Genomic DNA, 70,233 nt, shown 5'->3' on the forward strand with positions numbered 1-70,233 from the left:
TTAAAAAAAAAAAAAAAACCCAAACCACTTCCCCTCTACAGGACACCTGATAAAGAAAGGTCTTTGAAATTCTCAGACCACATTTCCTTGATCAGTTTTAAGAAAGTGAAACGACTAACCAAAGCCCACCCCTCCCTAGCTGTGTGATAATGAGAAAGTCACTCAATAATTTTGTATTTTGGCTTCTCATCTGTATAATGGCATTCAAGGGCCTACTTCGTATGAGGATTAGTGTAATAATATCTACAAAATGCTTAAAACAGTGCAGAGCATATGACTAATAAATGTAAGGGTTGTTGGTCTCTAAATCGCATTCCCCTCTGATGCATTTTTTTTCTTTTTCTAATTTTCTAGAAATTTCTAAAACCTAGATAATTTCTAAAAATTATCATCTTGTTTGGTAAGGTAAATATTGAAAACATACGATGTAAATAAAGATTTCTTAAATACATAAAAATGTGCAAGTTGGTTTTATAGTCTGTGCTTAAACAGTCCTGCTCAGGACAGGAAGATCCAACGGAACTATTGCTCTGAAATCACTAAGGATGTCAGAAGTCTGCCACACTGGGTGTAGAAACCCCATAACGTGGGATGTGCCAACTCACCCCTTCCCCCGACCTCCCCCACCTCCGCTCCCCAGAAGAGCTTCCTCCACTAAACCCCGGAGCTGGAGGGGCCCCAGGCCATCTCATCAGAGAGACCCTGCCTGCCAGCTTCCCACAGACCTGAAGAAATAAACTCTGGGCTCCAAAACAGAAAAGAAAAACCCTTGCAAGACTGAAGTTTAATATTTTATTAACTGTAACACGTCAAGTTTGATAATGTTGAATTTAACTCCCGATTTAACGCAATGATTGCCAAGAAATCAGAATCGTTAATCAAATGTTTAAAAATAATTCAAAAAGCAAATCATGGGGCTCCTTTCCCTAACCAGCAGCATGACATGCAGCGGGGAGCACAGGTGTATTCTCGTGTTTACGGACTATGGGGTGGGGCGGGCAGAGGCCGGAGCACCCGGGGCTTGGAAGCCTAAAATCTGCCCGCGTGGAAGTTTCCGGAGGCTCTCAGAAGAGCTCAAGCTTCTTCCTGCCCCTATCAGAGCCAGCGGTGACCGCCAGCAACTTCATCGTAAAAGCTGCCCGGGCTCACGGTTAAAATACGGTGCAGCTGGAGAGAGATGCGTCGCCTCCGCGGGAATGCCGGAGTTCATGTTTTTTGTGCGCAGCTGAATTACTTGGAAACCATTTTGGTGCGGGCGGGGGGCTTGGAAGTCTGAATTTGTGATTCAGTAGGTCTGGCGAGGAGCCCGGGAATCCGCATGTGAAGATCCAGGCCATCCAGGGGCCACACTTTGGAAACAGCTACTTTTAGTGCAGGGGGTTTTCAGAAGAAGCCAAGGAAAGGTGGGGGGAAGGGGGCGTTGCTGGCTGAATAATCCGTGTGCGCAAAATGAAGGGTAATTGCCAGTTTGGAGACAGCTGTGCTTCAGGTCACGGCTTCCCAGTGGATGACATCTTTGAAAGGTGCAGGTGCAGCACCGAGGCTCAGAGAACGGGGCATGGATTTCTCGTTCTCGAACACGCTCAGGTGTTGCCAGTGTTGACCACTTGTAGAGGCAAAACGCCCACCTTCTCCATTCCTGAAGGAGCATTTCCTTTGAGCAGAAGCTACCTGTTTCGAGCTCCCAGCATTGCAGAGCCCGGAAGCGCACGAAGAAGAGGACAAGAGTCGGATGGCGTCATGTTCACCGACGGGGCAGCCGCGTGGTGAAAGGAGTCTCACCCGCTCGCGGCCGCCCTGCAGACCGCCGACCAGAACGCCGCGATCTCCGGGTTCGAACCCCTGCCCCTCCCGAATCGCCTCCAGTAAGCACACCGTGTCGCCTTGGCTGTGGCACTGCTGCGCGGTTTGCTCGGAGGGCGTTCCTAGTCTCTCCGGGCGGGGACAGGGATCTTTGCCGCGTGTTGGGAGGAACATGGCGCGGGAATCATGAGCACAGACTGCGGGATCCTGCGGATCCAATCCCATATACTGGTTTGACCGAGGCAAATGCCTTCCCTTCTCTGAGTCTCCTCCTACATGCTGGGGATGGGGGACGAGGGATAGATTCGGCTCCTTAAATCAGCGCTGGTTCCTGAAGGGCAACTACCTGGAAGTTCATTGCTGTGAAGCTAGCTGGGGAGCCGGTCTCGCTCCATTTGCTGGTGTTCTGCCAGGCTCAAGCCGGCCTCGTGGAATGCTCCCTCACACGGGGGCGGGAGTGGGGACCCCGGACCCTGACTTCCTGGAGCCTGGGCTGCTGGGGTGTGGTCTGCAGGGCTGAGCTCAGCAAAGCTCCCTGAGAAGGAAACGGTACTGACGGAAAGACGGACGTTCCAGGATTCCCAAAAACAATCTTCATGTGTGGTTATCAGAAAAAATGTCACTCCATGTCCCAGTGGAGGGAAGCAGGGATACAAATTAACCCCAGATGTGTATTTGCTGGGGAATGAATCGTATGACACGAGAGGGTGGGTCGCAGGTTTTCCTTCTGGATTATTTGCTCCACAGGTGAGGATTAAGATTTATAGCTAGTCCCTGAGTGTGCGCGGGCAGCTCACAGGCTGGAAAGCTAGCTCAGAGCCCTGGGGACTTCGTGGTTTCAGGGGACAGTGCATGCTCATACAGAAACTGGAAAGTTGACTTTTGATTTTTATTTGCCAAATGTGTATGTGAGAAGGCTTTGCCACTTTCTCCGAAGTCCGGAACCTTTGTGACAGCCTCTCCCCCACACCGTGTGATCTCGGGGCTGTCAAGGGGGAACTTCCCCGTCAGGCCACCTGGGCAGGAAGGCACAGCAGGGGCCCCATGGCCAGCACTGTTTCCGAGCAGACCGTGGGCCCCGTCCTTCCCAATCTAGCCTAGAAGGGCAGCAAGCTCTTCATGCGCTTCCTAGTAAAAACTCCGGCTGTGGTCTGCAGACAGTCAAATCCGGCATCCCCCGCGCACTGGTGGAGTTCTGCCGCGGCAGTATGTGGTCCGTTCCTTCGTTCTGGAAAGCTGCCGCGCAGCCAGGGAGTCATGTCGTCAGGGCTGGCCCAGGCTCTCCCCACGAGGCCGCGGGGCCAGGGGAAGGGGCACCCATGGCTCTTTCAGGCAGAGTTGGGGACCCTCACTCTACCCAGGGGCAGCTGTTGGACCTAGCACAATGGGGGCCTCAACAACTCAGCTGTATGGGGCGATAATCGGAGCACCTGTGCCCCAGGGTGACACGAGAATATACAGAGGGTCCCAGGCACGTCCCAGGTATCTGGCAAATGATAGCTCTGATGACCTCTATGCACGACCAGCATCTTAGTAACAAGTTCCTTCTTTCCAAGAAAATTCTCTCTCTTTTTTTTAACCTTTCTAAACTTTGGCAAAGCAAAAAATTGTCCATCTCCATAGAAACCCGTGGAAGCACGGGGGACATTCACTGCAATGTGTGCGAGCCCCAGGGCAGAGCCCCTCACTTCTCCGTCTCAGCCTTGGGACTGACCACATTCATGTCCACATTCTACTCCAAGGGGAGAGAAATTGGTTTTAAAAAACAACAACAACAACAAAAAAAAACTGAACCCAAAACAAAAACCAAGCCCTGTGTGAAAGCTTGAGGACAAGAGACTTGAACAAGTCTTGGGCGGGGCTGGACCCAAAGCCGGAGAGGAGCAGGTTCAGGTCTTGGTGCACGTGCTCCCTCCAAGGGGGGCGCTCGGCAGCTGAGCGGAGCTGGTGGTGTGTGGTGGGAAGGACACGTGTCCCGTGTCCCTCCCACCTCTCCCTGATGTTTTCATACTCGGCTTTAGCCTGGGGTCCCGGTGTTGGATCTCAGATGGCCGGGACATTCATTATGTCAGGCACCTGGCGTGCGTCCCCAGCAACAGGCTCACCAAAAAGAGGACATTGATTTCCTTTTTTTCCTTTCTTTTCTCGGACACCCTGCGGTCTGGCTGGGGAAAGATAAAATTACCAGTCCCTCTCAATATTTAATCTTTTTAAATCATAGATGATTATCCCAAAGCCTTTTCCGTTGAGAAGTAGAAACAAGATTTTCAGTGTGGAGAAGGTCTTGTGGAGACTGGAAACATCTGGCCAGAACGATGTCTGAAGGCGGAGCCCTGCCTCCTGAAGGCGCAGCCTCCTGCTGCATCTCCGTGTAGCCTCACCCTCTCCTGTGTCAGGTGATCCCCCACTTAGGGTCCTTGAAGGATCACCTCAAGGACCAGGCTCCCCCCTAGCACAGCAGGCTGGCCAGGTGCTGGCCGGCTTCCACTTGATTTGTTCTCCGCTTCTTCCCTCCCCCCAGGAAATCTCAGCTTTTCACACGGACCACATAGCAGGCTGCGTTCTATGCAGTCAAGAGGCAGCAGAGGTGTTTGGGCGTCAGAAGGTGGGGGATGGGGGCTCCCTCTTCCTCCGCTTCTCTGAGGAGAACACTCAGTGCGACCAGATGGGTTTTCTCTTCTGGATGAAGGCCTTGATTCCCTCCTGCCCATCCTTCAGGGCCACGTTGTCCACCATGGTCTGGGAGGTGAGGTGGTAGGCTGTTCCAAGGTCCTGGGGCAGCTGCCTATAGAAGGTGGCCTTGCCCAGAGACACCACAGGACGGCTCAAGGAGGCAATCTTCTTTGCGATTCTCATGGTCTCTTCCTCCAGCTGCTCTTCTGGAACGACTTTGCTGAGCAGCCCGTGGAGCAAGGCCTCCTGAGCAGAAATGGGCTCCCCGGTGAAAAGCATTTCTAAGGCCACCTGAGGGAGGAAACGTGTGTTACTAAGGCATGCTCCCTGAGACCTCCAGCCAGCCAAGTGCCTCCCTCTCCCTTCCACTCTGCCTACTTCCCTACCACCTCCGCCCAGTTATCTGCTTCCTCAAATAACATGCCATCCATCAGGCCCGACGTCTACAACACCCAGCTCCTTCCAGGGACAGGGTTGGATCTTTCCAAGAGCAAGGAGAAGGCAAGTGCCCAGGGAAAGGCCCAACTCTCTGCCTTCCCTGGGTCCTTCACCAGAGCTGATCTCCGAGCACCCCCCAAAGCCAGGGGCTCCCCTCTGTCTCTTGCAAGGGCCAGGTACAGGACATCTGATGGGAGGGAACCAAAACTGAAGCCCCAGGCCTGCCCCAGACTGACAGAGTGGCCACTTTCCAGAAGGAGGAACATGCTCAGAGATGCCTCCACCACAGTCTGATTGAAAGAGCAGCCCCCCGGAGAAGGAGGGGTTGAAAGGAAATGCCTTCCAGGGACCGACTCAGGATCCCAGCATGATGTAACTTCCATGAGAGGCCACCTCCCTCTGACCACCCCTCTCCCTCCACACTTTCCAGGCCTGCAGAACGAGGGTGGAGGCTCCCTACTCTTCGTGGTTTGTCCCAGAGCCTACCGCGTACTGCACCTCAGTTCTCTCATTCCACAAGGCCTGGCCTCTTGAGATTCAAATTCATGATTCCCGCCGCACACAGAGACACAGAGCATGGGTGGGTGGGGGGGGGGGGCAAGGAGGTGCCGTTCTACTCCCCCCACCCCCTGCAGCCCCGCTGTTCCTTGAGCGCCCTGGACATGCTGTCACCTTGGGGTGCTTGTACTTGGTGTCCCCTCAGCCTGCGATGCTCCGTCCCCAGGTGTCCTTGTCCCCGTCAGGTCTCAGCTCCTGCGTCCTCTTGTCCACACAGTCCTCCCGGACCAGGCTAGTCAACCTGGAGGCCACACCCAGCACTCTCCCCCTTCCCGGCTGTCTTCATCCTTCGCGCTTCCACACTGCGTGCTGGACACGTTGATCTTGTGTATTGTGATCGCCTTCGCTGGCACGTGAACGCCACCAGATCACGGACTTTATTCAGAACTGTTGCGTTGAGTTCTGTGTTCAGTTCTTGCACACAGTAGGCGGCTTACTAAGTATTGAAGCGTGGTGGGAGGGGTGGATGGGTGAAAGCAGGTGGTACGGCAGAGGGGGAGGCTTCCATTCTTCGCAGGCTTGGTCAGAGCGGTGCCTCAGCTCCCACCTGGCTCGTCTGCTTGGGCCGCCTGGTCTTGTGACCTGGCTGCCATGGTGTGTGCGGAAGTGTTCCAGTGACCAGCCCAGCTGGGGTCCCCGCCGAGAGGCTACCCAGCGGCTGGACATGGGGGTCCACAAGCACTCAGACGATGCTCACCCCCATCTTCAGTTCCCCCAGCTGAGGCCACACACACTGCAGAGCCAAGAAGCTTCCTCGGGGACCCCCGCCCGGATTGCAGATTCACGATCTCAACAATCTGCTGTTGCTTTGAGCCACTGAGTTACAGGTGGTTTCCTCTGCAGTAGTGTGTAATGGGACTAGACTGAGATACAAACTTGGGGTCAGAAGGCTGGGCTCGAGGACTCCTGCCATCGTGGGGACAGATGGGAAACACACTGGACTGGCGGTTGGAGCACGCGATGCTGGGCCCTGGCTTCCCCTCTGTAAGGTTAGGCAGTGGACTAAATCCCAGCATGTCCAGTTTGGGGCAGTGTGATGACGGCATGTGGGAGGCAGCGGGTATGCAATGCCTGTGGGTCAGTCTATGCCTGTGGATCACACCAGAGACTGTGCATTAGTTGACCAGGAATAGTATCATCACGCCAAAGCCTCTTGGAAGCCCCTTGTTGAACATGGGGCTAAAAGCCAGGTCCTGCTGAGGAAGGGCTGCAAAGACCCCGCAGAAGACGCCCAGTGAGTCACACGAAGGGGCCAGGACAGTGTCTCCTCTGTTACTGCCTGACAAGCACGTGTCAGGGGGGACCCTGGTCAGAAGCCAGGGGAAAGCAGGGTCACTGCACCTTCCAGCCTTTCTTCTCCTCTGTTCATGCAGGCAGCTCTCCAGAAATTCATGGGCCACAGAGCAGACAGTGGCCAGCCCCAAACACAACACTAAAAATCATATCTGGCGAGGACAAGTCATCAGACCCTTTACAATCCTCAATCCCTTTACAAGTCCCTTTACAGCAATGGGCAAGACCTCAAATAGCCTTCCAAGAGTAGTTATGAGGGGGTGCCTGGGGGGCGTGGTCGGTTGTGTCCAGCTCCTGGTTTCAGCTCAGGTCATGACTGAGTGGCTGAGATCGAGCTCTGTGCCGGGCTCCATGCTGGGCAGGGAGCCTGCTTGGGATTCTCTCCCTTTCTTTCTCTCTCTCTCTGCCCCTCTCCTCACTCTCTCTTTCACAAATAAACATCTTAAAACAAGTAGCTGTGAATGCTAGGAGAGTTTTAAGGAGGAAATCGTTACAATCAAAGCATCAGTGTTCCTTTGGCGGGCTCAGCAGACAGGCATTCATCCATCCTGGGCCGTCCCTACTTGCTGGCCGGGCTCATCATCTGTCCGTGAGATGGCCCCTCATCAATGCCTTCCTCCAACGGATGCTTTCATTAGCGTCGCTCTCTTCCTGGGCATCCTTAGCTCTGTTCTCCTTCCCCTGCTCCATGACCCACGAACCGAGCTCCTGTCTGGCTCAGATTCTGCCACTGCCCAGGGTCCAAGAGATCAAGAAGTTTTCAGAGTGAGTCCTTTGGAGTCCAAGCTTCTGCAGGCCTGGACACAGGCCAGGGTGTGGGCAGGGGCCTTGTCCCATCTGTGGAGTGTGGCTCCTCCAAAGACCCCTGGGCACGTTGCTTCTCATCCCCTTTCCCCAGCTGGCATGCATGCGTACAAATGACTCTCTGAGATGCGGCAAAGAACAGCTAACAAAGGACCACAGGGCTCACAGTCACATGGAGTGTGACAGAAATGCAAGGGAAAACGGTCTGTCCCAGCAACACGTGAACCGGGGGAAAGAACTATGATGGTTCCACTTGCTCGCAGGACCTAGCACAAGTCTGCGTTTGAGGCTGGGGGCTGGGGGTCAGGTTCCGTGAGCAGAACTCCAAGCAGAGCCAACCTTCTCTTGGGCATCTGTTCACCCCACAAAGACTTACAGAGGAGAGCTCCAAGAATCCGGGGCAGTGCTATGCACTGAACTGCGTCTCCCCAAAATGCACATGTGCAAGTCCTGAGCCCCAGTGCACTGTATTTGGAGCTGGGGCCTTTGGGGTAGTAATTAAGGTTAACTGAGGTCATTGGGTAGGGCCCTGATTCCATAGGATTGGGGACCTTAGGAGCAGAGTTAGGGATCTCTGTGTCTGTGTCTTTTTCGTATCACCATAGGAGGACATAGTAGGAAGGCGGCTAGCTCCAAGCCAGGAAGAGAGCTCGTACCAGGTTTCACATCTGCCTGCACGTCGAGCTGCGACGCCCAGCCTCTGGAACTCTGAGAGAGCAAATTTCTGTTGTTTCAGCCGCGCAGTCCCTGGCACGTACTATAGCAGCCCAAGGTGACTAATACACACACGGGAAGACTGTGTGGTTTTTTTGTTTGTTTGTTTTTTAAGATTTTATTTATCCACCTGACAGAGATCACAAGTAGACAGAGAGGGAGGCAGAGAGAGAGGGAAGCAGGCTCCCCGCTGAGCAGAGAGCCCGATGTGGGACCCGATCCCAGGACCCTGAGATCATGACCTGAGTCGAAGGCAGCAGCTTAACCCACTGAGCCACCTAGGTGCCCAAGACTGTGTGTTTTTGTAAGGTCTTAATTCTGAAGCAACGCCAAAAACACATTAAAAAAAAAAAGGCATCCAAGTTCCTGAACTGAATGAGTCCGGGAGAATGTGGAGTCCTCACCCCGGAGAGGAGTGAATAGGGCACCCCTGTCTGTCAGGCCCAGGCAGCTCTGCCCATAGGAGAACACATGATCTCTTAAATTGCCTTCTAGATAAACGATTCCTAATGTTACTTCAGGGTCTCTAATATCCACAAAAAGGAAGTGACCTTGAGCTATAGCATGAGGGGTCGTCATCGGACAGAAGATATTTTCCCTTTCAGTCAATTAGTCAGCCAAGCGGAGAAGGCCAGAGACAGACAGATGGTCAGAACACAAGAGACCATCAGAGATCAGTCCACTCTCTGAAGGGTCCCCACCAAGTTCTGGGCCTTGTGCTCGGCACACTCAGAAGTAAATGGCGCCGACACACCACTCCGGCCTCTCCTACTACCTGCTGTCCAGTGGGCATGAGAACTGCTACATTCAGAAATCACCTCACGTGGAAATATTGTCAAAGACACAGGACGTTCATCTTTCTGGAATGCTCTAAGGGCAGCCTTGCCTGCAGGTAGGTGAAGGGACCACAACATCTGGACGGGTCCCCTCCACTCCTGGATCCATCCTCACTTTTGGGTGCAAACTTCCTTTATTATTGCTTACACAGACTCACTTACAGTTAAGAAAAAAAAAACCAAATTGTTAAATGGTAGTGAGTTCACTTATGTCCCCATCCTCTCTCCCATTGATGGAGAGTGACAGACTGTCCCACGAAGAGGGGTCACGAGGAGGGGCTGGTGCTCCAAGTCTCGCTGTGCTTTGGAGCCTAATCTGGGTGGCCTGGGTGTGGTCCTGGGGCTTGAAGTGGGGCACATGGGCTCTGCTGCTCAATCCCTCCTCACACCCAGGCAGCACCATAGACATGTCCCCTCCCAGGAGGCATCCCGGCAAAGCCAGTTTTCAAAAGCAAGTCAAGAGAACATATGAAGAACCAGGATGATGGAGAGGTGGCTGGCTGAGCGGCTTCCTTCTAGCGAACGACGGATGCGTCTGACTAGATGGGAACGGGGAGGAAAGGGCCCCCATGGCTCTTCCTGAGGGAGGCATCGCTGGCCCAGGGCAGCCCGGAGACAGGTGTGCTGGCATCCACCTGGACCAGGCGGGGGGCACGCTCTCCTGGGTACTTCCGTTCCTTTCATTCCTGGAGACCAGGGAGGTCTTAAAGGGATTCACGCTACCCTTGAAGGACGTCTTGATGGGAGGAAGGTCAGCACCCCGCCTGGTTCATCCCCTTGTTTGGGCCTTGGTTTCCTCATCTGCTTCCTGGGCTCCTACTGATTTACAGAGATTTTACCCAGGCGGGTTGGATAACAAGAGTTGTATTCTCTAAAAGAAAGCCTGTTTACTCTCTAGCTAATCAGCAGCATCTTTGCTTATGACTGACACTTCTATGTAGTGTCCTCCAGAACTCCAAATGAGAAAGAAAGTACCTTCTCTCATCCTTTTCCTTCATCAATTCAAGCTGCCTTTTGTGACGGCACTTCTTGGGTCCCCGTAACAAGCTGGGGGTTTCATACTTCCTCTTCCTGAGGCACTTGCATTTAAAACAACAGCACCTGAGGCCAAGGCAAACCCCAGAAGCAGCAAGATTTGGGTCTGGAGTTGGTCCCCCAAGTTCCAATCCCAGATGGGCCACTTCCTAACCACAAAATCTTAAGCATGCAACTTAAGCCCTCTGAGTCTGTTTCCTCATCTGAAGGTGGGAATGAGCCTTCCGTCCTCCCGCAGGATTGTGAAGATGAGAGACAGTAAGTGTGAAGCTAACGCTATCCTGCTGGGCACTCAGTCGGCACCTAATAAATGCACTAATGACATTAACACACCTATTCCAACTATACGTTTGTATGACTCTGATTGGCTATTAGGTATCACAGCCCTGAAAGGGGGTGATTCTTTAAAGCAGAGGGGTCTTGGGGGCCCCCTGAGTCACACCTATGGTAAGAACTGGCTGGTGATGCAGTAAGGGCTCAGGAAGGAAGGAAGCCAACGGAGAGTCACAAGGCGGGCTTGGTTGCTGGGAGATATTAGGTAAGGCCCTGAATTGCCCCTCAAACCCTTTTGTAAATCAGGGGTTGAAGTACATGGTCTCAAAGGTGTGGAGACCAATGTCCATGTAATTCTCTGTTCAAGTACAGATTCTGATGTCAGTCGCGGGGGGGGGGGGGAGGGTGGCTGGGACCCTGCATTTCTCAGGCTCTCTAGTGGTCTCCAAACCAGGCTGAGTAGCAAGACTTTAACACTCTTTCCAGCTTGGAAGTTCTACTCTGTTCTTTTTTTTTTTTTTTTAAGATTTTCTTTATTTGACAGAAATCACAAGTAGACAGAGAGGCAGGCAAGAGAGAGGGAGAAGCAGGCTCCCTGCTGAGCAGAGAGCCCAATGCGGGGCTCAATCCCAGGACCCTGAGATCATGACCTGAGTGGAAGGCAGAGGCTTAACCCCGAGCCCCCAGGCGCCCAGTTCTACTCTGTTCTAATGAGACTTTGAGGAAATCTGAGTCCACAGATACCCAAAGTTACCTCAGGCAACTAGGTGGAAGCCAGCGTTCCCACCACAGAGAAGTGATGGGCTGGGAGAGCGGGGTTCGGATTTTCCCATGCTCTCCCAGGACACCAGCTGCTGAGGGCCCGCTCTGGCTGGGGAGGAGAGCAGCTGCACCAGGCAGTGTTTAGAAGGTGCAATGAAGATGCATTATTTAACTCATACCAGAGGAGAGAAATGCTTTACAAATGTGAAAAATTATTCATGCCCGGGCTCAGTCTGGCTTGAACACAAGGACTGCACTCCATGGCTTCTGCTCCAGGCTGAGAAACCACCGCCCTCCATCTCCAGCACAGCTGAGCCGTTTCCCATGGTGACCAGCAGAGGGCACTGGTGACCCACACCCATGGCTCTTCCTGGGGCGGAAAGGGTAGAGCTCCGAAGGCAGGCAAGTTTGCAAAAGCACTTGCTTGTTTCCCTGTGGCTATGCGCAGAGTAAACGTGTGCCCCCAACCCACCCAAGCCCACGGGCCTGTGTATGGATGCGTTCATAGGGGTGCAATCAAGCAATGACCACAGGGAGGGGTGTTTCTGGTTAGGTTTAGATTTTTATGAATTCTTACTTGCCTCCTCCAGGGGGCAGCACAGGTGAGACCTGAAGATCCAGCAACCTGGCGAAGGCCCTAGGTTCTGACAGACTTCTTTCCACTGAGTTCCCTTTATCAGTATTGTGATTTCAGATCATGAGTGTTGACCCCAACTGTATCCCCTTCACGCCTCTGTGGAGTAATGAACCCAACAGGCAAAGACATCTACAGACAGCTCTGAACCACTTTCAGACTGCTAACTGGGAAGAAACCTGGGGGTCGGATCACAAGGAGCACAGATCAAGGAGCTGAGTGGGGACGATACTGGAGACTCTGCCCTCATCATCTCAGCAGGCCTGGCCCTTGCCAAAACTACCCGGGGGAAGTCGGAGCTGCTTTCGTTCTTGCCCTGTCCTGCCCCTTCATCTGTCACACCGGGGTGGTTATGCAGGGTGGTTCTGAGCACCGGGCTTCCTGGAAACTTAAGGCCTGTGTGTGTCACATGTGGGTTTTTTTTCTCTTCTCAAAAACTAGTTTAAAATTTGATAAATGTGATAACAATGTTTACGTCTCTAGGACTCCATTGTAAGCCTCGATGGGAAAAGTTTCTTTGTGTTAAGAAAGAATGGATTCTTATCCTAACGGCGGGGCTGATACAGAGGTTTGAGTGCCTCACTGTGGACTCTTCCAGAACATCGGGTGTTAAGGAAGATGAAAACACCAGGGCACCTGGGTGGCTCAGTGGGTTAAAGCCTCTGCCTTCGGCTCAGGTCATGATCCCAGAGTCCTGGGATCAAGCCCCACATCAGGCTCTCTGCTCAGCAGGGAGCCTGCTTCCTCCTCTCTCTCTGCCTGCCTCTCTGCCTAGTTGTGATTTCTCTCTGTCAAATAAAATATTTTTTTTAAAAAAAGGAAGACGAACACCTACTGATGGGATAACCAGTCCACCTGCTGATGACGTGACAGGCCTCGTGACTTGGCTTGCACAATTGTACGGCAGTTTGTCAACGAGCGCCGACAATCTACTTGAGATGCACTTCGATTTCATGTACTTGGCACAGAGGAGACACTTAAGAAGTATTCGCTGAATTACCGTACATGCATTTAAAGTGAACTTGTCTCCTGACAGGACGAAACCCGCTTAGTCTGCAAACGTTTTGGCAGCTGTTACGTCTGACAGCTCACCTTTGCCCACTTCCAGCCGCTGTTCCTGAGGGTGCGTGCTCGCACACTCTGCCTTCAGACCTTTCTCACAAATACACGGTTCTGTAAAACTAATGAGGCACCGTAAAGGAAAGGAACGCATCCCTAAGCTTCTTGTTCCTGCCGCTTGATTTCCCTGGGGTCTCATCTCTTTTGTGCCTCAGGCATATGGAAAACTGCTAATTTTTGTAGTTGACGTTAAAATGGATAATATATTCTAGAAAGCAGTTTGGGTTCCCTACGTTCTGCAACTTCGCCAACCTCTCCCTTTCTGGAAACACATTTCTAGTTGAGAATGAGGATGTATTTTTTTCTAGAATGGGGAAACCTCTGGTTTACACTTAAGAGCTCCTTAGTAAATCTTATTTTATGATGTGATAGGAAGAACGAGTTTTATGAAGAACATGGGCTTCACCGTGGTGAGCAATGACCAACCTCCTCATGTTATGTGGCTCCTTCCAGGGCAGATCCAATACACCAAGCACAGGCTCGTCTTGCTCCTCAAACGTAACCATTGTGAACCTGACACACTCAGGGAATCAGCTCTTTTCAGTCCTTTCTGGAACAAGACATCGCTGGCAAACAATAAGCCAGGGACACTAGCATCCTAGCCTCCTGATATTGACCTAGGACCCCCCAGGCGGTCCAACAAAACTGAGTTTCAATGGCAGGGCCAGTAAAAGGACAAGAATGTATGCAAACAAACAAAACAAAGCAGGAACATAACCAGTCGTCCTGAGGGGCCCTCGAGAGTGACACACGGTGAGAAGCTCAGAGGAACAGGTGCCGGCCATCCCCGCCCCCACACATGGCTTCAGAAGGGACACTGCTGCGCAGCCCGCCAACCAGCGAGTTCTGGAACGGACCACCCTGCGCCCTGGGGGATCACATGGGGAGGACCCACAGGGCATTCAGTTACCTTCTTAGGCACCGCTCTCCCCAGGGCCACCCCAGGGGTGGAGCAGAAGAGCCCGATGTTCACCCCGGGGGTGGCGAAAGAGGACTTGTCACTCGCCACGGCAATGTCACAGCTGGCAACGAGCTGGCAGCCGGCCGCGGTGGCCAAACCGTTCACCATGGCAATGACGGGGACCGGGAGCTTCTGGATCAGCAGCATGACCTGAAAGGGCAAACACACGACTTCGTTTCCGGCCGAAAGCAAAATGCAACACGCACGCGGACGATTTTCTGTGACTTCACCCTTTCCAGAGCATGTCCCCTATGCATTCGATCAGAGTCTCGGGGGAAAAGGGTGAAAGGAAGCCTGAAGAGAACTAACTTGGCACCAAATACCAACTGTTTGGTATTCCTGAGACCCAGGGGCGGGGGAGACAGTAGGTAACAACCAGGGCCGGAAAGCTCAGCAGGGAAGGAACTCGCTCAGGCGGGGAGTTTTTTTTTTTTTTTTTTTAAAGAAACACAGGGAGAGGGAACACAAGCAGGGGGAGTGGGAGAGAGAGAAGCAGGTTCCCCGCTGAGCAGGGAGCCCGATACAGGGCTTGATCCCAGGACCCTGGGATTGTGACCTGAGCTGAAGGCAGATGCCTAACCACCTGAGCCACCGAGGCGCCCCCAGGCGGGGAGATTTGAACCTACGTCTGGCTGATGGCACAGCCCTGATCCTTCTTCACCTGGCAGGACCCTCTGTGAGGTCACCGTCCCCTCTGACCACGTCCCCAGCAGCCCCCCATGAAGCACAGAGCTGATTCTGATCTCTGGGGAACCGTGCCTGCATGGAGCGTGCCCACTGCAAGTCTGAAACTGGTATTTGCTACTTCCTTGAAAAATGAAACTGGAAAAGGAACTGGAAGGCAAAATACTTCTCAAATTACTGCCCTGAATATTCTCTCAATTCTATTATAATGGTGGGGAGGCACCCTGTCATGATCAAAATAAACAAAATTGCCTAAACAGGGCCCCTGGCACAGAGAGGAACCAAAACCCGGCTCGTGCGACCCCTCCCACCCCCTCCATAAATTTCTGGAACTTATTTTTGCAGCTCACCAAATACCTTGGTTGATTTCTCCACTTTTTTTAATGCCACACAAAACAGATTGTGTCGCTATGGTAACTTGGACGTATACACAGTTGCACTTTGAACCCTGGCAGGGAAGGAGGGCAAGTGGGAAGGAGCTACTACATCTGGGTTCGTTTCCTAGGGCGGCCAGTCTGAAAAAATGACTTTCCTTGATTTGAAGGTTTTGCCCAAGGAACTCAGGCTTCTGTATTCACAAACGTGTTCTATTCGTCAGCTTTACTACAAGATCATATATTTAGGGATATGACATCATGTTCTATAATCGTGGTTTGGCCTTTTTTAGGGGGTCACCTTGTGAGAATCAGATAAATGCTATTGACTCTGCTCAGAAGAATGCACGTGTGCACATCCATACCGCAAACGGCTCACGGATGAAGGGGCTCTGAGAACTCTAGGCGAGGACGAGGGTGGTCAGTGACTGAGCTCACTCTCAGAGAACTGCATCAGCAGGGGAAGAACTCTTACTCAAGACCTTGCAGCGTCTTACAGCAAAGAAAGGTTCTTTTTGGCTCTGAGTGTCGTCTGTCGCCTAATGAGCTGGTTACTTATGAAAGTCACTTGGCCGTGATTGGCGCTGAACAGTCTGTGTCTCCCGTGTGCCAGCTACGAAGCACTAAGATTCTATACCACCTGGTGGGAAAATACTGAGATAGATCCCAACAATATTAAAAATATTTACACTTTTCATCTAGGGAACATTTCTTTTTTTTTTTTAAGATTTTATTTGTTTATCTGACAGAGAGAGGTCACAAGTAGGCAGAGAGACAGGCAGAGAGAGGGGAAAGCAGGCTCCCTGCTGAGCAGAGAGCCCGATGTGGGGCTCGATCCCAGGACCCTGAGATCATGACCTGAGCTGAAGGCAGAGGCTTAACCCACTGAGCCACCCAGGTTCTCATCTAGGGAACATTTCTAAGGAATAATCCTAAAATAGGGTAAAAAGGCATCTAGGCAGAGATGTTAAAAAATTACTTTATAAAAAAATTATTTTATAGTGGTGATAAACTAATAAGTAGCGAATATATAAAAATAAATAAGGGGCACCTGGGTGGCTCAGTCAGTTAAGTGTCTGCCTTCAGCTCAGGTCATGACCCCAGGGTCCTGAGATGGAGCCCCACACCAGGCTACCTGCTCGGGGGGAGCCAGCTTCTCCCTCTTCCCCTTGCTTGTGCTCTCTTTCTCTCACGGTGTCTCTCTCTCTCCCTCTCAAATAAATAAATTTTTAAAAAATAAATAAATAATAAGAAAGTGACCGTGTAAACTTATTGTCCACTTAATGGAACGCTGTGTTCTCATTACGAGATTTTCCACCGGACATAGCACCATGATCTGACCTTGCATAGAGGGCTATAGCCAGGGGTCTGATGCCCAGTCTGCCACTTATCCACTGGCTATCCCTCAGTCTTCACATCTGGGTATAATAATGCGCACAAGAATAGTACCAATCTTCTAGAACATGAGAATTCTATATACGTCTAACGTATTCAAAACATTACGTGGCACATGGTTAAGCATTCCGTGCTATAATCACATTATACAGTTATACAGTATAATTGCCCTTATGTATGATTATTCAGACAAATAGGTTCATGTGGGGAAAGTTTTGAAAGAAATCTAAATATTAGCATCCTCTCTGGGTGGTATGATCACGGTCTAGTATCAGCAGTTTGTTTTCTTCTATTTTTCTGGATTTTCAAAATTGTCCATGTATATTATTTGTATAATTAAAACATTTTAAGTAACTTTTTTTAAGAAGGCTCCATGCCCAACATGGGGCTTGAACCCATGACCCTGAGATCAAGAGTCACATGCTCTACTGACTGAGCCAGCCAGGTACCCCCAAAATGTCTTTTATTTCTTAAATTTTTCTATTTTTTCAAGATTTTTATTTATTTGAGAGTGTGCACGCACACATGTGCACACACATGGGGGTGATGGGGGAGAGGGAGAGAGAGATTCTCCAGCAGACTCCCTGCTGAGCGAGGAGCCCTACATGGGCTTGATCCCTCAACCCTGAGATCACAACCGCAGCAGAAATCAAGAGTCAGACCCCTAACTGACTGAGCCACCCACATGCCCCCCAAAACATACTTTAATAAAGTTCGCAATACAGGAAAGACAAAGCAAGCTAGATAACAAATCAGCTGAGGCAGCCAATCCCTTGGTAGTCAAGAAATGATTATCCCTCCTAGTTTACCTTCCTGAACTAAGTATTTTCCCTGGGTTCTTTGCCTTCTCCAAATGCGACATCAGTGTAACTACAGCTTAGCCTCACTCAGTAGTGTGACTGCGGGCTCTGGAAGCAGCCCTGTCCCATTGCCATTTCAGCGGTGAGGCCGAGGAGAAAGAGAAGACTCTCTTCCTGGACTAAGGTTTCCACCTCAGACTTCAACAGGACAAAAGAAGAGACACACAGGGTGGGTCTCCAGGGAAGTGTGTCGGGTCAGCTCCACAAAGGGTTACTTTTGCTCTCCCATAGCCATGATTTTTTCTCCTCCTCCATTTACCCTATTCCTGGTTTGTAAATAATTAACAATTAGGTGGCACTTGGCATCTGCACGGAATCTGCTACAGTTTAGATCCTGAGCCAAGTCAGGAATCTCCGTCTTCCTCTCTAAACCCGCATTTTCTCGTGCGTGAACAGAACAGTGAAATCTCTAGCTCATTCTGTCCCAATCTGTCCATTGATCACATTTGGAAACTGAAATCTTCCAAGTTCATGGTGCTCCCGTTTGTCCAGGACATTGTGATTTTCTTAGAAGTATTCAAGAAATCAAGAATTCAAGAAATTCTTAGAAGAATTCAAGAAATCCGCTCCAATCTCCGTGCCAGAACAAGGTCCTGTTTATGCACTGTCTTTTTCAGTGAGCCCGAGGCATCCAGGGGTTGCCAGCGTCCATGAAATCTGGCTTTTCTCCTCTGAAGCAGCCTTGGGCTCCCCTGTGGCCCCCTGGATCTCAGTTCGTGAAGGCACCACGGCAGAGTGATAAAAGCAGGCCCTTGAGGGAGGAGGGAAGGCTCTAGTGGTTCTCTTTGATGCTTTTCTGTTTTAGCCAAACACACTGGATATTGTAGAGAAATCACTTCTAAAGCGCCGTGCCTTGCCAAACACCAGAGCAGAACATTACATAAACATTACTGATGTGGAACAAAACACGGAAGCCTTAGCTCCGGGTTGCTTCTGCATCTCCGTGAAGCCTCAAGTCAACTGCTTTCCTGGCTTGTCGACATGAGAAAACTCTTAATGGGCTCTCCATCTGGCGTTCTGGAAGGGCAAGGGAAACAAATGGTGGTCGAGAAGGCATCTCAGTCACCTTCCTGCCAGACTCCCTGGTGCGCACCTCTGTCTTGTCCATAGAGAAGGTATCATGAAATACTTGTTAAATCGTTAACGACCAAATACGTGAGCAAGTCCATGAATGAATGAAAAATTCGGTGAAGTAATCTTAGGGTCAGGTTATGAAACTGCTTTCGGTCTTTTTTTTTTTTTAAGATTGGTTTATTTAAGAGAGTTTGTAAAGATTTATTTATTTATTTGTAAAATAAACAGAGCATGGTGGGGGGGGCAGAGGGCAAGGGAGAGAGGATCTCAAGCAGCCTCCATGCTCATCGTGGAGCCCGACATGGGGCTCGAGCTCACAACCTGATACGACCTGAGCCGAAACCAAGAGTCGGTTGCTTAATGGATAGCGGCACCTAGGCACCCTGATGCTGTGTTCTGTCTTGCTTCTCACCTACATTTCCAGTTTCAGTTTGGCAGGAGGTTTGTTTTTCCTTCTTTTTCCCTCAGTGCCTGGCAAGTACTGCGCATACAGTAGTGCTCAATAACGATTATGAAACAAGCGAAGCATGACCTGAAGTTGTACGCTGTATTCAGTTTCTCATTATCCAGAGGTGGACTCAGTATGTTTCTAATCATCACAAGCCTTTGGTTCCTCTTCCTCCTCTCTGCTGGCAGTTTCTCTCCTTCGTATGGTTCAAGACACAGACGGTGAGAAGTAAACATGAAGAGGTTAATTTTCCACTTGGAGGCGGTGATTACAAAGGTTGAGCGGAAGCAGGGTTTGAAAATAATCTTTAAAATCATTATGGTTAGTCCAATCACAAATATTCTCTCTCTGCCATTAACAGAGTTGTTTTGGTTTAAAATTTTTTTTTAAAGATTTTATTTATTTATTTGACAGAGAGAGATCACAAGTAGGCAGAGAGGCAGGCAGAGAGAGTGAGAGGGAAGCAGGCTCCCTGCTGAGCAGAGAGCCCGATGCGGGACTCGATCCCAGGACCCTGGGATCATGACCTGAGCCGAAGGCAGCGGCTTAAACCACTGAGCCACCCAGGCGCCCCGGTTTAAAATTTTTTAAAAAATTACACTGATCTTAGGCCCTTTCCCTGCACAGATGTTCACACCCATCTCTGCCTCTGACTTGAGACACATCTACCAAGACACACCCCCACGATCCCGGACGCGGCCACTGTCAGCACCAGCCTGTATCGACCTTTCTCTGGCAGGTAACAAGATCACTTGCAAACCGTGCCCACTTCTTAAAAGTCGAAACCAAATCGTGGCCTGGTTGAAGGATGCGCCAACGACCAGTCTGCAGGGACTAGGTCTCAGAGATAAAGTCTCATGTGTCCATTGGAAGCCCAATTCAATATTCCACATGGCTCTCATTTTTGGGCTGTGATGTCGCCCCTTAGCCTGGCTTACCTCAGAACAGGTCTGAAACACTTCGGCGTGATAATCTGGGCTTCGCTCATCCGTCAGTTCCTTTAAATCATGCCCAGAAGAAAACACGGGCCCCTCAGCTGCACGTTTCCAGTAGAGAAAAGAAAAAGAGAAGTAAGCAGCCAGAGCTTGAACGTTCCCTTACTTACCTCCCGGGTAACGAAACAGCAATCACGCTGATGCCGTGGACACTTAGAGTTGATGGCTCATAAGTTTTGGTAAGAATAATTCCATTTTGCTTGCAAAGCGACAGCCAGGGTTTTGTGGTGACAAAGTAAGGTGAGGCATGGGTTCTCGAAGGTCTGTGGTGGAACCAGCGAAAACATGTCGTGCCAACAAGGAGAAGGCTCAGTAACCGTGGTGAATGTACTCCTTCCAGAATTATCCCTCCGGTTTCACACTTCTGTGTCTGGAATTGGCCCAGCCTGACTGTATAGACTCATTTGGGCCCATCAAATCCACCCCGCCTCCCGCAGTGTCCCTGTCCTGCGGTCCACAGATCGCGGCCACCCACACAGGCTGGGATCAGGAAGGTGGGAGTGTGAAGACAGACCCTTTATTTTTTTTTTTTAAACTGTTTTTTTTTTTTAAAGATTTTATTTATTTATTTGACAGACAGAGATCACAAGCAGGCAGGGAGGCAGGCAGAGAGAGAAGGAAGCAGGCTCCCCACGGAGCAGAGAGCCCGATGCGGGGCTCGATCCCAGGACCCTGGGATCATGACCTGAGCCAAAGGCAGAGGCTTTAACCCACTGAGCCACCCAGGCGCCCCGTCAGCCCCTTTATTTTTACAAGGGATTGGGCGATGTGGTTTTACTGATACTGTTGCCATTAACAACAATGAGGAAATGGACACCCCCCATCAGCTGGTAGCACCTTCTCCTACTTCCCTTTGGCTGCGGCTGCTGGGACAGACGATGTTACTCCCTGCACGCCCGTGAGAAAATTGCGTGGCTCTGAGTTAGTGGCCCTTACTGCACCCGGCTTACACCCCCATGGATCCTGGACAATATTTGCTCTATTTCTTTTCCCCTCGCCATATAAAAAGTTGAAAATCTGGGGGTGCCCTGGTGGCTCAGTTGGTTAAGCGTCTGACTCTTGATTTCAGCTCGGGTCATGATCTCAAGGTCATGAGATGGAGTCCTGTGTCAGGCTCTGGGATGAGCGTGAAGTCTGCTTGAGATTCTCTTTCTCTGCCCCTCCCCCTTGCTTGTGTGGGAACATGCTCTATCTCATAAATAAATACATAAATAAAATTTAAAAGATTTTTTTAAAAGATGAAAATTTATATTCAACCACAGAGAAGAAAGTAACATTCTAAGTATCTGCCTCCAGAAACACCGATTTTTTAACTTAAAAAAAAAAAAATGGTGCATCATAGGGCAGCATCTGTTTTCTGTGGTTGCTTTACAAAGCTGGCACACTGTTATTTGTGCCGCTGTCATCATGGCCGGACGATCTGGTAAAAGTTCTTACTGGAAAAAGAGCAAGGAAAGAAATGAACAAAATAGATCATGCTTCCTGGGACCCTTGAAGAAGATCACAGATCTCAGTTGAATGGAAGACAAACCAATCCATTTCCCAGCAGCCTGTCCTGGCCAGCTAGGTCGTCTGCCAAAAGCTTTCGTGATTAAACCCATCTGACCGGATCCATGAAGACATCAGTTCTCGGATTCTGATGGGAAGACCAGCACAGCCAGGGGTGGCAATGTTTCCTACCTGACACGTCCGACAAAATGAAAAGAGACATATTCTCACCGCACAGTAATCTTCCCTATAATTTCCACCGTTAATTACACAGGAGTTTTTTTCATAATGTTCTTGTAAAGGAGCTTCAGAAACAATTCTCCCACCAGGGGAAGGAATGCCTCAGTTGACCAAAGCATTTTGAGAAGCTGCTTCTGGGTCATTACAGAACACTGAGGCGGGATATCCGATCAGTACCTGAAATGATGATGACTCTTAGGTCTTTGCTCTCGGCTTCGTGAAGAAGGTCCCTCTGCAGAGATTTCAGCATGGCTAATGACAGCGCGTTCCTCTTCTTCGGATCACTCAAGACAATGTTCCTGGGAAGAACGTTTTATAATCACTGTATAATTGTAAGTACACGTGTCAAAACAAGTGAGGACCCCGATTCCTTTCTTACCCCAGTGGCTTTTCTTAAAACACCAGGAAAGGGAACCCTTGATGCTTAGAGGCTACTGAGAGGGTCTGCCAACTATCAAGAGAGATGGCTAAGGCAAAACAAGGAGACTACGCGAAATATGGGCTGGGCCTCCCACCCCCTTTCCCTGGATTTCTCTTTTTCTCCAGGTTTGCTGTCAGAAACATGACGGCCTCCTCCCCCCAAAGGGTAGGTTACGGCAGTTCCAGAAACCACCACCAATCCTTCCGAGAGGCTGTGAGGCTTGTGAGACCAGAGCGGGAGCCCGAGGAAGCTGCCACGTGTGGCTACCTTCCACTTCTCTCTCTCTGCTGTTCTTCAAGAGAGTAAGGTCAGGGAAGGAGCCGAGAATGGAAACACACCCCCAGATCTCTTCCCGTGCACCCCATCGAGGGGGCAGTGTGGTTATAGCAGCCAATGCGCTTCAATGACCACATCTTTCCATGTTTTTAGAGCGGCATCCTGCAATTCTGCAGAATAATTTGCGCTGAGAACAGGAGATGTGTGGAGAGCAGGACAGGAGCAGACAGCAAGGGGGCTCTTTCAGGACATGTCATCCGACTAGGAGCTGGCATGCCAAGGTCTCGCTATATTGTTGTCGGGCTGCCTGTACACAGGAATGTCTTCTTTGTGCGATTACATGGAATGGGAGGGGAACCAGACCCTAGGCTATTGTTCTGTACGTTGTATCTGTTTCCCCTCTGTCCCCACGTCCATGTTTCCTGCCGTTCTCACTCTTTCTCTGGATCTGATACTCCTGCTATGTGTCAGCCTGGATCCTCCTAAACTCGCCCTCTGGGCCACCGGCTTCTGGAAAACCACTCCAATGAGTGACTTTCTTCCAGCGCTATACGAATACCCGTTTTCTTCGGGACACTGTTCTGGCTTTGCTGCCATCTTCAAATGGCTGTGATAGTCACATTTCCTCCTGGGTGCTGAGAATGACTAGCAGCTGGTAGGCAGATATGCAATGAAACCCGCATTCTGGGGGGTCGTAAAAGAAGGGTCCACGAGCCTTCCAGTAAGATAATGAGTGTGCTTTCTGTAGCAAATCTCAGAGCTGCCATCCCGTCAGTGACATATGCTTAAATTCAATTCTAAGGCCTCGGGCAAAATCGTGCAGAAAGATGCCAGCGCCCAGATCCCTTTGCTGCACGGCAGTGTCTGGTCATATGTGGCCCATTAATCCCATGGCTTGCGCATTGCACACCCTGTCAGAGTGCTCTGAATTGCTGAGTTCACTTCTCGACCCAGACCAGCGAGGCTTCTGTTCCTGCCACTCCGCTCAATCTGTCCTCACCCAGAATCTCCTCATTGTTAGAAAAAGTCCAGTGGCCATTTGGATCACGCTCTCCTGTCTCCTGTCTTTTGGTGCTTTTCTAGCCTGTCCTCCTCTCCTTCTTCAGGGCGCTCCTTGCCTTCTGCTCACCCCGACGTGATTCTCAGAGCTCCCTCTGCCGCTTTTTGTTCCATGCTCTTCCGAGGCAACCTGACCATGGACTTGGCTTCGCGTGGTACCGCTATGCTGATGACTCCCAACCTTTGCCCTCACCCAAACCTCTGTCCTGAGCTCCAGATCTACTCTACAAGTTCATTCCCATGTCTCCTGGACTATCCTGGGGCATCGTCCCCCAACTCCCTTCATCTCAATGCTACCACTCAGTTGCTCAAGCCAGAAACTGAAAGCCTTCTTAGACTGCTATTTCTTCCCTCTTGAACTGGCCGTCAAAGCTGACCGATAATACCTGCTGAGAATCTTAGCAGTCTGAATTCTCCCAGTGACTATCTTGGGTCGAAACACGTGACACCTTGCACCTACAGCTTCACCAGCACCACCACCGGAAGAGGGAATCACTAAGAGGGAGGTCACTGCCAGAGCACGTGACGAGAAGTGTAGTATTTCTGTTTGCAGGGCAAGAGATGGGCCCTGGGGAGGCCCCGATGAGCTCTCTGGAGCCCATCACATCATTGTAAACCCCCAGAAAGTTCATGAGGCGAGGCACCTGTCTGTTCACACAGACACTTGACAGATACCTGCTGAGCGAATTCATGACCCCAAACAGCATTTTGATTTTTCACAGCCAATTTCACTAACTCCTGGAAATTTTCATCTCACCTAGGTAGGTTTGTTTGTTTGCCACCTCTTTTAAACCTCAGTGGCGAGGACACTGAGCGAGACAGCAGAGTGGAAACAACTTCGGAGGCAGACGGACCTTTTCCTGCCTCCTGGCTTTCTTTCCTCCCAGCTGTGTGGCCTTGAGCCAGTGGCCACCTCTCTGAACTTGTTTCCTCACTGTAGGATGGGGACAATGTAACCTACCTCATAGGCTTCTAGAGGGATTAGGGGTAGCAACTGTACCGTGCCTAGCACGGTACCCCAATTCCTGGCTGCTTTTCACTCCAAGACTATCACTGCTGAGAGGAACAGCTCTGAAAAGGGATGCTTGAGGTGTGACTGAGTTATTCAAGCTCGCCAGCTTCATGCCTAACTTACCACTGCTTCTGTGGTGTGTTTGGAGGTTCCTACTTACTGATTCCGAGCATTTATGTCAGATTGAGTCTTCCCATCGTCTCCCTTTCTGATTTAGCTCCGGAGAACTCACCTAGACCTTCAGTCCACTGGCTCCGTGGGTCAGATGTCAGGGTTCTGAACCAGATTTGCAGAAGCAGGGGCACCCTTGACAATGAGCAAGGAGCCCCGCCCGGGCCCTGCACTTCTGAGTACCTTGCGCTGCGTACCCCCACTCCAGCTGTGCCCTGCCAGGTGAGCCAGGAGTCCACCTGAATAGAATGATATGCCCACCTGGAAGTCACCACCCCCTTCCAGACCCTGCTGTGGTTACCTGAGACTCTGGAATTCTCGGGCTTTGAGAGGGGCATCGTTAAGCCCCTGGGGTGGCCACGAGGAATTATTTCTAGGAGGGGAGAGGAGAGAGAGAGAATGTGGGCACACTGGATGGGGTGTCTGCAGACTGTGTGCCAAGCTCCTGGCAGAGCACAGGAAGGAGGGGTGGAGAATGAGAGGGGGTGAACATAGGATGGGACGAAAACGTTGCAGAGCAGCAAGCAGCTGGCTTGCCACTGCTTTGGGGGAACTCCTAGGAGCCTCAGGATTATAAATTCGAGCATGGTCTTCCAGGTCTATGAAGACACACTTCTCAGGGTAAGAGAAGAAAACATATTTAGCTGTTAGTTTGATTTGTGACTTTCAAATACTTAGCACGCTGGGTAGGCCTCTCTTTGCACCCTTGTCCTGATGGGGCAAACAACAGGGTGAGACCTGGATGGGTCTCGCGGTCCTTCAACCGTTGCTACTCCAATCCCAGTTTGTGCACCAGTTTTCTTGTTCTGTTTTGTTTTGTTTTTTAAGGGTTTTAGGCTTGTTGAGCCAAAGGACAGAGCTCAGTACAGTGTGCCCTTCGTCCTTCATATTGACCTGCCCCCACTCGGGTACTCCTGGGGCAGGGCCAAGGAGCAGCTAGGCTTTGCCTAACCTGGCATTCGAACCAGGTCAAGGTTGTGAGAAGCACAGAACCTCTTTTTCAAGGCCACAGCAGCGGTGTGGCCACCTGCCGAGCTGCCCACACGGAGCCTAAAGTCCACTGAAGACTGGGATCCGTTGCCCCGGGGGTTTAGGGGCAGTGCTGGGCCTTCCGAGGCTGTCCCGTTTGAAATTCTCTGGTGTGTCCTGCAGATCCGAAATGCCACAGTGCCCAGGCAAGTGACTTGAGGAAACACCGTGTCCGCGATTGGGTTCCTTTGGCCGAGACGGAAACTCGGTGTCCCCAGCGGATATAGCTGGCCCCTGGCTGAGCCCCCCCACCCCGTGGCCTCCGCGTGGGGTGACTGCCCATCTCTCTCTGCCCGGGTCCCTGGCGCCCACCCCCACCCGGGAGCTGCCCCACTAGGCCCGTGGGCTGGTCCGGAAGGGCCCGGCGCCCCCGCGGCCCCGCCGCTAACCTGATGCCGTCCTGCTGCCGCGCGCTGGTGGGTCGCGGCGGGAGCTCCGGCCGCTCGGCCCCGGCCGCACTCCTGCTGCAGAAGCCGGCGGAGAGCTGGGCCCACGGGCTTCGCCCGAGCCAGGCGGGCCCCTTTGCTCCGAAGGCCCGGAAGCCGGCGGCGGCCATGGCAGCCAGAGACATGCCCCAGAGGGCCGGACGCCCCGAGGGCCGCTAGTGCGAGCCGGGCCGCTGCGCCTCAACAGCTGAGGGTCGCAGGCAAAACCGGGAAACCCAGCTTGAAGTCCCACGCCAGGTCTAGGTCGGTCTCCTCCCGCAGGCCGGACCCTCCCCTGCCCCGCCCCTCCGCATGTCCCGCCCCATCCCGCCGCCGGGCACCGCCCCTTCGCGCCGCCCCGCCCAGTCGCCGGGCCCCGCCACTCCACGCTCCAGCCCCGGCCCCGCCTCCCTGCGTCGCGTCGCCCCCTCCACCCCGCAGCCCTCTCCACGGTGAATCCCGCCCTCTGCGCGGTCGGGCCCCCTCCTCACCGCCCGCAGGGTCTGCTCCGCGCCGGCAGGCCCCGCCCCCTCCGCCCTGAGGGGTGGAGTCTGGGGTGGTGCGCAGACCCTAAACCGGCCCGCCAAATGTTTGCTAGTAAGTCCCGATAAAGAGTTCAGGGGAGGCGAGGAAAGGGCTTGTTCTGCTTCGACGCTGAGAATGTGGTTTGCGGGGATTAGGAGAATGAGTGTCAGCAGGTGGCGACTGGTATGAGCTGTGGTGGCCACGTTGTTCCGCCCAGCCACTGCAAACCCACTCAGGCCTCGCGGGTGATCACAGGTCCCAAAGGGAGGTGCGTTCCACACAGGCGTTGACTTTTGAAGGACTTCGAGTCCTCTCCTCGAAAACCCTACATCTGTCTCTTGGGTGTTTCAAATGCACCCGGGAGGGAAAGGGAGATCCTTCTTAGGATCTAATCGGCTGGCCCTACAGGAGACAGAGAATTTCCTGTCGCTGAAACCTTAAGTATAATGAGAATATTCTCATAGTCATGTGTTAGCTAAACTCTCAAAGTTTGGAGGTTTTAATAAATTTTCTTAAATACTCTATTTTTATTGACTACATGCTCATTTTCAGTAGTAGATACCCTCGGCAGGAGTTGCTCTGGTCTCAGGACACAGACTTGTATCTTCCACTGTTGTCCTGTTTCAAGTATTTTAGTCAACAAAAGCATCTTTTTGAAATATGTCTGATCGGGGGCGCCTGGGTGGCTCAGTGGGTTAAGCCTCTGCCTTCGGCTCAGGTCATGATCTCAGGGTCCTGGAATCAAGCCCCGCATCGGGCTCTCTGCTCAGTAGGGAGCCTGCTTCCTCCTCTCTCTGACTGCCTCTCTGCCTACTTGTGATCTGTGTCTGTCAAATAAATAGATAAAATCTTTAAAAATGAGAGAGAAATATGTCTGATCAGGATTCCTGGGTGATTCAGTCAGTTGAGGGTCTGCCTTCAACTCGGGTCATGATCTGGTGATCCTGGGATTCAGTCCCATATCGGGCTCCCGGCTCAGTGGGGAGCCTCCTTCTCCCTCTGCTTGTGCACTCTCTCTCTGACAAATAAATTAATTAAATCTTTATTTTAAAAATGCAACAAAAGAAACGAAATCTATCTGATCACGCCACTTCTCTGCTTCCCGCTGTGACATGTGGCCCTGCGCTCACACTCTAGCCTGTCTTGTGCTGTTGTCCATGCTCCAGGTGCACAATGGATCCAAGTCTGGAGATTGGCAGGACACATGGAAGAAAAGGTCTCAGCCCTCAAGGGGCTTACAGTCTCTAGGAGAGACACTGTGCCCAGGACCCTCCACACCCTGTACACTGAGAAGTTTTGCAATTATACAAAGACATAGTCAAATGGTTTTGTTGGGGTTGCACTTTGGCTTGAAATAGTCACACACTTGCATTTAATTCTCAGCCTCATCACTGGACAGAACACTTATGTGCTGAAGAACATTCTGAAATATCCACTGAGACCTCCTGCACCACCACCACCGCTCCATTTCCTTGACCCTTGGTCCCTGCTCCATGAAGGGAGCTGGGGTATTCCTCATTCATTGTCTCAAACGAAGCGGGGGGGGGGGGGGTGTCTGGCAGAACTCAGAGACAAACACGGGGCAAATTTTGGCTTGCAGATTGTGAGCACTTGGGTGTTGGAAGGAACACCAAACAGACATAATAGATTTGGGAAGGTGGTACTGATGAGTAAGAATGAGATCTCCAGCCTGAGGCCAGATTTAAGTTCTCTGGGTTTGGGGGCAAGAATAGGGCAGTGGGGTGGGGCTTGTGGGAAAAGCCAGAAGAGGCAACTGTTATGGGATTTGGGGCAAGTGTTGGGTCTAAGGCTCCTGGAGAAGAAGTGGGAATGGCGAGAAGCCCCAGCTGGGGCAGAGGCAGGCTTGCTCTGTTTCCTTGATAGAACCCTGGGAAAGTCATGAGACTCGAGGTGCCATGGAATGTCTGAGCCAATGGGCCTGAACACCTCCCACAGAATTTTCTGTGGCCCAAGGTGATGCTGTGACAACAGGTGGATTTCTGTCCTTGGAGAGGGGCTCAGAAACAGCTGACAAAGTTCAGAACACCAGGAGGTCCTAAGTGGGGAATGGAGGATGGCTCAGGAAGTATGGATTGCCAAGTTGAAGAGGGAATGAGGCCATCTCAGATGGATGCCGTCACCCAAACCCTTCAGGTAAGCTAGAATATGCCCAGGTTAATAAAAATAACAAAAACAGGTCTAAGTGGCTGAAACAACAGGACTCATTTCTCACTTGCACTGAAGGTTGACTGGAGATCAGGGGAAAGCTCTGTGCTGGGTCAGCACTGTCCTGGGCCCCCGGACCTACTGGAGCAGCGTTTATCTGGAAAGTTGCCAGTCTCTGTGGCAGAGAGGGGAAAAAGAATGAGGAAAAGCGTGAACTAGTATTTAAAGCTTCCTTCTGGAACTGACATTTGCTCTTACGTTCCATTTGCCAAAGCAAGCCACGTGGCCACACTTAGCTTGTAGGGAAGTGCAATCCTGCCATGAGTTTGGAAGCATGAAACCAGAATCTTTTCCAGCAATGACTGCCTAATGACTACCATGATCTCCCAAGCACAGAGCCTTGGTTCAGTGTGATTAACTAACTTATGCTTATGATTCAGGAACTGGTGCTAGAATTCCGAACTGGCTTAGGTGAAGTTTCTGCCTCCAGGCAGAATGGAGATCTGACACAGAAATTAAGCTGACATACAAAATGAAGTTAAAAATCTAGAACATTGAGTTTGTGCACTGGGATTTGAATCTATCCCTTTGGTCATGCCACATCCTGCAGAAAGGCAAGTCATGCAGGATCACGAAGCAAGAGCAGAATGATCACCACCAGGAGCCAAAGTCCACCCCTGGAAGACATTTCCCACCATCTACCAAGATTAGTTTTGCTGGCAGGATGGGGGCTTTGGTTGGGAGATGAAGAGACTGCTGTATCCCAACACAGGAGTTGGAATAAAAGAGAAATCTAGAGTTTACGGTTTTGAGAAAAAGAAGGGGCAAGGAGAGCCCTCGGAACCTGCAAATCACAGACAAAAATGGAAGTTTCCAGAGACAGCATCCAGTACTTCTACATTTTATTTAATAATAATAATAATAGCGGCTCTTCGAGAGCCCCCCACCATTGGCCCAGTGCCTGTGCTTATTGCTCCCCATCTGCCCTCTGAGGGTGACTGGGGAGGCAGCTGTCACGATCCGGGTTCTGAGAGGGCTGGCCAGCGGCCCTTGTACTCAGCACTGTAGGTGCAAAGTTGGGGCTGGACGCTGGAGGTCACCAGAAGGATGGGGCTACGATGGGGGTTTCTGCACTCATCTAAATCCCGGTGCCTGCTCACCCGTCCCTTTCCTGCCTCTGTTCTCCCATCATTTCCTTCAGAGCCTGTTGCTGTGGTTTGACAGTGGGAAAGCAACACAGGACAGTGGAGATGGGCGGCCGTTGCGGGGTCCAAGCGGGACTCGAACCGTTGCAGAACCCCCCCCCCCAGCTTTAAGATGGCCAAGAGTCTTTTCCTTCAGGCCCTTTCCCCAGGCCTCCTCCGCCTCTCATTCATTTCCGAGGGGTTGCCTGTCTTTCTTCTCCCTTGTTCAGCACCCTTCTAATCTATTTTCCACAAGGACCTTTTCCTGACACAGTTTGATTTCCAGATTGCTCGCAGGCTTCTCTCCAGCTTTGATTGATGTGCCCCTTCTCAGTGCCACGTGCCGTAGAGATGTGTCTTTGCTACCTTTTCACATTCCCTTTAAAGACCCACAGATGCTTGGCAGAAACGTTGCGGAAATAATGCCGAATTAAAGACAGTTCTTGGGAGCCTGGTATCTCAGGCTTGATGTGGGAAGGAAGGAAGATTTAGAACTCCTCTGCGTGCAGAGAAAGAAGAGTGAAGGGCAGATTTTCTGCTGCTCATGAAGTGGTTTTTGAGCTTCTTTTTATTGATTTCAGGCCCTTCTAAGGCAGGTGATGTAATGCCACAGTTCAGAGGTACAGTGAGAAAGTGGGGCTGTTACACTGGGGGTCCCTCTAGCACCGGGCTGATTCCACAGGTCTGGCTGCCCTCTCAGACCTCTGATTCCCCCACATCTGTCCCTCCCCCCCAAAGCCATTTGGGAGGTCAGTCCCCCCAAACCAGAAATATTTCAGACTTTCCTTGGTTCACAGCTGCAGTGCTTTTCAATGCCCTGATTCTATTTTATATTTTATTTAAAATCCACCAGTCATTATCCTAATGCCTTTGGCAAACCTGAAACTTCTTTGCGGACAAAGTCATAACCTCCAGTTGGGTGATAATGAATTTAGAAACTAAACAGGAGCAGGGAGGGAGGAGGAGTGCACGGATGAAGTTAAGTTCCTTTTATCTCCACTTTGCACAAAGTCTTGCATTTTCTCCCATGCCTTAAACCAAACAAGGTCCGAAAGCCCCGAGGAGGGATAGGGAAGAGAGGTGTGGGCTGCTGGAGGCGCATGTGTCGCGCGCTGGGTTGGGGCTGGACATCAGGGCTTGAATGAGCTTGCTAAGCGAAAGGATCCTTATGGCACAGTGATAGCCCCTTGCTGGAGGACACGAGGGCGTTAGGGAGAAGAATGGTCAACATCGGATCCATTAAATGATGCTAGAGAAAGACAGCCAGGTGGAGGCTGGAGGCTGCAGAGCGTGGCCGCTCATCCCCATTCGGGGCCCCTGCCGAGGAAGGGCCAAGAGGCCCCAGGGCAAAGCCAGCCTCAGGGAGGGCAAGTCCTGGAGCCCCTGCAGGGCAGGGAGCCCAGGGATCCTGTCTGCGGAGCCTCCTGCCTTTCACCACGCCTCCCAGTAATTGCAATCCCACCACACAGAGAGAAGGTTACATTCTGTTTCAGTATTTTGGGAGGAAAGGAAGAGTAGCAGACGTCCCAGCATCCGACAGGTGAACATCCAGCCAGAGGCACATAAAGCCACTGTGTCGAGTAGTCTATTGCCTGAATATTCCAGCTAGCCCCGGATGGGGATTAAGGTGCTGGCTGAGGGAGTGGGAAGAAGGGGGCTTTGGCTGGACTGGAAGTAGTTTCCTGCTTGGTTGCTGGAGGGGAGGGAGGGGCAGGTTTCCTTTTTTGGTAGTTACTCCCTCACTGGTTTGATGGCCCTGAGCCATTCACCAAGGAGCTTGCCTCCTCATCTGTAAAATGGGGGAAACAAGATTTTCATCCTTTCACAAAATATTCATTGAGCAGACCCTGTGCTAGGTATTGATCTAGATGCCACGGAGACAGTGGAGAGCCAATCCAAGTCCTTACTCCCAGAGGGCTTGAATTCTAGGGCAAGGAGCAGAACAGAAACAGATCTGTGGGCAGCATGTCAGATGCTAAGGAATGCCACTAGGAAGGACACCGCAGGGCAAGGGCAGGGGGAGAGGCTGCTATTTTATTATAAGGCGGGGTGGGGGACGGGGGAGTCAGGGAACCCTTGTCGAGATGCTGTTGGAGCGGAGACCAGACAGGAGTGAGGCAGTGAGTCTTGCAAGTATCAGGGGGCAGGGACAAGCATTGAGGCTGGGGTTGGGGGGGAGGGGCATGAAGGGAAAGTAGAGGCAGAAGCAGAGGTGGCCTTGATTTAGGTGGCAGTGAACCCTTGGCTTTCTCACGCTGAGCAAGGCAGGCAGCCAGAAGCTGGAAGGAAGTGGCCCCAAGTGGCCACTTCCAGGGGCCCAAGTGGCCCCAGTCCTGCACTGGGAGCCCGTGGTGCGGAAAGTGAGCAGTAGAGTCTGGGTATATTTTGAAGGTAGAGTGGGTGGGACGTGCTGATGGGTCAGTGTGGGTGCTAGAGAAGGAGAGGAGTCCGGGATGACTCAATGTTTTGCCGTGAGCGCTGATCTTACGCCAAAAGCTGCGTATTCTACAAGAAAAGTGGTGTAGAGCCTTGTTGATGAGCCTGGACCGGGGAACCACGCAGCCTGGGTTCAGATCCTGGCTTCACCAGTAAAGGCTATGTGACCTGGAGCTATTTTATGTTAAATGATACATATGTAGTGGATTTACACACCTGCGGTTCTAGTATGAGCTCCAGAAGCTCAGTAAAGTCTTAGCTGCTATTGTTTTCATATAACAATGTAATACAGTTTCGAAGTAGGTGGCTGTTATTTTAGGTAATTTCCATTGGCAGTTCCGTTTCTCTCTTAGTTGGAGCTGCCTTTATGTTGTCTTTCTCTTTCTCCCTGACTCTCCCCACTGTGATGCCCTCACAGTCCTTCCACTGCACCCCCGAACACCCCAAAGGTGTGTTTTCTCACATTCCCCAAGGGACTCTTAGCTTGGTCAGAAGTTAGAGAATCATAATCCCTTAAACCACCTCATTCCTCACCCCTTCTTGGATGTCTCTAGTTGGGTGTCCTCCTTGCTTCCGTGTTGGGAGGTCGCATTCAGACTCATCCTCTGTCCTCGTTCCACCCCATTTCTTCCTTTTACTTCTGCACAGTCTCAAAGCTTTCATGTCTCCTTGAATGCCTTTCTTACCTTGTTTTCCCCCTAGGCTGGGGGTTCCCCACCCTGGGAATTTGGGTAGGGTTTTTCCAAACTCCACACTGACCATCCTCCCCTCTCATGCTCCACTCCCATCCCCCATGAAGACACTTGCAGTGACCTCCCTGTTTCTAGCCTTTTCCCTCGAAGTCCATCCTGGGGCCAGACCAGCCTTCTGGGAGCCTCCTCTTCACCCCCACTGGCAACTGCTTTGACGCGGTCACCACTGGCAACTGCAGAAACCTTGCCACTGATGTCCCAGAGCTGCCCACGCCCCCTTCTGGAACCTTCTTTGCATTGTACCCGAGTGGTGTTTATACCTGCCCATGTGGTCAAGTTCTCCTTGGCTTTCCAGGGCACTTAAAATCCAAGTTCAGGGGCCCCTGGGTGGCTCAGTGGTTTAAGCCTCTGCCTTCGGCTCAGGTCATGATCTCAGGGTCCTGGGATCAAGCCCCGCATCGGGCTCTCTGCTCAAGCAGGGAGCCTGTTTCTCCCTCTCTCTCTGCCTGTCTCTCTGCCTACTTGTGACCTCTTTCTCTGTCAAATAAATAAAATATTTTTTTAAAAAATTAAATAAATAAATAAATAAATAAAATCCAAGTTCATTGCCATGACTTACAAGGTCAGCACAGGCTAGTGCCCACTTCCCTCTGCTGCCTTCCTCCTCTGCTGTGACCTCCGCTCACATCAGCCTGTTCCCAGTCTCCTGAGCTCGGCAGACCCCTGACTCCTTCAGGGCCTTTACACGAGCATGGAAGGTTCATATCCTGAATCCTCACCTGGCTGACACCCCCCCCCCCCCCCCCCCCCCGCCACGGTGTCCTTCAGATCTCAGTTCTAATGTCATTGTCATTGACACCGAGTCTGTTACCAGCCCTTCCTTATTCTCTCTTAAGTTCCTGTTCTTCTTTTTCTGCCTTATCAGTGTCTTGAGTCAAGTATTTCTTGGGTGAATACTTCTTTATCCTCTCTTTGCCATAAGCTCTGTGAGAGCAGAGCCCATGTACACTTTCATTACTTCTGTGTACCGGACACTGATGCGTGGCACAGATTGGCACACTAACATTTGTTGAATGAGATTGTTGGGTAAACCAAAGAAGAGATGAGCATCTCTCCTGTGCTCATAAGCCTTTGTTGGCTCCTACTCCAACACCCAGAGAACCCCAAATTTGCTTGATCTTAATTCATGTCATTTCCCTTCACACATGCACACTCCAGTAGCTTAAAACTCCAGACTGTTCTTTCTACAGGTTTCTCCCTTGAGGTCTTTATTACCCCACTGCTTACAGTATCTCACGGGAGAAGTAATGACGGTCCCTATATGATACCCAGTCTTTCAGGGGTATCAAATGTCATGTCTGCCACGAAGCCTTTCAGACACCCCAGCTGGAAGGAAGTTTCCCTTCTTCTGGGCCTCCATAGCACTTTCTCTGTGGCCGTTAAAGAAATTTGTCACTTTCTACCTCTCCTTTCGCGTTTCTTTTTGTGTGACAGATTTTCTACTACACCGTGAGCTTCTCAAGGGCAAGATCCGTGTTCCAATCTCCTTTGTATCTGCCACTATGAGGCTTAAGCTGTAGGTGCTCAGTGTGAGCAAAGACCAAAAAAATTATTATGGATTATTGATTTGAGGCGATAATGATTTTTCTAAAGTCGATTTTTCTGTAGGTAGTTCCCTTTGGAAACACATGGGGGTGCTCTAACCCAGCAAAACTATGTGGGCGGCTCTAGGTGGATTCCTTTCTAAATTATTTTAAAGATGATGGGGCTTCTCTTGAATTTTGTCTCACTGGTCCTATTGATCAGCTGTGGATGACAGGAAGGAAAGGCAAACGACAATTTAGTGGGCAAAGTGAGAGTTAGTAAATCAAATCCAAAGACCTCCGTGGTCAGAGACAGGCAGGATGCACCCGCTTTCTCTGAGTGAAGGGTCCTAGGATCACAGATTCTGGATGTCACACCGGTAGCATGGTCCTCCACGTGAAGAAGGGCTGGAGCTTGTGATGTGGACTGGACTGTGCGCCCTCGAAACTGATATGTTGAAGCCCCGAGCACCCAGCATGGTGGTATTTGGCGAGAGGACTTTGGGACATTTTAGGTTTAGATGAGGTTGTGGGGGTGGAGCCCAAGGTGGAATTAGTGTCCTCAGAAGCAGAAGAGCCCAGAATGTGGTCTGTGCTGTGGGCAGTACAGCAGGAAGGTGGCTGTCAGCAAACCAGGGAGAAGGCCCTCGCCAAGAACCCAGCTCTGCTGCCCCCCCATCTCCAACATCCAGCCTCTGGATCGTACAAAATACATCTCTGCGATTGAAACCACCCAGTCCGAGGCGTGTGGTTACCGCAGCCCAAACAGAGTACCGCAGGCCCCGTGCAGAAACGGGCGGCCTCCCATGCCCTTCGCCTTTCCAGGGAGAGATTGACATTCAGATAAGAAAATGCTGAAAGAGGGGCGCCTGGGTGGCTCAGTGGGTTAAGCCTCTGCCTTCGGCTCAGGTCATGATCTCAGGTCCTGGGATCGAGCCCCGCATCAGGCTTCCCCCCTCCCTTTGCCTGCTTCTCTGCCTACTTGTGATCTCTCTTTCTCTGCCAAATAAATACATAAAATCTTAAAAAAAAAAAAGGAAGAAAGAAAGAAAATGCTGAAACATTTGTCAGAAACACACAAGGGGCTTTCAACCCCCCGTGAGCCTCTGATTTTGTTTTCTTACTGTATATGTGGTGCTTTAAGAACTTCACTTACATGTAATAAAGAAGCACCACTATTCTCTTGTTTCATACCCACACGTCAGTGCAGATCTCTTTTGTTAGTTTGGACCAGACTTTTACTTCCATTGTTGAATGTAATCTTTTCCTTTTTTTTTTTTTAAAGTAGCCTCCACATCCAGCATGGAGCCCAAGGCAAGGCTCAAAGTCACGACCAAGACTAAACCGATGTCCCCCCTCCCCCCAACACTGTTGGTCTAAATACGTGAAGCGTGGGTTATGCAGGTGACCCCTGAACAGTGCGAGTCTGAATCGTGCAGGTCCACTGAGGGGTAGATTTATATATATATATATATTTAAGATTTTAATTATTTATTTGATAGAGAGATCACAAGTAGGCAGAGAGGCAGACAGAAGGGGTGGGCAGACTCCCTGCTGAGCAGAGAGCCTGATTCGGGGCTGGATCCCAGGACCCTGAGATCATGACCTGAGCTGAAGGCAGAGGCTTTAACCCACTGAGCCACCCAGGTGCCCCGGAGGGGTAGATTTTTACATAGCATAGCACGTAAATGTACTTTTTCTTGTGATTTTCTTAGTACCATTTTCTTCTCTCTAGATTGCTTTGTTACAAAAATACAGTTTCTTTGTTACAAAAAAAACTTTTTGTTACAAAAATACAGTATGTAATACATACCGCATACAAAATATGTTCATCGGTCTTTTACGCTGTCAGTAGTGAAGGTTTTGGGGGGAGTCCATAGTTACATGTGGATTTTCGACTGCGTGGTGGGTCCGTGCCCTTAACTCTGATATTGATCGAGGGTCAAGTGCAATTAATCCAGGGATGTCCGTGCGGTCTGGGCACTTTGCCATGCCTGGATTTACAGGTGTCAAACCACAGTTTTCTGGATTTCTCATCACGACCCTCTACTGTAAGACTTCTGCATTTTTGCCTTCACCTGTTTATTTATTTGGATAGACTGAATTTGAGTAAGCTGAACACACTGGCAGAATTCAGAGGCATGTAGTGAACAGGTGCAATTTACGGTGGTTTACCAGCTGAAATAGAAACCCCTCCTTTCCTGTCCTTCATCCCTCCCCCCCTCCCCGCCAGGTGCTTCATCTCCACGTGCAGGGGGGTATCTGTGCAGAATCATAGGTGCATATAAATTAAAATCAGGGCTGAGTTCAACATCTGGGTCAACGTGATGCAGCCATGAAAACGTGTCTTCTCCCTCTCCTCCTACTTGAAAACAGCAGGAGTCTCAGGGAAAGCTTTGAACTTCCACAATTTGTGGAATTCACGAGGCAGAACCAAACCAATTACAACTACATCTTGAGATGTAGAGAAGTCCCAGTTTATGTCTAAGGTACCCATATTTTCTAAATGTGTATATCCTGTAACATAAAACATAAACTTGGAATAATCAGCATGATGTTTCACCACTTACTTTTTTGTAAAATAATTTATAAATACTTCCATGACACACTATTCCCCTACAAATGGCTTAAATAACATCATGCTACTTTATCGTATAGCTTTACCATAGTTTACTTAACCAATCTGTCTTGACCAACATTTAAATTGTTTTTTAAAGATTTTATTTTTAAGTGATCTCTCCCCAACATGGGGCTCGAACTCATGACACTGAGATCAAAAATCGCGCACTCTACCGTCTGAGCTGCCCCAGGTGCCCTGTTCCCAATTTTTTTTTAAAGATTTTTTTTTAAACTTCTTTATTTGAGAGAGAGAAAGAGAGAGCACAAGTAGGCAGAGCACCAGGCAGACGGAGAGGAAGAAGCAGACTCCCTGCTGGGTGGGGAGCCTGATGCTGGGTTTGATCCCAGGACCCTAGGATCATGAAGTGAACTGAAGGCAGCTGCTTAACTGACTGAGTCATCCAAGAGCCCCTAATTTTTAATATTATTAGTAAGACCAAAGTGAACATTTTGCATATGCTCGGTGCACAGCTCCAATATTTCCCTGAGTTGAATTCCTGGAAGCATAATTGTTGGATCAAAGGACATGAACTTATTTGAAGGCCTCTAGTATTTGTTGCCAAACTGTCCTCCAGAAGCATTGATCCTCTTCTCTCCAGTGTTTGCTGTCCTTGTTGTTGTTTTTAAGATTTATTTATTGGGGTGCCTGGGGGGCTCAGTGGGTTAAGCATCTGCCTTCAGCTCAGGTCATGATCTCAAAGTCCTGGGATTGAGCCCCACATCAGGCTCCCTGCTCAGCAGGTGTCTGCTCCTCCCTCTTCCTCTGCCCTTCCCCCTGCTCATTCCTCTCTCTCTTTGGAATAAATAAATAAAATAATAAATAAATAATTAAATATCAGAACCGACTGTGCCATCCAGGCACGCTCCTCTTGGGTGTTTTTAAAGGAAGGAATGTGATCTTGAGTTAGGCTTAGAACTAGCCTATTGATGTAGCTGAATTGGCTCCACAAAGATTAAAATACCCACTGGACGCCTTTACGCTGACATATACATAGAGCTTTGCAGAATGAGTTTCCTAGGTATTTCAAAGACTTCCTCACCATTTGTAACAACTAAGAAAATGGGGGCTCAGTGGGCAGGCGTGATGGGACAGGTGGAGGGTGAATGGGTAAGCCAAGAATCCCTCCAACTTCGCGGCCTTGTTTCCCCATTCCAGAGAATTCAGAGATCGATGAGCAAAAACGTATAATGTTGTAAACTTGAGGTTAGATTATCACTGATTTAAGAAAAAGTGTTTTGAGGGGCACCTGGCTGGCTCAGTTGGTTAAGCGTCTGAGTCTCGATTTTGACTCAGGTCGTGATCTTGGGGTCTCAGCGCGGAGCCTGCTTAAGATTCTTTCTCTTCTCTACCTGCCCCTCCCCCTACTTGCATGCGCTCACTTTTTCTCTTTCTCTCTCTCAGAAAAGAAAGAAATAGAAACAGAGTTTCAAAAAATGCTTATTTCAGTCACTGGCGGTCTCCGTAATCTGTGCCGCTACGTAAATGCAAGAGATGTGGTCTTCTTGCCCAAGGGACAGAAACAGCACAGCATCATCTCTGCTCTCCCAACTCATGGGAAAAAGGTCTCCTTTTTTGCATGATCTTTTATGTCTGAAGAAACTGCCTCCAACCTCCTTCAGTCAGACATGCCCTCTTGATTTTTTTTAAAGTTTATTTATTTATTTGACACAGAGAGAGTCACAAGTAGGCAGAGAGGCAGGCAGAGAGAGAGAGGGAAACAGGCTCCCTGCTGAGGAGAGAGCCCGATGTGGGGCTCGATCCCAGGACCCTGAGATCATGACCTGAGCAGAAGGCAGAGGCTTAACCCACTGAGCCACCCAGGCGCCCCGCCCTCTTGATTTTTGTCATCGGTGCAGAAATGTTGCTCATATCCATCTTTCGCATCCTGTCCCTCTCCCCCTTGCCTCTCTGCTATGTCACCCGCCATCGCCACTCCCATTACGCCATTATCATGGTTTCCGCCACGCTCAGCATCACAGAAAGGGACACGACCTGGGCCTGGAATCAAGACATTCAGGTTTTAGGAACCTAGCCTCTGTAGACTTGTCTACTCATCCATCAAATGGGAGAGGTGAGTTAATTGAGGTTGTTCAGGAAAAACCAGAGCTGGTTAGCAGTTAAAGCAGTAAGAACACAGTTTATTCGGGGCTATCGCAGCCGGGGAAGAGAGACCTCATTATAGAGCCAGATTCCATCTGAATATGGCGTGGGCGAGTGGGGATTTATAGCCATGGGGGGCGGGAGGGCGGGGGTCTGTAGGTGGAAAATTACCAGAAAGAAACATCAGGGGCGAACTGACCTAGCAGGATTCTTGCTGAAGGCAGGCCCGGGGTGATCAAACACCATGTCACGTGGGGCACACTGGAGGGTAAAGAACCTGATCTGATACTGAGGGGAGTAGGTACGAAGGCTGAGGTTCCACCTAGAGCAAACTAGCAGCTTTCTTGCTCACACTGGACCACACAGAGACAAACAGGGGAGTCCAGAAGTTGAAGCCAGGTGGGAAAGTTTGGTTGTCGAGAGAATCTTTGTCAGGATGTTTCCACATTGCGTCATGAGAAGCCCTTGGGGTTCCCAAGAGGGACCTTAGGACTGTGGATTGCCGGAGAGGGTGGGGTGTTCAGAGGCCCTAACCTCACGGTCAACCCAACGGTTCCACTCTTATCTGTCTGATGTATTGGTTTCTATCCAAAATCTGCCAGTTTGTTTTATTTTTTTTCTGAAAACAAGTTTTATTTAAATAAGGATTTAAATACATTTTTTTCCTGAAAACAATTTTTATTTAAATAAGGGTTTAAATACATTTTTTTCTGAAAACAAGTTTTTTTAAAATAAGGGTTTAAATACATTTTTTTTCCTGCCCGTTTGGTTTAAAGCAGCAGAACCCTTTCTCCAACCTTTGAGGACCGTTAAATCAGAAGATGTGTGAAGACACATCCAGACACACCATTTTAGGGTTTCAAGTCAGCCTCCCGCAAGCTAAGGGCTTAATTTTCTTCCTGACAGATGTCCCAGGGAACTCCGCAGGAGGGAGAGAGGCTTTTTATGAATTATAGAAACTTGCTATGCTCAGTCTGCCTTTGGTGAGAAGCGTTCCCTTCAAGGACAGACCCTTCCTCTTTAGGCGCCATTTCCGCAGCCAACGCTGAAATTCGGAATTTGAGCGCGTCTCTCCCGCTTTCCAGCCATAAGTATTCATCCCCACTCCTGACTTTGCATTTGAGGGCATTAGTCCTCTGTGGGAGGCCCTGAGTATTCATCCGTTTCCACAACCCATGCAGGAGTATGATTAGTGTCTTTCTGCAGAAGAGAAAACTGGGACACACGGCGGATAAGCAACTGACCTCAAATAGCTCGCGCTGTGTATCCGAGGGAGTGAATGAGGACCAGAACTTCCTAAAAACAGTTCCCTTCTTGCTAAACGCTACCCTGCTGGGAGGAGACTCATTTCTCTTTTCTGATCTCCTGATGGCACCCGGAGTGCTTCTCTCTTTTTATCTTTTTCTGGGAAACCAGCCAGCACAGATCGGCGGTGGCAGGGCCCAACCAGGGAGCCTCTGGGCTTGGAAAGGTGGAGCCACAGTCAAAAGACACACCTTTGGGGGCTCCTGGGAGGGAGGAGGGTGAGGACACCTTTCCTGCTCCAGCCGGTCAGTGAGGGCCGCCCTCATTGACCCCCTTCCCTGAGCCTACAGCCGTTCATTCAAAAGCGACCTCACAGAATAACCCAGAGTCCACCAAGCAGTCAACGGAGTTTCGGATAACATTTAAGATTTATTTGTTTATTTTAGGGAGAGAGCATGAGGAAGCAAGAAGGGGCAGACGCGGAGGGAGAGGAATTTCTCTAGTAGACTGTGCGCTAAGCACAGAGCCTGAGGTGGGGCTCGATCTCATGACCCCGAGATCATGACCTGAGCTGGAACCAAGAGTCGGAAGCCTAACCGACTGCGCCACCCACGCCCCTCAGAGAACGCTTAGACTCCTGGTCATAGTTCCTGACTTAAAGCCCAGTCTCACTTCGTCTACAGGAACTGAGATTTTTTTTGAAAGGGGAAAGGTTTTAGAGTTCCCAGAGTCTAACACTGGATGCCGGGGGACAAAGCGCAGGGATTATACTCCAGGGCAGAACCCCCCAACCCCCTCCATCTTGTGCGCCCCCCCCCTCCCCGAAAGCGGTAATACTGTATTTGTGGAGTAAACCTGCAACACCCCTGCCACCAGCCCAGGGTGACTGACTGTCCACCTCAAGCCCCACCCGGCCCCCTCAGTGGTGAAGAGATCGATGTCTTACCCCTCTCCTTCTGGTTGCTGCCCAACGTCGGGCAGCTGGGAGGGATCCCAGTGATGCCCGAGCGAAGTTTCCCATAAAGAAGAGACAAAAATAATGTCTAGACAGCGGAGAATGGAGTGAGACGCTGAAGGCGATACCCTGAGCAGGGCTTTCCCTGCTGGAGTCTGGAGCGGATTGGAAGGGCTTTTTAAAAAATTCAAGAGAATATCACCATGGAACACCATGCTACACCCACTGGATGGCTTTATCAAAAACCCAGAAAATAGCCAGTGCAGGAGACAACTGGATATACCGGAAACCCTGTGCCCTGCCCGTGGGACTCTACAAATAGGGGCGGCCCATACAGAAAACCACATGGCAGGCCCTCAGCAGGTAGACACAGAATCACCAGGTCCCCTAGCAATCACACTTCTGTGTGATTCTGGTGCGTCCAGAGAATCACAATTCCCAGCAGCCTGATGTACAGCCGCCGGAAGGTGGTAACCAGCCAAGTGTCCATCAAGAGGAATGGGTGGACAAAACACGGTCCGTCCATGCGGCGGAATATCGTTCAGCCTTAAAAAGGAAGCAAGCTCCCAGCAGCAGCTACCACACGCGTGACTTCTGAGGACATTATGTTCAGTGAAACATGCCAGTCACAAGAGGACACATACCACAGGACTCCACTTCTGTGAGGTCATCAAGAGTCGTTACAATTATAGATACAGAAAGTAGAACGGCAGGTGGGGTGCCGCCGGGGTGGGGGGGTGGAGAATTGTTGTGTCATAGCAACAGAGTTTCATTTTTGCGGGAGGAAAAGGGTTCTGGCCAAGGATGGTGGTGAAGGTTTCACAACCCTGTGAATGTACTTCGTGCAGCCGAGCTGTGCCTTTCAACATGGTCAAGACCGTGTCTTTACGCCATGTGTATTTCATGACAGTTTTAAACACTCGGTGGGATATGACAAACTGTAAGGTAGGTTTGGAAGGTTCTCAGGCAGAAATGACATGTGCCTTGGTCTCCTGGAAAAGCCCACGGAGTCAGCAAGCCTGGGGGAGAGGTCCCCTCTGCTAGGGTAAGTGACATCATTGCAAAGCCCGCAGGACCTCCCCTCTTGGAGAGACGCAAGGGAAGGAAAAGCCCATCTAACTGACTCAGAAGGACGGGGAAGCCAGTGAACAGACGTGGGCGGCTTGGAAGTGACTTGTTATCAAGACAGAAATGATGTTATAGGAAAGGAGAGCAAACTCACGCCTGCACATTGGAGGCTGTGGCCCTGCGCTCTCGCTCCAGCAGAAAAGAGCGGAACACAGGCCAGACCAAAATAGGACGGCTGCTGGGTCGCCCCCGGGCGCTCGGCCATCGGGTGCAGCTGCGACCGGGCTGTCACTTCCCCTTCCTCACGTGGTCAGTCCCAGACTCACTTCCTCTCCTCAGCAGAGGTGACGGGGTGGAAAGCCGCCGATGCAAAGTAGGTACTGCATCCCCCACGTGTCAAGGACCCTTTTCCATGTTATGGGGTTCAAGCATCGTCGGTGTGTCTGTGATTGGTCCTGGTAGGAGGTTTTGGATTTTGGGAACTAGATATTGTGTGTGTGTGTGTGTGTGTGTGTGTGTGTGCGTGCTTGGATGTGCTGTTCTTCTCCTATTATATTCCTTCTGGAACACACTCTCCTTGTCCCTGTTATAACCGGTCTCCCTACTTCCCCTGCAATATGGCTGCGTTTTTGTCTTGCTTTCCTAGAACAGCTTCTTCTCTAGGGGCTCCTCCTGAGCTTTCCAGGGTTCCCTGGCTGTCCCAGCAACGCATGCTGGCTGTGGCCACCCTCCCCCGGGCCTTGACCGGGACTCTGAGGTGAGTCTCAGCCACTCCCACTCCCGTCCCCCTCCTTCCCCTTTCTGGGGAGTACCTCCTGTCTTTTCTGGAACTTCTGCCCAGGGTGGGCACAGACCCTTCCCTTGCTCCCCTCCCCCAGTGTGACCACTCAGGTCAGGTTGTGAATTCGATGAGACTTTGCTTCTAGGAGAGTATAACACAGAGAATAACACCAGGGACCGGCACAGAGTAGGGGCTGAGTGGATATTTGCTGAATTAATGAACCTCGCCCACAGCCTACAGGCCTACGCTGTAGGACTCCTTGCCTGTGAGGTTCCATGAGGTGGGAACCAGCTTCCCCTTGAACCAACCCCAACCTTGCAGGCTGGGCCCAACTTTAGCCTTGAAGGGACCAAGCCGTTCCTCCAGACCCTTCTCACTCCTCACTTCCTCACTCCAGGATGGACCTCTTCCAGGGAGGGGGACAGTGGGAATGCCCGCCCCTCACTCGGAAGCCGTGCTCTGGCCCAGCGGCCTCCAACAGGACTCAGCGGTCCCAACCAGCCCCTTCCAAGTCCTTCTATCTCGGACAAGCTGGCGGCTTTCACAGCCCCTCCTTGGGTAGGAGGTGGGCAGCTGTAATAAGAAACGACGTCACAGAACACGACAGCAATAGGACACCCCATGTTCGAATCAAAGAATAAGCAAGAATTCCCGCCAAGTGTCCTCTAAACTCAGGCAGAGAAAAGAAGCTCATCTCTCAAAAAAGGGCCGCGTCTTCAGGGTCTTGAAGGCCTCCCCTGAAATGTACACAAACGTATTTCTTCCAAAAAAAAAAAAAAAAAATCACTTTCTTGAGGCATGATTGACCTTCGGAAAGCCGCATTTGTACATACAGATGCAAACATATTCAGTGTTGAGAACTGGCTGGGTTTGGAGATACGTGGATACCCGTGACCCCGTAGCCACAGTCCCTGCCTAAACGTATCTCTAGAAGTTCTCTCCCACTCTCATTCTCTTTCTTTTTTTTTTCTTTTTGGTGATAAAAACACTTCACATAAGATCTACCCTCATTGCAAAATTGGAAGTAGGCAATACAATCTTACTAGCCTCGGTGCCCTGCCGAGAGCGGCTCTCCAGGACCAGACCACCCTGCGTGCACGGAGACTCTGACCCTTCTGGCCTCATCCCCCCCCCCCTCCCCGAGCCTGACTAGTTTAGAGTCCTCGTGTGAGTGTCATCCTGCGGGATCTGTCCTTCCGTGTCTGGCTGACTTCACTGAGCATATGATTCAGCCTCAGAAGAAGGGAGTCCTGCCCTTGGCCGCACCGCGGACCGTGCGAGCACACGTTTTCTACCACCGAACTGAAAAGTCAGCTTCTCGGTGGACAACATCCCATTCAGGTGATTTCACGGCATCGCCAAGAACAAGGCAACATATATTAGCGCTGCTCACTCTGGGGGGCCGGGGTGGACAGGAAAATCTGTCCGGTAGGTGAATCCCGGTGTCTGGTACCGGCTGCTGGTAGTGGCAGCTGAGCTCCCCCTGCCCCCCCACTCCTGCCCAACCCCAGAGGCCCTTCCCTTGTTTCTGTGGGGTGGGCCCCCCCCACAACGCTGCCCCTGCCGGGAAGCCCAGCCCCATCCTGGATCCCGCTGTTTGTTCTTGGCTGGTGGCCTCCTCCCCCAGTCCCCTGCTGGGCCCCCAGGTCAGGGCCTCTGGGCCGGCTGTCCGGCCAGGTTTGGACCTTGACACTCTGCCCCTCCAGCTGGCTCCTCCTGGCCTTCTGTCCACTCTGTGGGACGTACAGACTGTGTCCCCTGCAGGGATAGCCACCTTAGCCTGGGCGGGTGGGTCCTGTCCGGGCTCTGAGTTGGAAGACACCCGTTAGCACCCCTCCCCCCCCCTCATTGTTTGTTGGTTCCAAGCACCCCCTTTCTAAACCAGTCGAGGAAAAAAGCGACTCTCAGGCTGTGTTCCCTTCTCTGTCCATTCGTTCCTGCCTCCTTTCTCTTTGAGATCCGACACGCCTGTCAGGCCAAGGATTTGATTTATCTTTGTGTCAACAGAGAGGGCATTTCTGTTGTGTGGTTGGTTGGGTCAAGGGCCTGAGCGGTCTTTTCCCTCTGGCTCCGCTGTGGTCTGGCACTCAGTGGGCCCTGCTCTGGCTGGACCTGGAGGGGCCCCGTGGGGAGGCCAGACACAAAGGCGGTCCCTCAGGCTCCTTGCGGGAGGTGCTGGGAGCACAGACACTCCCTCCTTGTTCCCCAGCGCCAGCCCGGCCTTGTCCTCTCCCTGCCCGCCCTGCCAGCTCCGTTCATGAAAGGAAGGTTCTTTCTGTGGGGCCAACGTGGCTCCCCCTCCCCCCATTCCCAGAGGTGCCTCTGCGTCCTCCGCCTGTCTGTGGTGCAAAGGATTCACCCCTGTGGTTTGGGGTGAATTTTCAGGCATACTTGCAGGGCAGGAGATGGGGGAGGGAGTGCGGGTCTCTGCTTGGGGCTGCCTTTGGGCTAACATTCCTCCCGGGGGCCTGGAGCTCCTTGTCAACCAGGGCGGGACCCCCAGGGGGGCTTCGCAGACTTCCCAGGCTGTCAGGCAATGTCGGAGGCAAATGGAATCCATTCCAGTCAGGCGCAGGGACACAGGCCCCTGCTGGAGCAACACTGAAGTCTCCTCACTTCTGAAGCGGCTCCTCCCAAACTGCCCACCTTACGCCCCCACGGGAATGTTTCCCAAGATCTTAGTCTTTCAGGGATGGTCATACTGTTTTCCCACCACCTCCCATAGAAGGTGCTCGGTGCCTTCTGTGACTCTCACAGAAGTTCCAGATGTGGGAGGGGCGCCTGGCTGGCTCAGTCGGTGATACAACTCTTGGTCTCTGGGTTGTGAGTTCAAGCCCAAGCTGGGTGTAGTGCTTGGCCGGGGGCGGGGGGAGGAGGCAGGGAGAAAGTTCCAGCGGAGGGTACGGAAGGTCTGGAAGGGTGAGGGCAGGTATGCGCTGCCCGAACCTTAGTCCATGCTGACCGGCCCCCACCCCGAAGATCATCCTGGCTGGCTGTCACTGGCTTCCTCGCAGCGTGTGTGTGGACGCACGGGCGGCCTTTTGCCTGGATCGCCCCGCCTAGCCTGCTTTCCTCCACGAGTGTTTGCACACTCAGAGGGGGTAGGAGTGCTCGCGGGTGCTGATCCCACACAGGTTCCTTGGGAAGCTGCACGAGCGTGGTGCGTACCCCCGGCTCTGTCCCGGACCTGGTGTCCTGACACCATCACAGCAGTCGGCGTCCCCAAGGGCAGCTGGGAGCCTCGGGACACCTGAAATAGCAGATAGTTCTGGAAGTAAACAAATAGAGCAAGGATTTTGTGACTTTTACGGGGCCTTGTAGCCAGGAGAGAGAACATCAGCTGCTGAGAGGGGCTCCCAGCCAGAACGCCTGCTTACACACTGAAGGTTGGGGGGCAGGGGGCAGGCGTGGGTGGGGCCCCCACAGCCCTGGAGGGATGCCAAGGGGGACTGCTGGGGGGAGGGGCAGAGGAGAGCCTGGTGAGCCAGTTCTGCCTGCGCTCTGCCTACTGGTGCCCGGGGTTCCGCTGGCTGCTGGCTGCGAGAACACAGTGCATTCTGGAGACTCGTTCCCTGTTCAGAGATCTCCCGAAGATGCTCCCCGGGCTCTCTCCAGCTGCGGGGCGAAAGACAGCCCAGAGATCAGGAGCAGGTGTGCGGTTATGGGAACAGCCCCTCCCAGCCAGCACCTGCCTTTCTGTCTTGGGGTTTCAGAATCCCACCCACTTACCAACCCTTGTCCCTGCAGGAAAGGTGGGGGGAGTCGACCGCAGAACCCCAAGTGTCCGTTAGAAGCCGGCCATGCTTCCGAGACTTACTTCACGGAGAACATCTCTTCCATTTCTGAAAATCCTCTGTGTGTTCACCAGAGTGAGGCTCAGCTGCCGCTTTCGCCCCCTCCTTCATGTCCTTTTCTCGCCAACTCTGGGTAATAAGAATGATTATTAAGATCATTCACCCAGTAAATATTTATTGAGCACCTACTACCTGCTAGGCCGTGCTCTGTGACAGCGGATATGGCTGCGTAAAGCCTTCCGCGTACGCAGCGCTTTACTGTTTGTGAAGAGCTTTTTGGTTCAATCACCTGATCTTTCTGTTTTCTTTGTGCACTTTTGTTATGGTGCTAAAAGACACATAGCATAAAATGTACCATCTTAACTATTCTTTTTTTCCCTAAGATTTGTTTATTTGAGAGGGAGAGCATGAAAGGGGAAAGGGCTGATGGAGAGGGAGAGGGAGGGACTCTCGAGCAGACTCCCGGCCGCGCGAAGCCCGACGCGAGGCCCCATCTCACCACCCTGAGATCATCACCTGAGCCGAAACCAAGAGTCGGACGCTTAAGCAACTGAGCCCCCCCGGTTAACCCATCTCAGCTGTTTTGAAGTGTACAGTTCAGTAGTGTTTGGTAGCCTCACATGGGTGTGAGACACGTTCCCAGGCCTTTTCCGTCTTGCAAAACTGAAATTCATTCCCACTAAACAGTGAGTCCTTTTTTCCCTCCCCAGCTGCTGGCAGCCGCCATTCTCCTTCTGTCTCTGTGAACCTGGTATAACGGGATCGCGCAGTATTTCTCATTTTAATGACTTGCCCTTTCTTTCACTTAGTATCATGTTCTCTGGTTTCACCCACATTTTTAAAAAATTTATTTATTTGACACAGAGAGATTACAAGTAGGCAGAGGGGCAGGCAGAGGGAGAGGGAGAAGCAGGTTCTCCTCTGAGCAGAGAGCCTGATGCAGGGCTTGATCCCAGGACCCTGGGATCATGACCTGAGCCAAAGGCAGAGGCTTAACCGACTGAGCCACCCAGGCGCCCTGGTTTCACCCACCGCCTTTGTAAACCTCTACAACAACCCTTCACGTTGGGTTTCTATTTGACATGTGAGAAAACTGAGGCTCAGAAGGATTAAATAATTCCTCAGGGCCACACAGCTCCTGAGCTGAATTGTGATCCCAGAGAAGATATGTCCAAGTTCTAACTCCGGGTCCCTGTAAAGGTGACCTTATTTGGAAAGAGGGTCCTTGCAGATGTGATCTAGCTGTGGGTCTCGAGAGGAGATCATTCTGTCTTTCAGGGATGTCCCCAGAAGAGAAAGGACAGGGAGCCTTGAGACACAGAGAAGCACGGGGAAGGCCGCGTGAGCAGGGAGGCAAGGCGCCGAAACCACACGACGCCGTGAGCCGCCTGGCACAGAACGGGCAGGGCAGACCGCTCCCCGAGAGCCTTTGGGGGACCAGCTGACTTCAGGCTTCTGGTCTGCAGAACCGGGAGGAATACATTTCTGTTGCTCCGAGCCCCACAGCGTATGGGGATTTGCTGCGTCAGCCTTAGCTGCGGAATACAGCCGGGAAGCTGCAAGGGGCACGATCCCGGCTCTGGGACATCTAGCCCCGCGCGCTTCCCCCGAGAGCGGTCAGGAGAGATGGCCGCAGCGAGGGGAGGCGGCTCTCCGTGGGACTGAGTTTGGATGGAGAGAAAAGGGCGACTTGGTGAGAATGCCCCTTCCCCACATCGGGAGCCTCCTCCCCTCCCCCTGCTTCCCAAACTTGCAGAGGTCACAGGACGTCGCTGTACTGAAGAGGGACCGAAATGACCCACTGCGCCGGCTGTCTGTCTGCCCGGCAGATCGCTCTTGTGCCTGCTCACCCCGCTGTCCGACGGCACACTGCCCCGTAGGGGCGGCCCCGGGCTCTCCTGTCCCTGGCTTCCAGGCAAGGGCGGGCAAGGAGGGGGAGGCCAGGCGGCTGGTGGCCCCGGCTGGCCCTCAGCCAGAGGTCACTGCCCCTCTGCTTCCTCCTGGAGGGGGGCCGCTGCCCCTCCCCTCGCCGTCTGGTCACCGCTGTGGCTCTTGTCCCAGGGCTTCACCCGAACCTTTGTTCCTGGTCCTCTAGAGAACAGACCGGCCCAATGCACCTTCCGGGCCACAGGAGAGCTGTTTCCTCTTGGAGCCGCCGGTAACACAAGCCGCTGGAAGGTGAGCTTCGTGGGGACATCTGTTTCTGTGCTGTATCCCAGGCGCCTAGCGTAGGTCCTGGCAAATGTGTGGCGGGAAGTGCTTGTTGCATGAACTGAGTATGCGGTGGTCAGGAGGGCTGTGGGCGCACCTGCGTTATCAGCGCCTGGCGTTTACTTCCCCCTTTATGGAGAGAACACCGTCAGGCGTCCTCAGACACAAATACTGTGGACAGAATATTATGTAAGTATTGTGATTAATAAACCTTACGGTTACTTTTTAGGCTTCCCTCCACATGCCATTTGGTTAGGGTAGCAGGACCCTCAGAAACCTGATAGGTCTGGGGCGCCTGGGTGGCTCAGTGGGTTAATGCCTCTGTCTTCGGCTCAGGTCATGATCTCAGGGTCCTGGGATCGAGCCCCATATCGGGCTTTCTGCTCAGCAGGGAGCCTGCTTCCCTTCCTTTCTCTCTGCCTGCCTCTCTGCCTACTTGTGATCTCTGTCCGTCAAATAAATAAATAAAATCTTTAAAAAAAAAAAAAAAGAAACCTGATAGGCCCACGGTCGTGTGGGTGGAGAACATTGAACTTGTCCCCATATTGAAACAACCTGAACCCAAACTTCTGGCTTTCATACTTCTTTTCCCCGGAAGCTTTCTCCGGTAGATGGAGTGGCTGATGTCAGCCATGTTTGCTCGGCTCTGTCCTTCCCTCCTGTTGCCTCCCATGTCCCTCCTGTTGGCCAGAGGTCTTTCTCCATGTCCCTCCGTCTGAGCTCTGGGTCACCCTTGACCTACTCACCACTCCTCGGATGGCTCTCTTTTGCCAGGTTCCTCCTCTGTCTGCTGTGGTCCTTTGCGCTCCTTCATTGTCTGCCCCTCCCCCAACTGCTGCTGTAGCTGCTGGACAGGAAGTCCTTGTCTCCTGGACCCAGATGGAGGCCACCACGGGCCGAGAGCAGCTGGAGTTGCCCAGTACGCCCACGGTCCTCCAGCTGGCTCCGACCTTGCAGGAGACACCCAGGAAACAGCCGCTTTTTCCGGCCCCACTCCCTTCCCCTGGGCTCTGCCCTTGTTCCTCCTGGTTTCATGCTGCTGTGGGCTGGCCCACCGCTGAGGCCTGCTCCCTCTGCTTTGTCCCAGATACAGTTCCCGAGCCCGAGGGGCCCTGATACTGTTCCTTGACGGGCACTTGGATTCCTCATGCAATAGTTATCACTTGGTGTGTTAGTCAGGGTTTTCCTAAGAAACCGAACCAATAGGATCTGTCTGTCTGTCTATCTATCCATCCATCCATCTATCCATAGAGACTTATGAAGAATTGGCTCACACAATTATGGAGGCTGAGAAGGTCCCACGAGCAGCTCTCTGGCAGCTGGAGGTCCAGGAAAGCCGGTGCTGTGATTCCCGTCCAAGTTTGAAGGCTCAGAGAACGGGAGCGCTGATGTCCAAGAGCCCAAGAAGACCCATGCCCCCAGCTCAGACAATCAGGCAGAGTGCGAATTTGCCTTTCTTTTGACTTTCTGTTTTATTCCGACTCTCCACGCATTGCATGAGGCCCAGAAGGTAAGAGCAAATAACCAGTGAAAACCATTCTTTCTCAGGATCCTATTTCTCACTTTTTCGGCTCTGAATCTTCCTCTCTCCTGTCCATTTTTGGGGGCTCCAGATCTTTTGGTTCCATCTCTCCCTGCCTGCCCCAGAAGAAAGACCCTGGTTTTTCCCCTGCTCTCTGGTGACTTCCCTTGAAGAACTTTGTGTGAAAGGCTCCTCTGTTTGGGGGAAGTGCTCTCCCTGTCTCCCTGGTGGGGCTCAGAACATTCTATGTGCCCTGACTCCTACCCCTCGGGGAATGTATGAGGGTGCTGTGATGATCCCTTTTTCAAGGGATCCAGTGTGTTCGTTTGCTGGAGTTTCCTAACGAAGTACTACAGACCCAGTCCTTAAACAGCAGACACTTACCATCTCATGGTTCTGGAAGTAGCCAGTCCGAGATCAAGGCGTGGGCATGGCTATTTTCCCCGAACCTGAACCTCCAGGATCCGTTGCCCTTTGGCTTGTAGATGGCTCCTCTCCTCCCTGGGTCTTCACGGGGTCCTCTCTCTGGGCTCACCTTTGTGTCCAAATCTCCCCTTCTTAGAAGGACACAAGTCATACTGCATTAGAGCCCCACCGGTGACGTCAGTCTAACTTGACTGCATCTTTAAAGACCCTGTCTCCGAAGAAAGTCCCATTCTGAGGTCCTGGGAGTTAGGGCCCCAACATAGGAATTTGGGGGAGATACAAGTCAACCTAAAACAAGTCAGTAAGTCTTAACTTTCAGAGTACCTACAGATTACCTGGGAGTTTGTTAAAAATGGAGGGACCAGGGGCGCCTGGGTGACGCAGTCGGTGGAGTGTCCAACTCTCGGTTTCCGCTCGGGTCTGCTCTTGGGGTCAAGGGATCGAGCCCTGTGTGGAGCCCTGTGTCGGGCTCCCAGCTCAGCCGGGGGTCTGCTTGAGTTTCTCTGTCCCTGGTCCTCTGCCCCTCCCCCTGCACACTCTCCCTCTCTTGCTGAAATACATAAATACATAAATAAATCTAAGAACCCCACAGATTCTGATTGGATAGATCTGCGGGGGGAGCCTGGGACTGTTTTTGCCAGCACCTGGCAGAAGCGTGGTGCGCCGCCCAGAAGCTCGTCCTCCGACTTCCTACGGTGGACCTAGCGCTTTGCTTGCAGAAGGCCGGTGACGGCCCGTTCTAGCACCAACCGTCTCTCGCTGTAAAGAAAAGATTTCATTTACATGGAGCTTTTTCTTGGTCCCCACTGCAGAGCCAGGCCCTGCTCAGAAGCCACCATACACCGTTTAATTTTCCTATCGGGACCCTGTCCCACCCGGAGGCCGCCACGTCCACTTCGCCTGTTCCTGTCCTCTGCAGCTGGCAGGCGGAGGAAGGGACGGGCTCAGGCTCTGGGGTTTGGGGCTCAGGTCACTGCGTCCTGGCTGGTCGACCTCTGACAGGTGGCACGGCCTCTCAGAGCCTGAGGTTAGCCCTGCCCAGAGAAGCTTCCCCGTCCGCCTCAGAAGCTGGCATGAGGCCTGGACGCGAGGGTGTTAAGGCACCCGGCCCGGCACCTGGCCGGGGAGAGCCTAGTAGGGACGAATTAGACTGTCATCCCGCCCTGACATCAGAGGGCAAAGCCCGATGTCATTCCTTCCTGCAACCGAATCCTGCAGAAGGACAACACAGGGGAATTGTCACCAAGGCCTCAGAGGCTGCTTTGAAAATGCGGAGAGAGCCTCACCTCTGAAGGCGGCGTCTTCGGGGTTGCCGAGTGAGGTCCACAAGGCTCCCTCCGCAAACCCTGGGCTGCGTGTCCCCTGCCCTGGTGACTTCTCCCGTCACCGCAGCCCGCCCCGGCTGCCTACAAAGTTGAAAAGTAAGTGTGCGGCTGAAGGCGCGTGTCTCTCTCGGGGTCGGTGTAGTGGGGTCAGCACAGGGCCCGGGGCCTCACTGCCAGCCTCCAGAGCTCGGGACCCGCGCCTTCTGGCTGCGCCACCTTTTACTTAACTTCTCAGTGCCTTGGTTTCTTCATCTGTAAAACAGGACAGTAATAGCGCCATGATGGTTCCTTTTATGCGTCAACGTCACTGGGCCAAGGGATGTCCAGATGGCTGGTAAAACATTGCTTCTGGGTGTGTCTGGGAGGGTGTTTCTAGAAGAGACTCACAATGGAGGCTGTGGACTCAGGAAAGACGGCCCCCACCAGTGTGGGTTGGCCTCGTCCAGTCCACCGAGGGGCTGAACACAGCAAACAGGCGGAAGGAGCACAGATTTACTCTTGGTTGAGTTCACGTGTCCATCTTCTCCTGCCCGCAGACAATGGCACTCCCGGTTCTTGGGCCTTTGGTCTCAGACCAGGACCTTCACCATCGGCCCCGTGGGACTCCGAGTTCAGGAAGGACACCAGCGGCTCTCCAGGACCCCAGCCTGCGGACACCAGCCGGGGGACTTCTCAGCTTCCACGGTCATGTGAGCTAATTCCTCATAATAAATCTCTTTCTATATGTCAATATACAGCTGACTCTTGAACAACATGGGGGTTAGGACTGCTGACCCCCCCTTCTGTGTAGTCAAAAATCCAAGTGTAACTGTTGACTTCCCCAAAACTTTACTAAGAGCCTACCTGCTGTTGACCAGAAGAAGCCTTACAGAAAACACAATTTATCGTTAATACCTATTTTGCACGTTATCTATATTATATACTGAATTCTGAAAATGTAAAGTAAGCTAGAGAAAACATAATGTTATTAAGAAAATCACAAGGAAGAGGAGGAAGAGGGCGCCTGGGTGGCTCAGTTGGTTAAGCGTCTGCCTTCAGCTTAGGTCACGATCCTGGGGACCTGGGATTGAGTCCACCATTGGGCTCCCTGCTCAGTGGGGAGCCTGCTTCTCCCTCTCCCTCTGCCCTCCTCCTGGCTCTTGCATATTCCATCTCTCTCTCTCTGTCACAAAGATAAATAAAATCTTTAAAGAGAGAAAGAAAATTATATGGAAGAAAAATACATGTATGGTATGTGCTATTAAAAAAATTCCCATATAAATACACCTGTACAGTTCAACCCCTTGTTGTTTAAGGTCCAACTCTCTCCCCAACTCTCTTTGGGGAACCTTGACTAGTACAGTTTCCTGCTTCACTGTATGATACAGAGCTTCTAAGACTCCTGCCATTTCCCAAGAGTTGAGCGTGGCAGAGGTGTCTATTGTTATGTTCATGGAACTTTCTGGACCACACCTAAGACTGGGGGCAGTTGCTGGGAGAACCGGCCATGTGACTAGAGGGTAAGAGTTTCTTTAAGATTTTATTTATTTATTTGACAGACAGAGATCACAAGTAGGCAGAGAGGCAGGCCGAGAGAGAGAGAGGAGGAAGCAGGCTACCCTCTTCTTTTCTTTTCTTTTTTTTTAAGATTTTATTTATTTATTTGACAGACAGAGATTACAAGCAGTCAGAGAGGCAGGCAAAGAGAGAGGAGGAAGCAGGCCCCCTGCTGAGCAGAGAGCCCGATGCGGGGCTCGATCCCAGGACCCCGGGACCATAACCCGAGCCAAAGGCACAGGCCTTAACCCACTGAGCCACCCAGGTGCCCCTAGAGGGTAAGAGTTTCTAATTCCAACCCACTGACTTCTGAGAAGAGGAGAAGGACTGGTGGTTGAATCACTCATCAATGATTTTATCAATCATGCCTCTGTAATAAAGCCTCCATTAAAAAACAAACAAACAAAAAGACGGGTTTCCTAAAGCTTCCAGATCTGTGACCCTGCAGGGATTAGGGGACAGCGGTGAGCTCAGCCTGGGAGCTCCACGCCCGTCCCCGTGCCTTGCCCTACACTCTTACATCTGGACGTTCCTGAGCCCCTACGCTTTTATCAACCGGTGATCTAGTAAGTGAAATGTTTCCCTGAGTTCTGTGAGCTGTTAACAAAGTGAACCCAAAGAGACGGTCATTGGAACCTCCGATCTACAGCCGGTTGCTTCGTCAGAGACGAGGGGACAAGGTGGGCTTGTGAGACATCGGAAGTGTTTGCACGCGCGCGTGGGGCAGCTGTGTAGGATGGAGCCCTTCACCTCTGGGATCTGGTGGTATCCCTGGGTAGATCGTGTCGGAACCGAGTTGAATCGAAGGATACGCAGTTGGCGTCTGAGTGTTGCTCGGCGGTGTGGGGAAGCTCCTCCCCCCACTCGTTAGAATTGGGGACCAGAAACTTTCCTTGCGATGGGAGCTGGGAGAATTAGGAAACGGGGACCTTTCTAGACCTTCTGTGGTCTAGGAGAGTAGAGGTCTCTAAGGAACCAAGAGTTTCAAATTGAAGTCGGAAACCTGAACCAGGCGTGTAGGTAGTGTCTGGTTTCCCAACAGCACAAGGAAGCACCGAGAGGTGAGTCAGGTGTTGAGAAGGGAATAGTTTAAAGATTTATTTACTATTTGAGACAGCGAGAGAGTATGGGGATGGGTGAGGGGCAGAACAGAAGAAGGGAGAATCTCGAGCAGACTCTCCACTGAGTGCAGAGCCCTGCTCGGGGCTCCAGCTCACCACCCCGAGATCATGACCTGAGCCCAAACCAAGAGTCGGACGTTCAACCAACTGACCCACGCCGGTGTCCCGGGGAGGGGAGAGTTTGTACTGAAAGCTATAGGAGGAGAGAACCACTGCATCCACCAAACAGGGCTTTATTCTTCCAGTGACCAAGAGGAAAGAGAAGAAAAGGACTGCCTCCCCTTGGGGGCACAGGCTCTTGGAACTGAGAAGAAGGGGCAGTTCCCCGAGAAATGGAAGGGGAATAAACAGGGCTTTGGGGTCCCCGAAAGGCCTTGCTTCTGGGGCTGGACATGGCGTGAGTCACAGGCTAGATGGGAGCCGCCCCATTCACTCAGAACACAGGGTAGTCCTTGGCCTTGTCTATGACATTCACCAGCCTGCACCCCGAGACCCGGGTGCCCCATGCCTGCAGGACGCCACAGCTGCCCCGGGGGCACTTTGGAGCACCAGTCTGCGTTGACATGAAAGGAGACAGAGCCCCAGATGCGGGGCCTCCATCCTGGGAAGAGGACACTTGCCCTTTGTCTCCTGGTGGTCACAGCAGCAGAAAGAACTGCTCTCAGAAGGCAGCACCTGACCTCTCCATTTCCTCCAGAAAAAGCCGCCCGACCCGGCCCTTCACCGCGGCGGACCCGCCCACACCTCCCAGGGCCCTCGCTGAAGGTGCAGGCCCCGGGGCTGCCTGCTCAAGCGGTCCCTGTCAGCCCAGGCCGCCCTAACAACAGGTCTCGGGCATGAAACTAGTGACGTTCATTCCCCACGGTTCAGGGCCTGGACGTTCGAGATCAAGGTGTGGGCAAGTGTGGGTTCTCCTCTGGCCTCTCTCCTCGGCCTGCAGGTGTCCTGTGTCCTCACCTTCTTTTTCCCTATACATGTGCGTCCTCTGTTGTGTGTCCAAACTTCCTCTGCTTACACCGGTCAGACTGGAGGAGGGCCTGCCGGATGGCCTTGTTTAACTTAGTCACTGTCTCCAAACATAGTCACATTCTGCGGGATTCAGCACTGGGTCTGGGGGGTGGGCACCATTCACCCACAACAGCCCCTCACACTTTGGTCCTGTCCCTCCCCTCCTTGGTTGCATCCACATGGCTTCTGGCCACTTTTTTTTTTTGAAGATTTTATTTATTTGACAGAGAGGGCGCACAAGCAGGGGAGCAGCAGAGGCGAAAGCAGGCTCCCCCCTCAGCAAGGAGCCCGACTCAGAACTCGATCCCAGGACCCTGGGATCATGACCTGAGCCGAAGGGAGACACTCAACCGACTGAGCCGCCCAGGCGCCCCAGCTTCTGGACACTTTGGATCGCGACTGCTTGCAGCTTAGGTTTGCAGATGAAATCCTGTACCCCCGTGCTTGGCTCTGTGCACCCTCTGGGATGGGGAGACTGGTTTGCAAGCAGAGTTCTAGAACGTTAATCTGAAGTTAATCTGAAGATCTCACTGACTTTACGAAGTGACTCGGGAGTGGAGGGGAGCTCTGAGGAACTGTACAAAATGGAAAGTTTTTATAGGAAGGAGGGTGGGGCAAGGACGTTATCAGCAAAAGAAAAGGATTGTTCTAGGCAGGGCTGCTGCTCGCCCTTGGTGAGAGGGTGGGGGGTGGTCTTATCCTGCAGATCATCTCATCTCATCCTCCTCTGGGGGCAGATGAGGCCCACGTGGCGGATGACTTCACTGGAGCCAATCCGAAAATTCCTGACTGACTGGTTAAGACTGCATTTCTGGGGGAGGTTGAAACTGTGTCTTGATTAGCTGTGGAGCTGCGGTTTGGAGACTCGACCTGAGCTGCCATTTTGGGCCTGCGCTGTTTTTGTTTTTGTTTTTAACCAGGATTAAGTCGTGTAGTTCATCCTGCTTCTGGCCGCAGGGAATGTTTATGCAGCTCAGCTTTGGCTCCTGGGAGCTCAGCCCCAGGTCACCTGCTGCCGGATGTCCAGGGGCCCAGCGCCTGGGGGAGAGAGGACTGGAACTCTCCAGGCCTAGTTAGCACCTCTGCTCCCAGCACTTCCTAGCCAGTCACCCCGGCTAAGCTTACCTCGCCCTGCTTCTGCGCCCATCAGCTCGTACCTACTCTGTGGAGGTGCCCGAAGGACTGGATTCAGTCAGGGGAAGACGAAACACCACCCCCCCACGCCTCCCCTGTGCACTGACTCCCGAGTGCGTCTGAACTTTACGAAGAAGCACTTTTCTTAAGCTTTTACCAAAAACTCCCAATCTTGCAAACAATTAGCGCAGTGACCACACGCCCCGTTCTGTATCTCTGGCAGGTCACGAGGAGCCTGACTGAAATGCAGCGGGGACGAGAGGAATTTTTTGGCTCTGGAAGGTCAGAGCGTGAAGTCGTACCCCGTTGTGAAAGAGGCATTCTTGCCAGTTGCGAGGCCGATAGGAAAATGTCACTCTGGTTGTGTCACTCCAATGGATGGGGGGGTCCCCAAATGTGGGGCGACCCAATCAGGTCGGAGGGGTTAGGGGCAAGGTCAGCGAAAGGAGCCACCTGAGGCGGAACAAAGGGGCTAGAAGTTTACTGCCTACACCCCCCGGGAGCAGCATGCCGGACAGCAGAGCGGAGGTGAGGACCAACGAGGATGTAGGGAATTCTCCCTTTTTTCATCACTGGTTGTCAGTAGCCCTTTGATCATTTAGGGCCAGTGGGTATTCTGAGGTGGGCGGCCTGATGGACCTGCCTGCGTTCAGCCCCGGGGGCCGCAGTAGCCCTTGTGCCTTAGTCAAGTTTCCATAGCTGGAGTCCGAAATCCGAGTCTACAACCCTCGCTGTGTGTTTACAGTACGCTCTTTCTGAGAATTAACGCTTGTCCTTGGGGGGAATGTTTTTGTGTAAAAGCCTGGTTTTCAGCCTCTGCTGCTCCTCGGAATCACCTCAGAAGCTTAAAGACAAAATACTGCTGCCCGGGCCTCACCCTGGATGTTGGGTTGACGTAGGTTTGGAAGGGGGTGAGGTTTGGAGGGGAGGCTTGGGGGGAGGGGAGGTTTGCAGGGGAGGGGAGGTCTGGAGCCAATGGCCAAGAAAACTCTTGCTACATACTTGGTGCAAAATGCTGGTTTTATTGAAGCACGGGGACGGGAGCGCGGGCAGGAAGAGCTGCTGCCGGGGTCAGGCCTGGCTGGTCAGGTACGTGGGCGTTGGGGATGCAGAAGGAAAGCGGAGGTTTTCAAAAGAACTCCGGGTCCGAAAGAGGACTTACCCGCTTTCGGAGGTCTTGCCATTGCCAGGTAAGGTGGTTTCTCCCTCTAGCAAAGCATTAGGACTGTTGGGAGTCTCCTGCTGGAAGGTAGTCTACCCGTAAGAACGCTTTTCTTCCTGGACATCACGAAGGCATTCGTAAGCCCCGGGAGACGCGGCTCTCGCTGGACCGGGACGTCACTAGTTCACCGTGTGTTTCTCCTGCCCTCCGCGGTAGGGCAGCCCCGAGCGCCTGAGGAATGTCACACGCAGCCGTCCGGGAGTTGGGGGGTCTCACCGTGCGGCTTGTCCTCAGCTTGCCTTCTGTTCCTCGCCAGCTTCGGTGCTGTGGCTGCGGGTCCCGCTGGGGACCTGGGGGCCGCGTTGGGAGGTCCTGCTCCCGGGCTCTGGGCCCCGCAGGTGGGGTGGACGGTGGAGGGCCGCGGGGCCCAGGGCGCACCGCCCGCTGCTTGGGGGACGCGGTGGCACCCGGAACACTGCGCCCAGGGCGCACCGCCCGCTGCTTGGGGGACGCGGTGGCACCCGGAACACTGCGCTCAGGGCTTGGTCTCTGCGTCTTCGCCCCAAGAGCGAAGGGACGTGCGGCGCTTGGCGTGGCGGGTGACAAGCTCGACACAAACGTTGGCTATTTTGGTGCCGAGTGATCCATATGCGGGTGTGCGGGCGGCGGCGACGTGCGCCCGGGGAGCTCAGGAGAGGGTTCGCTGCTCTTCTTTTTATATAACACAATGTCATCCAGTTTCAAAATAGGTGGGAGTTATTTTCGGGAGCTTCCGTGTGCGTTTCTGTGTGTCTTTCTTCGTCAGAGCTGCCTTTAAACTGTGTTTCTTTTCTCAGCCCCCGGACCTGCCCTGGTTTGGGCGGGGGGCATACTCTGCCGCCCTCCAGCTCCGCGAATGGGTCCTGGTTTTTCTTAGCGGTTCAGGAGGGTCCCACCCGACCCCCCCCCCCATGCTGATTGGTTCAGAGATGGGCACGTGACGAAATGTGTCCGTCAGGGGATGCCCAGGACTTCTGATCCGTTTGGGGGAAGGATATTTTCTTCCTACTCTGTGGGGCCGAGGCAGCTTATCACGGGACCTGCGAGTGGCCAGCTTACAACTAGACGGGAGAAGGCCCTTGGATGGAGCCAATCCCAGGAAAACAAACAGGGACAAGAGATGAAAAGCAAGATGGGGCTTTTGGTGGCATTGTGAACTGCTGGATCCAGCCTCACCTAAAGCCTAACTACCTTTGGGTTTTTCATTTATGTAAACCAAGAAGTTCCCTCTATTGGTGAAGCCACTTGGAGTTAGGTTTGCTCTTACTTGTCATTGGAAGCATCCCAACGGACCGAACGTGTTTAAGAATACGATTTTATAGGGTGGAGTAATGGAGTCCTCCCAGTCAGGGTCAGCAGTGGACTGAGGAGTGGCCCCTGGCAGAGCAGGGGGGACACCCTGTTGGAGGAAAAGTGGTCAGACAGGGAGCTCTGGACCAGATGGGGGACAACCCTTCTCCTTCCGTCATCACACCTTCCCAAATACCCAGACAGGTGACACTCAGAGGGAGGGAGAGTCTGAGCCCGAGTCGCGGTGTGAGACAGTGGACAGTGGCTGGCACGTGTTTGCCCCAGGGAAGAGCTATACAGTCTGCGTCCTCTGAGGTGGACTGGGCATTAGAGCAGGTTTCATTCACCAGAGGACAGATTTGAGTTTTCCCTTCTTCGGCAAAGTCTGTGCCTAAAAATTACCTCACTGTTCTGGGCTGAATTGTGTCCCCTCAGAATTCCTGTGTTGCCGTCCGTACTCCCAGGACCGAGGTGGTGAGTTTAGAGACAGCTTCTCTTCAGAGGTGATTAAGGTTCAATGAATTAAGGATCAATGAAACGGGGCAGGTCTTAGTCCGATCTGTCTTGTGTCCGCGTAAGAAGAGGCAGTAGGACAGAGACCCGCTCGGGGCAGACAGACCATGTGCAGATTCAGGGAAGATTCCACATCTAAAGCCAAGAACCAACCCTACCAACGCCTTGATCTTGGACCTTTAGCCTCCAGAACCATGAGAAGATAAATTTCAGTTAAGCTCCTCAATTTGCGGTATTTTTTTTTTTTTAGCAGCCCTCCAAACTAATACACTTTTTAAAATATTTAGCAAATATTTATTGAGCACTGGGGTGCCTGGGTGGCTCAGTTGCTAAGCGTCTGCCTTGGGCTCAGGTCATGATCCCAGGCACCATGGGATTGAGCTCCGCATTCTTGCTCAGCCGGAGGCTTGCTTCTCCCTTTCCGTCTCCCCCTGCTTGTGTTCCCTCTCTCGCTGTGTCTCTCTCTGTCAAATAAATAAATAAAATCTTTTAAAAATTGTATTGAGCACTTTCTGGATATCAGGTACAAGGTCATGCTCTCATTGGGAAAACGGGAGTTGCCGAAGTGAATTTAGAACATGAATAAGGGAGAAGTCGGGGCGTGGGACGCCCTATGAGGATGAGAGGAAGATGGGATTGGAGGTCGAGGGAGCTTCTTTGGACCCAGTGTGCTGCTCAGGCACTCGGCGCGGGTCTCCGTGAGAGCGAGCCTCTTAGAAGACAGGGCGACATGTCAGCATCCATGAAGGGCCCTAAGAAGGGTAGACGTGGGCACCCTTGAGTCCCTAAAGGCGGCTCCCTCTGGAGGAGGCAGAGCGGCATTTCTCAGCTGAGTTTGTACAGGAAAAGGGGGTATGATTATACACTTTGTTTCAGAGGATTTGAAAGGAAAAGCTGTCTCACTCCTGGGCCCCGTTCCAGGTTCCGGAGCGGACAGGAACCTGACCCAAGTGGCTCAGGCCTCCTGAGCTGGCTGAGGTCCCTGGCCGAGGGCTGAGTGGGATCTGAGAGATGCTTACGTGGTGTTGAGGCCTGATTTGAGTCCTTCTATAATTCATAGGTAGAAACTCTCGCCCCTGGTGCCTCAGAATGTGAGTGAATTTGAACTTAGGGTCTTTAAAGAGGTGGTTAAACTACAATGAGGCTATTAGAGTGGGCCCTAATCTACCTGACTGGTGTCCCTCCCCCCTTTTTAAGGTCTTATTTATTTATTTATTAGAGAGAGAGAGAGAGAGGGAGAGAGCAAGAGCACACACAAGCAGGGGAGGGGTAGTGTGGGCAGAGGGAGAAGCAGACTCCCCGCAGAGCAGGGAGCCCGATGTGGGCCCAGTCCTAGGACCCTGAGATCATGACCTGAGCCAAATGCAGATGCTTAACCGGCTGAGCCACCCAGACACTCCTAACCTGACTGGTGTCATTTTCAGAGGAGGAAGTTTGGACACAGAGACATCAGGGAGGCATAGACAGAAAAAGGCCATATGAGAACATATGGAAAATCTGCCTTCTGCCTTGTCTCAGGAGAAACCAAACCTGCCAACCCCTTGATCTTGGGCTTCCAGAACTGTGAGAAATAAACGTCTGTCTTTCCAGCCTCCAGTCTGCCGTACCTCCTTATGGCTGCCTGAGCAAAGACACCTGAGTCCCATGGCGTTCCCCGAAAGATGTGTCCACCAGACCTGAGAATATCACCTTATTTGGAAAAAGTGTCTTTGCAGACGTCATTAAGTCAAGGATCTCAAGATGAGAACATTCTGGAATGAGCAGGTGGGCCCTAAATCCAGTGACGCGTGTCCTTAGAGAGAAGAGAAGGAGAAACACAGAAGGCTGTGTGAAGGGGGAGGCAGGGATTGGAACGGCACAGCTACAGGACGGCTGGCCACCAGCGCCAGCGAAGCAGAGAGGCCCGGACCGATTCTCCCTCTGAGCGCCCACAAAGACCAGCTCTGCCCACACCTTGCTGGCGCATTTTTGTCTTCCAAAACTGTGAGAGAATGCATTTCTGCTGTTTTCAGCCACCGGTTTGTGGTCTCTTGTAATGACAGCCCTGTGCAACAACACCCCTGAGAACACATGTCTGGGGCACTCCAGATGGAGTCCCTACGGAGTGGCTTACCCGACCTCTGGGAACTCAAGCGACGTGTGCGCAGCTCTGGCTGGGTAGGGGGACGAGTACGACCCGTCTCCCGCAGTAATGCTGTGTGCCAGTCAGAAGCGAAGACTTTTTATTTTTTTTAAGATTTTATTTACTTACCTGGAAGAGAGAAAGAGCAGGAGAGAGAGTGAGCAGGGGAGAGGAGAAGGGGGGGAAGGAGAAGCAGGTTCCACATTGACTGGGGAGCCCAATGTGGGGCTCGATCCCAGGAACCTGAGATCACGACCTGAGCTGAAGGCAGACGCTTTACCGGCTGAGCCCCCTGGGGGCCTCCAGAAGCAAAGACATTTTAGACCTCTGGGTTTTCTCTGCTCAGACGGTGCTGGCTTCTCGGGGTGAGGAGGGAAAGGGAGAGTCCCATGAAGGAGACAGATGGATTTCTGGTGAATTAGACGGTCAGAGTCTTCAGGCTCTAAAACAGGTTGTTGGTGGGGGGTGGGACCATATGGACACACATTGGAGCCGTTTCTACCCATCATGCGGGGCTGGACCCGCTCTGGTAAGTCTGCTCCGGGAGCTGCTTTTGAAAGTGGAGACTCTGCGTGTCTCCAGCCCTGTGACGGCTTCTCAAAACAAATATTCTTACAACACAGGTGCTCCGATGTTTACCGTACAACTTACTACCTAAGCCAGAGATGGGGCGGCGGAGTGCAGTGGGGTGCCCCGCGCCCTGGCCAAGCCGACGCCCAGCCCCAGCTCCCTCCGTGCCAGCACCGGGGCCCCGCACACCGCACGTGCAGAGCCACACGCCTCCCGGCCCTGCCCGGTGGAGGAAGCCCTGTTGTCAGAGGAGCGGCTGTGCCCCGGGCTCAGGTGAGGATTTCCTAACATCCCTGGCAGACGAGTGCTGGGTCTGCCAAGTGTGGCTCGACTCCTGCCGTGTTCCTTCTCCCGCTCCAGGCTTACGGCAGTGCTTGGCTCTGGCGCCCTGATTTCTTGTTCCATTTGACAGATTCTTTCTTGGTTTTCCTGCCCCCACGGCCACGTCATATGCTATGTGAATGTGAGAGAATATACGATCGTACCCCAAGACGGGGAGCCTGATGCCGGGAAAGGCTGGAACCGACCCCAGGGCACACTGTCCACCAGGAGCCCTTCTTGGACGATGTGAAGCCCAGATCAGGACAGGAAGCTTGTCCTTTGCTGCAGAACCCCGAACTATAGACTGTTTGCAATAATGGGCTTTTATTTTTGTTCTTGTTTGGGAGAGAGAGCGAGCATGTGAGCAGGGGGAGGGGCAGTGGGAGAGGGAGAGAGGAGAGGGAGAGGGAACACGGCAGGAGTCAAGCCATCCCAAGCAGATTCCGTGCCCATCGTGAGACCTGCCTGCGGGGCTCGATCTCATGACCCTGAGATCAGGACCTGAGTCATAGTCATGGCTGACGGTCGCTTAACGAACTGAACCACCCAGGTGCCTCCAAATAATGGTTTTAAAAGACTGTACAAAGTTAAAAGCTGATAATTCCTGAGGAAATGCTCTAGCTTGCTTCTCCCCTCTCCCATCGCCACCCCGAGGGCAGCTCTCCGGCTGGAGAGGCAAGGTGGCCCTGGTGTCTGTGTCGGGTACCACGGACATCAGGGCGCATGGAGGCGGCTTTGCAAACTCCACTCTCCCTTCACTTTCCACTTTGAAAAGAACACTTTTCATATTCCTAGCCCGAAATGCTGAAATTGCTCGTTCCTGCCTTGGGAAGATTCTTTGGTGGGGGAAGATAGAGTCCCACACACCTGTTGAAGGAACAGGGAATGTGGGACCTTTACGAGGTCTTGCTGAGGTGACAGCCAGTGAAGTCATCTTTGTGGGCTGAGTGTGAGTAGGCGGAGGAGTTTTGAGGGTGGAGGCTTCTGACAGAAATGAAAGGATTTCTTTCTCTCAGATGTCAGCGGAGTAAAGCAGGTCTCTGTTTCCCTGGCTGTGGTCAAGGCCAAGAGGAAGTTAATCTCCAGGACTGAAGGATGGCGAAGGTGTTGTCTGGTGGCCCTGGGGCCCGCTGTACAGGACCACGAGGTGACCCCGCAGCCTCCTATCCTGCTCTGTCCTTTGCTGCCCACACCCTGCTTGGTGGGACGCTGGTTTCTAACTCCACGGATCTGCATTTTCCTGAGGATAACCAAAGTCAGACCACAGCTCTCTTGCTCTCCCCCAGGCCTAAGGAGATCAAGAGAACTTGGTCCTGCCTGCGGAAACAAAACAAAACAAAAACAAAAACCCACTCCTGATGATCCAATACGGAAAGGAAGACGGTCCCACAACGTCAGCTTTGATAGGTGGGCACCAAGCAAGGAAGCTTGATACCTGGCGGCGGGGGGGCGCTCCTGACTCCACCTGCCCCTCCCCCACACCCCTAAACCAGGATGTGAAAAGGAAGGTCCCCAGAATTCTCAGGAACACTCTCAAGTCAACTGGAGCCGGCTAAAGAGCGCCAGCAGGGAAATTGCCTGAGGGTAAAAGCTCTTACTCACCCCCAAGGCTCTCAGGAGGTTTGCCCTTTTCCAGAGCTCCACAGAATTTGGAGGAATGACCAAATTGTTTAAGATTTTATTTATTGATTTAAGAGAGAGCGAGTGCACTAGCGGTGGGGGGTTGGGGACAGAGGGAGAGGACGAAGCAGATTCCCGGCTGAGCAGGGAAGGTGGGGCCCTCCCTCCCCAATGCAAGGCTCCATCCCAGGACCTTGAGATCATGACCTGAGCCGAGGGCAGATGCTTAACCGACTGAGCCACCCAGGCGTCCCTAGAAATGTTCTTAACAAAGTGGGGTGAAAACCGGACCAGGATATTTCACACAAAGAGAAGGCAGGCTAGAGCTTTGCCAACAAAGTCCGCGCGGAAGCCCACAGCAGCTCTCTGCTGTGTTGTCCGTGCCAAGTCACCGGGCACTGAAAAGTGGCTGTGGCCTCACGCCCTCCCCGCCCTCGCCCCACCCCCAACCTGAAACCGTATCTCAGAAGGGGAGACATAAAGGCAATCAGATAAAGAGTAAGTATGTCCTGGAGGATTCATGACACTCTGAGACTCGGAGAGAGAGAGGAACAGAAGGTTGGAACAGCAGACATGCAGAAATAAGAAAAGGAACAAAGGGACGTAGAAACATCCGTACCAATGACGGAAGAAGAAACCTGTCTGGAGAAAAAACAACAAGAACAACAAAAGATGAACCAGAGGAACAGACTAAAGACTAAATTCAGATTCCCTAAGACACAGGTGGCTTCTCCAGCGCCGCTCGGAGAGGCCGTGTTGGCTGCTAACGGCGTCTAGCTGCCTCCTTGCCCGGGACGGTACGCAGCCTCCGCGATGGACAGGGCAGCTGGAAGCCAACCACTGTCTGGTGACCAAAGGCTGTTGTGAGGTGGGACTGCCCTTGTGGTGTGGTCCAGGCTCCAGCGTGCTAACCTGTGGGGCCCACAACTTTGCAAACGACTTTGTTGGGCGACGCTAGAGGAACGTAGAAGAAGCGACTGTTCATACCAGTTGGGAGTCATGGGTCATCTCTTTTTTCATGAGCACAGAAAGTTTTATTCTTTCTGCATTATTTCTCCACCCAAGAAGAAATATTTTGAAGCCTCTGATGCAGCTGGGAAGGGAGGCATTTCTGCCCAGGCACTGTGTCTCCTGGAGGCTTTTCCTGGGCCTGGCGTCTGAGCCCAGCGTCAGCAGGCTGTGGGCGGTGAGCAGGTGTAACTGGTTCTCTGGGCAACAACAGTAATGAGGTCACCAGCAAGCCGTCCTTCCTGTGTGTTTAAATGGCACAAGCCCAGAATACCTGCGTGCTTGTCTCCTGGGGTGACGAGTAGGGAACACACCTAGGGCAGGTCTGACTCTCAGCCGTGCCATTTTCTGTTTCCAGATACTTCCCTCAGCCCTGTGTGTGAAGCTCCTTTGTCGGGAAGGCCCTCTCTTCTGGGAGTCAGAGCCCCCACCCCCCAGCACAGAGCAGTACTGGGGACACCCCAGACACAGCCCACGGCAGCTGGGTCACCCCGTTCCCTGGCTAAGGAGATCATCAGAGGTAGTTAAGGAGAAAGGTCTGCGACACTGTGCGGTGGTTTCGCCTGGACAACTGGTCTACCCCACAGTACCTGGCCTGCTCTTGAGTGTGACTCACAGGTGACAGCACCTCAGTGAGCCTTAGGGGTTTGGGGGTCTCTCTGCAGCGTGCCTCGCCCCGCCTCACACTTGGCGGAACCTCCTCTTCCTCCTGCCATCCGAAATTCCTTTCTGTTTTAGACTTCTCCAAAGAAACAATAGGAGATAGGTAGATAGACACAAGGAGATTTGTTGGCAAGGATGGAGGCTAGGAAGTCTTATCAGCTGCTGTCTTTGAGCTGCAGGCTCAAATCCAAATCTGTCCTGAGAACCAGGCCGGCCAACGGTGAAAGTCTCCGTCCAAGCCGAGAGGCCCAAGAACCAGCGGGGGCAGGAGGCATGTCCCGACCCAAGGCTAAGGAACTAAGAACCAGGAGCGTCAGTGTCCACGGACAGAAGAAGATGGACGTCCCAGTTCAAGCACTGAGCAAATCACGTTTCCTCTGCCTTTTTATTCTCCTCAGGTCCTCAGAGGAGCAGAGGACACCCACCCACCCTGAGGAGGGCCGTCTGCTTTCCTCAGTCTACCGATTCGAATGCTGATCTCTTCTGGAAACACCCTCCCAGACCACCCAGAAATCATGTTTTCCAGCTACCTGGGCATCCCTTGGCCTGGTCAAGTTGGTACATACAGTTAGCCATCGCCCCTTCCTGGAGGTTTTCTCGAGAATACAGATGCTGCTCAGAGAGTCTCAGCAGCCCAAGTTCAGCCACTTAATGTTTTGGTGAAGGGCCATGGTAGTTTGCTTAAAGCCTAAGCTGGAGGAGGACACAGGCCCGGGCCGGGGACTGCCTGGCGAAGGAAAGGAATGATAGACGCCCAGGTGGTCAGGCTGAAGACTCATTTTACATGCTTTGCACTTTGGCTCTGGGCACGTCCAGCTGTGGGCCAGATGTGGGAAGAAGGGCCAGTGGGAAGACGAGCCCATGAGAAGCCTACCCCTATACACCTCCTCCTAGGCCCGCGCCACACCTTAGCCTGGCTTCACTGCTGCCGTGGGGAGCCCTGGTGAGCTCTGGGGGCAGTCAGGAAGCCAACCCCACCTCTCCAGCCTGTCTAGTTACCAAGGAGGAAGCACCAGGAGCACGGCCGCCGTGGCTTCCTGCCCCAGGGACCCCGCCTCGCCTCTGAAGACCAGTCTTATGAGTCGGGTTTGTTATCACGTTTGGCTCCTGGATTGTATTTTTAAGACGTTTGAAGTCCTTTGATGAGCTGGTGTTTATACTTCATGTTCTTTCTTGCCAAGTGAGTACTTATTATTATCTAGAATTACAAAAGCATTTGGTGTTTTCCAAGCGTAGGCAGCTAGCTTCAGAATCCAAGAATATCTTGCATAGAGGCATCCAAAAAAGTATGTATTGGATTTCAGACAATTTAGTAATATTTGAAATTTATTTGAGAAGCGACCAAAGGGACACTTTTTTTTTTTTTTTTTTTTTGGTGATTGGTGGCAAAATGAAACAATCACATTCTGTAAGGCACGTAATCGCCTCTGTACTAGGCAGCCAAAGTGTCGTCAATTGAGATCTGGGTTGGTGTTTTCACAGTCGGGCCACTGACATCAAGGTTTCCTTGCCTTGTGCTCCCTACGTGGTTCTGGCTTTTCTCTCGATCCTTCTGCCTCAGCTCCTTTTGTTCTAATTGCACTGTGACTCTCGTAACAAGTGCATTCGAAGCCAAACCAAGGCGTCCAGGGATAGTCCCAAGAACCCAGGCTGGCAGTCCCCACAGCTCTAGGGGAAGTCATCCGTTTCCTGGACCGGTCCAACTGGCAAAGGGTGATTACAGTCCGAGATGCTTGTTGAAGCCACTGGTGCATTGAGAACAGGTCGGGCTGCCCCTTTGTTTCCAGCCCACGATGAATGAAACAACTCCCGTCCCTAGCCGCATCCCACAGCATTGGTGGAAACTACTTCTCAGCACATCTTTGCAACTTGGCCTTGAAAGCAAGCCCCCACTGCCTGGAGGCAGGAGCACGGGGCAGGGTCTTTGCACTTGGCTCCGGGTTCTTCCCAAGCCTGGGGTTCTCGGGATTCTAGATCCTATAGGAGGGGAGGGCCACAGGAGCCGGGGTCCTAAAGGACTCGGCAAGGGAAAAAGCAGTGACTCATAGGGTCAGTGATGGTTTCGAGGTGCGAGGCAGCTGGCTCATTTAGATGAAATGTAGTCACCTTCTGTCTTCTCTAAGAGGGAGCAGTCGGAGCCCTGGCTTAACAGGGACCCCAGAAGCCCCAAGGAACAAAGGACACTCAGCCCGCAGACCTGGTTTAGAGGCTGCAGTGCAAGCCCCCAGGGGAGGGCTGCCCCCGAGACTCCTGACCCAGCCCTCCTGCTGCCCTGCAGTCCCCAGTGGCCTGCGCTCTGGCGGGAGGCTGGTGGCTGTCAAGGGGCTGCTTTTCTCCACGATTCAGGAGGCCTGGAATCTAAAAGGTGGGTCTTCCTCTTTGTTATACACACAAGGGTGCGCGCACACGTGTGCACGGGAACAAGAGGGGTTGGTGTCCACAGGGGACAGAACAGGTCTCCCAACCCAAGCCTTCTCCAGAATCTTCCTAAACTGAAACTCCGTTCCCATTCAGCAATAGTCCACCATCCCTTGTCCCCCAGCCCCCTTTGTTGAACGCCCGCGGGAGCAGGGCAGTGCCAGAGGCTTGGGTCCATGTCACCCCACCAGCAAAGAAAGAAGCGCAGACCGGACGGTGACGCAGACCCGTGTAGGCCTCTGTGACGGGAGGCAGAGATTCGGAGGGGAACAGCGTATACAAGTCCTTCTGTTCTGCTTGGCTTACTGTTGGTGGGCAGAGAGGACGAGGTGATGTGCACTGGGGACAGGCTCTGGAGAGAGGCGATGGGATAAGGACTGAGTTCATCTTGCAGCTTTGTGCCTTCTTAGGATGCAGAGATGTATTTGCTCAGTGCCCTTCCTGGGAAGTCGGCTGGGTATAGCGTCTCAGTTGCCTGGATGGGACCTTTTTGGGAAAAGCTAAAACAAAAGCCAAGGGACGGCAGAGTGCTGTCCCTCATCTGACCACGGCTCCCAGGATGCCGTGTCGAGAAGAGCTCTCAGTCTCTGTCTTACCTATCAGGTTTCGCCCAGGCTGTCAGGAGGCCCAGGAGGTCCTCAGATGGTGGCCTGTCTCATGAGGACGTGAGGAGGCTGTGTTCATCTTTCCTCATCCCCACCACGCACGTGAAGCCGGTCACAAGAGCGCTGTTTCGGGGGCCCTCAGGTCCCCTTTCTCCAAGAGCACAGTGACACCTGGGCCGGGAGGCAGGGGAGGGCAGAGACTGGCAGGCGGAGCCGACAGCGAGATGGGGGCCTCCTCTCAGGAGGTACTGGCCGGTTGGGGCAGCGGATTTGATCATTGGCAGGGGACGGGTGCGTAGAGAATGCTGTGTTCTCTCTTCCCGTAGAGAGCGGGGCCTGAAGCCCAGCATGACAGGGTGAGGGGGCGGGGAGGTGGTGGGCACTGACTCTGGCGTGTGACCAGGTGTGGCTGCCGGCGACCTTACACAGAACCCGGGGGATACTGTTTGGGTTTAAATAAACCGAAGCCTTTATAGCACTCAGGGCCGGGCTGATATGTATTAGGTGCTCAGTGAATGTTAAATCATTTTTGCTTTCTCTTTTTTATTTTATTACTTTTTATTTATTTATTTTTTAAGGATTTTATTTATTTTTATTTGAGAGAGAGCGAGCGAGC

At 52.3% G+C, this 70,233-nt stretch overlaps 1 protein-coding gene and 1 non-coding gene across 2 annotated transcripts; both read right to left on the minus strand.

Moving 5' to 3' along the window:
• Window positions 1–778: 778 nt before the first annotated feature.
• ECHDC3 (enoyl-CoA hydratase domain containing 3) lies at window positions 779–26,135 on the minus strand. The gene is made up of 5 exons (XM_046012265.1): window positions 25,819–26,135; window positions 21,639–21,760; window positions 19,677–19,774; window positions 13,853–14,053; window positions 779–4,767 (listed from the first exon to the last, which is right to left on the minus strand). Exons 1-5 carry the CDS (start codon window positions 25,998–26,000, stop codon window positions 4,456–4,458), a joined length of 915 nt encoding a protein of 304 aa, XP_045868221.1. The 5' UTR covers window positions 26,001–26,135; the 3' UTR covers window positions 779–4,455.
• On the minus strand, window positions 16,731–16,803 carry TRNAK-CUU. Its single transcript has one exon. It is a non-coding gene; the product is annotated as a tRNA-Lys (tRNA).
• Window positions 26,136–70,233: the final 44,098 nt, after the last annotated feature.

The sequence above is a fragment of the Meles meles genome, chromosome 7 (assembly GCF_922984935.1).
Source record: "Meles meles chromosome 7, mMelMel3.1 paternal haplotype, whole genome shotgun sequence".
In the NCBI taxonomy this organism is placed as follows: Eukaryota; Metazoa; Chordata; class Mammalia; order Carnivora; family Mustelidae; genus Meles; species Meles meles.

Excerpts from the sequence above, each read along its gene's own strand:
- ECHDC3 (XM_046012265.1), bottom strand. The coding sequence starts at position 26,000 with ATGTCTCTGGCTGCCATGGCCGCCGCCGGCTTCCGGGCCTTCGGAGCA. Across the intron at positions 21,761-25,818 it reads CGGCAGCAGGACGGCATCAG|GAACATTGTCTTGAGTGATC; the intron begins GTTAGCGGCGGG and ends CGTTCTTCCCAG. Across the intron at positions 19,775-21,638 it reads AAGAGTCATCATCATTTCAG|CTGAGGGGCCCGTGTTTTCT; the intron begins GTACTGATCGGA and ends GGAAACGTGCAG.